At 36.6% G+C, this 66,859-nt stretch overlaps 6 protein-coding genes and 1 long non-coding RNA gene across 14 annotated transcripts in view; 2 read left to right on the forward strand and 5 right to left on the reverse strand.

Moving 5' to 3' along the window:
• Nucleotides 1-1,924: 1,924 nt before the first annotated feature.
• Nucleotides 1,925-2,571, reverse strand: LOC103829594. The gene is made up of 2 exons (XM_033275939.1): nt 2,239-2,571; nt 1,925-2,143 (listed from the first exon to the last, which is right to left on the reverse strand). Exons 1-2 carry the CDS (start codon nt 2,569-2,571, stop codon nt 1,925-1,927), a joined length of 552 nt encoding a protein of 183 aa, XP_033131830.1.
• Nucleotides 2,572-2,772: 201 nt separating this feature from the next.
• Nucleotides 2,773-4,368, reverse strand: LOC103829604. The gene is made up of 2 exons (XM_009105283.2): nt 3,634-4,368; nt 2,773-3,438 (listed from the first exon to the last, which is right to left on the reverse strand). Exons 1-2 carry the CDS (start codon nt 4,366-4,368, stop codon nt 2,773-2,775), a joined length of 1,401 nt encoding a protein of 466 aa, XP_009103531.2.
• A 6,763-nt stretch (nt 4,369-11,131) lies between these two features.
• On the forward strand, nt 11,132-16,171 carry LOC103829217 (auxin response factor 1). 4 transcript variants are annotated; one of them, XM_009104888.3, is made up of 16 exons: nt 11,132-11,507; nt 11,636-11,679; nt 12,284-12,352; nt 12,513-12,628; nt 12,814-12,909; nt 13,017-13,073; nt 13,159-13,311; nt 13,407-13,491; nt 13,632-13,722; nt 13,809-13,973; nt 14,240-14,359; nt 14,457-14,532; nt 14,655-14,823; nt 14,900-15,372; nt 15,478-15,668; nt 15,781-16,171. In XM_009104888.3, exons 1-16 carry the CDS (start codon nt 11,275-11,277, stop codon nt 15,947-15,949), a joined length of 2,307 nt encoding a protein of 768 aa, XP_009103136.2. In that variant the 5' UTR covers nt 11,132-11,274; the 3' UTR covers nt 15,950-16,171. The 4 variants fall into 4 exon arrangements, with proteins under 4 accessions (XP_009103136.2, XP_009103129.1, XP_009103121.2 ...); XM_009104873.3 differs by having other exon boundaries at nt 11,286-11,507; nt 11,597-11,679; XM_009104895.3 differs by having other exon boundaries at nt 11,287-11,507; nt 11,597-11,679; nt 14,909-15,372.
• LOC103829199 (DExH-box ATP-dependent RNA helicase DExH9) lies at nt 16,130-20,934 on the reverse strand. Of its 2 annotated transcripts, XM_009104861.3 has the most exons (14): nt 20,677-20,934; nt 20,386-20,586; nt 20,107-20,325; nt 19,671-20,009; nt 19,201-19,305; nt 18,829-18,939; nt 18,446-18,696; nt 18,223-18,346; nt 17,853-18,135; nt 17,608-17,762; nt 17,379-17,522; nt 17,066-17,298; nt 16,651-16,915; nt 16,130-16,566 (listed from the first exon to the last, which is right to left on the reverse strand). In XM_009104861.3, exons 1-14 carry the CDS (start codon nt 20,932-20,934, stop codon nt 16,288-16,290), a joined length of 2,967 nt encoding a protein of 988 aa, XP_009103109.1. In that variant the 3' UTR covers nt 16,130-16,287. The 2 variants fall into 2 exon arrangements, with proteins under 2 accessions (XP_009103109.1, XP_009103116.1); XM_009104868.3 differs by lacking the exon at nt 20,677-20,934 and having other exon boundaries at nt 20,107-20,299.
• Nucleotides 20,935-27,028: 6,094 nt separating this feature from the next.
• On the reverse strand, nt 27,029-42,472 carry LOC103829246 (probable disease resistance protein At1g59620). 4 transcript variants are annotated; one of them, XM_033277541.1, is made up of 7 exons: nt 37,610-42,471; nt 37,376-37,519; nt 37,226-37,300; nt 32,932-36,583; nt 31,883-32,751; nt 31,589-31,735; nt 27,029-31,420 (listed from the first exon to the last, which is right to left on the reverse strand). In XM_033277541.1, exons 5-7 carry the CDS (start codon nt 32,742-32,744, stop codon nt 29,727-29,729), a joined length of 2,703 nt encoding a protein of 900 aa, XP_033133432.1. In that variant the 5' UTR covers nt 32,745-32,751; nt 32,932-36,583; nt 37,226-37,300; nt 37,376-37,519; nt 37,610-42,471; the 3' UTR covers nt 27,029-29,726. The 4 variants fall into 4 exon arrangements, with proteins under 4 accessions (XP_033133432.1, XP_033133425.1, XP_033133431.1 ...); XM_033277534.1 differs by having other exon boundaries at nt 37,376-42,471; XM_033277540.1 differs by having other exon boundaries at nt 31,883-36,583; nt 37,376-42,472.
• Nucleotides 42,473-50,799: 8,327 nt separating this feature from the next.
• Nucleotides 50,800-61,805, reverse strand: LOC117127815. Its single transcript, XR_004450757.1, has 2 exons — nt 53,365-61,805; nt 50,800-53,224 (listed from the first exon to the last, which is right to left on the reverse strand). It is a non-coding gene; the product is annotated as an uncharacterized LOC117127815 (long non-coding RNA).
• Nucleotides 61,806-62,178: 373 nt separating this feature from the next.
• The window catches only part of LOC103829275 (phospholipid-transporting ATPase 3), an 8,803-nt gene continuing 4,122 nt past the window's right edge, over nt 62,179-66,859 (forward strand). The window contains exons 1-15 of the mRNA XM_033277474.1: nt 62,179-62,569; nt 62,710-62,775; nt 63,006-63,067; nt 63,228-63,309; nt 63,472-63,582; nt 63,908-63,985; nt 64,112-64,208; nt 64,834-64,940; nt 65,200-65,265; nt 65,443-65,564; nt 65,662-65,737; nt 65,821-65,898; nt 65,993-66,109; nt 66,274-66,423; nt 66,513-66,617. Coding sequence (XP_033133365.1) covers nt 62,411-62,569; nt 62,710-62,775; nt 63,006-63,067; nt 63,228-63,309; nt 63,472-63,582; nt 63,908-63,985; nt 64,112-64,208; nt 64,834-64,940; nt 65,200-65,265; nt 65,443-65,564; nt 65,662-65,737; nt 65,821-65,898; nt 65,993-66,109; nt 66,274-66,423; nt 66,513-66,617 — 1,476 coding nt within the window. The 5' untranslated portion in view covers nt 62,179-62,410. The remainder of the gene's footprint in view (nt 62,570-62,709; nt 62,776-63,005; nt 63,068-63,227; nt 63,310-63,471; nt 63,583-63,907; nt 63,986-64,111; nt 64,209-64,833; nt 64,941-65,199; nt 65,266-65,442; nt 65,565-65,661; nt 65,738-65,820; nt 65,899-65,992; nt 66,110-66,273; nt 66,424-66,512; nt 66,618-66,859) is intronic.

Consider the following 66,859-nt stretch of genomic DNA (forward strand, 5'->3'; position numbering starts at 1 on the left):
TTGAAAATCCAATAGAACCTATAGCTCTTCTCATTAAGTGCCCAGAGGAGAGTAAGAGATGTACTTAATTCTATCCAAGCCTAACATAAAGAGCTAGGTTTGAAGTAAACCATCCAAATTAGCTTTAGGGCACAAGTTTCATTCCAATTCTAAAATTCCTCATCCCCAATCCGCTTTTTTTCTTTGGAAAACAATAATCATCCAAGAAATTTTTGTTCTCGATGGGTTGCTTGAAGTACCATTCCACAAAAAAGAACTCGATAGAATATTTATCTTTTTATTACTCGTTTAAAGAGCAAGAAAGAACTGGGCTTGAAGCCCACAAGGCCTGAATGACTGAATAAAGAAGAGTTAGCCTACCAGCCATACTCAAGAGGCGACTAGTCTAAGAGTTCAGTCTTCTAGTTATTAGCGGAATCAAGAGATCACATCTTCTAATGCTGAATGCTTGGAGCAAAGTGGCATTTCCAAGTAAAGTATACAGAGAGGAGATGGCGATAGAATGAATCTTGATTGCACTGATCCAGCATCAGTTTGCTGAGACCGGAACATAACATGGAGGTCTTTTGAATATTCATTCCGAGACATGCTAGAACTCTGCAAGGACTTGAAGAACTCTCCAGAAAGATGATTCAAAAACTTCCAAAGGTATCAACAAGTCATCAATAAACATACGTAAGCTTGACTTCTTTGCAGCCCAGATGATAGTTGACTACTCCAGTTACCAGTTGTCTTATTTAGCATATGGGACAAAACATTCATTATCATCACAAAGAGAACTGGTGAAAGGGGGCCACCTTGCTGCAATCTTGAGTTCCTTTGAAGTTTCCAGAAGTAACCTAGTTAATACTCACTAAGAACGTAGGTGTATACACACAAGCTCCAATCTTCTCAATAAATACCGTTGGAACATTATAAGCCTGAAGAGTAGATAGAAAGAAATTACACCCGACAGAATCAAAGGCTATAGAGATATCTACCTTTAGTGTGATTCTACTGTGGATATTGCCTTTGTAATATCCCTCGAGAACTTCTGAAGCTAGAAGACCATTTTCCAATAGAAATCGATCATTGACAAATGCCGCCTGGTTGGGCAAAATGAGATCTGGAAAGATCGCCTTTAGTCTCGCCGTTATTAAACAGAAGATGAGCTTGTATATTGCGTTAATACGTGATGTTTGACATAATTATTCCTGAATCTCCCCAGCTCATGGTCTATTTTGAAGTAGAACCAAAGAAGTTACATTAAGAGCGGATGGCATTAAGTGGTCTAAAGAACATAAGGATTTCTCGGGTGAAATAAGCACCTTTGAATTGTCAACTTGCCTTGAAAAACTCAACCGGGAACCATCAGAACCAGGGTTTTTCTTTGGATCATTTTAAAAGACTATTTTTATGGACTCGGTTGTAACTGGCACAAGTAGAGAAGTTAGTTGAGCCGAGGAACATTTCTTCGAGATGAAAGCATGAAAGATCTCTGTTAATTGAGGGAAATGGATTCCCCTAACTGAGTCCAAAATACCAGAGAAATGATTGACTACTAGCTCATGAACCTCTTGCAAAGAAGCTGTTCGAGTTTCATCAAATTTAAGAAGATGTTTGATAGTGTTTGAAGTATTTCTAGCCATTGTAACCTGATGAAAAAAGAGTATTACAATCACCATCTCCAAGCCATTTGATTCTAGATCGCTGTTAGCTAATATTTATCATTCATATGAAGGGAAAATGAACATTTTATTTTCTAACTATTGAAATCAGCAAATTTAAAATTGAAGTATTATTCGCACGATTTTGAGCCCCAATTAAATGTTGACTTAAAAAATTAATGATAAAAATAATAAGAGGTTAAGTTATTAACGGGGCCGTTAATATTATATGCATTTGTTCTTCTTCTTTTTTTGCCATCGAAAGAGCCATTTCATTTCTAGTTTGTCACCCTCAGTTTAGCTTGTGGGGCTAACCAACTTGGTGCAAAAGGGTTTACAAAGGCTGTATCAGAAGCACATGATCGGGCACCTTTTGCAAAGCTATCCGCACGGAAATTCAAAGATCTAGGAATATAAGCAACATATATTTCAGAAAATTCTTTGGAAAGAGCTTGTATTTCATCGAGTTCCAAGGCCAGAGCAGGCCAATCTTCTTTCTTTTGGATGAGTTTCACTAGTTGTTCACATTCTGTTTCAAATACCATCTCTCTGCGTCCAAAGTTCAGTATCTCTTGCATTGCCCATAGCAAACCTTCAGCTTCCGCCTGCAGTGGTGATTTGGTGCATATATTGGCATTGCCCATAGCAAACCTTCAGCTTCCGCCTGCAGTGGTGATTTGGTGCATATATTGGTCCTCGCTCCATACAACATTGGAAAGTCAACGTCCATTAACACAAAGCCAATTCCAGTTATGTCTCTTTCATTTATCCAGGAGGCGTCAACTTGGCATCTCCATCTGGCCTGAGCGTTTCTCTGCGGGGGACCACTCGTATCCATTACCTCAAAACCCAAATCAGTCTCCAAAATCTCCTCTGCACTCTGAGCTATCCTCCAACACTCTGCTTCTTTACTTGTTGTATGCATGGTGTCTAAATGTGAAATGTCCTTGTTGTTGAAGACCTTTTCGTTGCGAGCCTTCCATATGTACCATATAGTCCATGGGAATCCAGCCAACAATTGCGGGTCGACGCCTCATTCCTTTGCTCGCCATTGTAAATAATCTATCTTTGCATAGAGAGATTGGCACGGGAACACACCCGAAATTGTAGGAACAGAGGACAAAGCCTAAGCTTGAAAAGCAGGCGGACATTCAAAGAGCGTGTGATTAATAGGCTCATACTCAGCTCCACAACGCACACATGAACTGTCTCTGGTACAGTGACGAGCTTTGAGTTGGCCTGAAGTCGCTATATAACCGGAGACAGCTTGCCATAGAAGGTGTTCTAGTTTTCTCTGCGCTTGAGTCTTCCACACTGTTTTTTTAAGGCCAGTAGTGCTTGGTTCTAACATCGGTGGGGAGGCTTGTTTAAGTCGCAGGTCGCGAGCTACATTGTAACCCATTTTTACCGTATACAGCCCAGATTTTGAGAAGTCCCAACAAAAACTATCCTTTCGACCTGTCCGGCTAATGCGGATCGATGAGATTATCGGGATGTCAGCATTATCAACGAACTCGTTAAGCATCTCCATGTTCCATGTCTGTGAATTAAAGTCTATAAGATGATGTACCCGAAGATCAGGGTCTCTATGGTTATCGTTCCCAGAGGCTGCTCTAGTTGGCATGGTCGGGAGCCATAAGTCTTCCCACACATTTGTATCATACCCGTTCCCTATCTTCTTCCTCAGGCCCTGTTGTAGGATTGGCCGTGAGGCCAATAGACTCTTCCAGCCATATGACGGATTGCTCGCATTGTCCACGCTCATAGGATTGCAGTGACGGTAATAGTGGCCCTTTAGAACACGTGCAAGTAAGGAATTTGGATACTTAAGCAGTCGCCACACTTGTTTTGCTAGCAGAGCTAAATTGAAATCTCTGAAATCTCAGAAGCCTAAGCCACCACATTCAAGTGGGATACATATCTTATCCCATGCTACCCAGTGCAGACCTTTATTATTTTGCTTAGTACTCTACTAGTATCGAGATACTGCACTCGTCAGCTTCTGCGTAATACCCCGAGGCAGAAGGTAGCAGGACATAACATATGTAGGAACTGCTTGGGCTATCGACTTGATTTGAACTTCTTTTCCACCTTTGGAGAGGAGTTTAGAAGACCATGAATTTGCTCGATCGTTTAATCGTTCTTGAACGAAGCTGAACACATGTTTTTTGGAGCCACAAATCTTTTCTGGTAGGCCGAGATACATTCCCATGTCACCTTCTTGATTAATAGCAAGCGACCGTTTCAGGTCAGTTTTTAGGGACGCTACGACCTTAGAACCGAACAGAACTGAAGATTTTGCTTTATTCAGTTGCTGTCCTGAGGCTTGTCCGTAGACCTCAATAAGATGCATCAGCTCTTTGCAATCTTCAACTTCAGCTTTGCAGAAAAAAAGAGAATCGTCCGCAAACAGTAAGTGCGATACAGCTGGGCAAGCTCGTGCGATTATCATTCCAGTAAATTTATTTTCTTGTTCCGCTTGCTTGATCTGCGATATCAGAACGTCCGTGCAAAGAATAAATAGAAATGGCGATAAGGGATCGCCCTGTCGTAGTCCACGAGAAGGTGTTATGCTCCCTTTAGCTTCTCCATTAATAAGAACTTGGTATGATACCGAGGAAACACACCGCATAATCAAATGAATCCATCGGGGATCAAATCCCATTTTTCCCATGAGAATTTCGAGAAAGCTCCATTCCACCCGGTCGTACGCTTTGCTCATGTCTGTCTTGATGGCTATGTATTTATTTTGGCAGCTCTGGTTTGTGGAGAGCGTGGAACATCTCTTGAGCTACCATGATGTTGTCTATGATCAGACGTTGAGCCAGAAAAGGCTGATTGCGTTTCCGATATGAGATCAGGAAGCACTTTTTTCAATCTCGAAGATAGGACTTTTGAGATTATCTTATAACTCACGTTACACAGGCTGCTCGGGCGGAACTCTGTCATAGACGTGGGTCTATCCGTCTTTGGTATCAAGCAGATATTGGTATGATTCATGCGCTCATCTAGCTCTCCAGACGCAAAAAAGTCTTGTACGGTTTTAATGATATCCTTCCCTATCACCTTCCAGCACCTTTGATAGAAGAGGCTAGTCATACCGTCCGGTCCCGGTGCCTTCTCTGGGTTTCTCGCGAAGACCGCTTCTTTGATTTCAGCTTCTATAGGCGTTGCAGTCAAGGAAATATTCATATCATGGGTAACAGACGCGGTAATATACCGGAAAGCTTCTTCTCTGTCTCCTGGAACTGAAGCCCTAAAAAGATCAGTAAAATAGTCTGATGCCAGTTGCTCCAGTCCATCCTTGGTTTCTATCCAATTGCCCATAGAGTCTAGGAGTTTTGTAATCCGGTTACGTGCTCGGCGTTGCTTGGTCTTAGCGTGGAAAAATTTTGTATTTCGATCTCCTGCTCTTAGCCATAAGGCCCGACTTTCTTGTTTCCAGAACAATTCCTCTTCTCTATATGCTTCACAGAGCTTCCATTACAATTCCAGTTCTTCCTCGCTTGAAACATTATCGTCATTTTTGGCTTGTTTGAGTTGTTGCTTCAAACTCTCTATCAGCTTTAGGTTGTTTGATGGATTCCGTCTCTTCCATCAAGAGATAGTTGTACGACATTTGCTGATCTTATCAAAGAGCCGAACAGGCTGGCTGGTTTCATGATTCTCCCATCCTTGTTTGACTGTCTCTAAAAACCCCTCCTTCCCAAGCCACCTTCTATCTAACTTAAATCCTCTCCTTCCTATCGTTTCTTTTGTTTTTATACGGACTAAGATCGGTCTATGATCTGATCCCCCATCTCAAGAGGTACTCCACATCAGTGTGGGAAAAAATATGATGCCAATCCTTGTTCCCCACAGCTCGGTCTAGACGGCAATGGACCCTCCCGGATCTTGTTCTACCTGCCCATGAAAGCCAGTTTCCAGTGTGTGGGAACTCTATCATACCACATGTCGCCAGCATATTTTTAAAAGCAAGGAAAGACGAGTCAGAACGTTTCCTCCCACCTTTCTTCTCTAAGTTACTGGTAATCTCATTAAAGTCTCCCAGCATGAGCCATGCTCATGATCTTTTTAGGCTGATTTTCATTAGTCTCTCCCACACCATCTTGCGGTATTCAACAACTGGATCACCATACACAAAGGTCATAAAAACCTTATGTCCTTCAATTTTCACTGCAATATCGATCATTCTTGCATTTGAAAACTCAATGCTCACTTCAGAATCATCCATATAGAACAAAGCAAGTCCACCGCTTCGCCCTAATGGCTCCACTGTGAACAAATTATCATAACCAAATTCAAATTTAAAGTATTGCAAAAAATAAAAATTATTCTTAGTTTCAGAAAGAAAAGGAAAACGAGGTTTAAAGCATTGATGCAACTCCCGAAGATATTGCTTTGTCAGGTACGCACCAGCCCTCTGACAGTTCCAAGCTATTGCATTCATATATGAGTACTAGATGGTTTCTGGGACACCATCGAACCTGCTTTTGTTACTGGTTTCCTGCTTTTGTTCGCAGAAGGGTACACCTCATGGCGAGGGAGTTTTGTTGCGTTCCTGTTCTGGAATAGAGCTTCTCGGGGTGGCTTTAGCTGTTTTGGCTTTGGAGACAGCCTCCCTCGGTTTTTCGAGTTTCTGTGAGGCTGCTACACCCCTGAGGTCAGGGGGCTTCTCGATCCTTTCTTCTTCCTCAAAGACATGGCATATGAAGCTTCATTCTTCTCTTTTGGATCTTTGATACCAGCTTTGTGAGTCTTTCCCTAAATTAACGTAGATGAGCTCGGCTTTGATGACTCTTTGTTCTTCAGGGTATTCTGGGAGAGACGAGCTATGGCTTCAATCTGGCCATCCTCCTTTTCAGCTTCTTCTGTATTCTCATTTTCTAGACTTTCAAAATTCTCCAGGGTTTCAACATTCTCGTCCAAGAGATCATCATCCTCCACCATATCTGCATCCATATAAAGATCAGCATATTCATCAATACTTTTATTAAGTTCATTCTCCTCTCTCTCCACTTCTGAAGCTGTGGGCGACACCATATTGGTTTCCTTTTCCATGCTTTTTTATTTTATCAAGTCTGTACGCTCTCCCCCTAGTTCCTTAGGTGGGTTTTGTCCCAGAGACCCTACATGATTCTTCGAGCCCCTTTGGAGCTCTGAGCTGTCCTCTCGGGCTTGGGTCGGAGGGATCATTGTCGGGGGTACCTCTTTTCCAGATGAGGAGCCCAGGATATCCTTCCCTTTCAAAGCTACATATCTTGCTGCGTCTGTGTTTTTGGTAAGCTCGATTCTTTTATTTCTCACATCCCTTACCTCCTCTCTCTCTCTGTTTCTGATAACTGGTCTCCATTCCATATTTTTTGGGGGGAGGGGAGCGAGAGTAGCGACCCCTGTAGTAGGAACTATGAGTCGAGCGTCTATAGTTATCAAAGATGGTTCGCTATGAGTCTGGAGATGATCTTCTCTTGCCATCTCCTTGTTCTGATTTGTTCCAAGAATCCACGGCTTTATGCTCCTGTCTCTTTTTATTGGGGTCCTTGATTCGCCACTCAGAGGATGAGGCTGTATCTCTGGTCCTCTCTTTGTATCCCACGTGAGAGCTATGCTGGTATGGGTGATATCTCTCCCGATTTATGCTCCTGTCTCTTTTTATTGGGGTCCTTGATTCGCCACTCAGAGGATGAGGCTGTATCTCTGGTCCTCTCTTTGTATCCCACGTGAGAGCTATGCTGGTATGGGAAACTCTGACGGATTAGGGTTATCCAGTCTGTTCCAGACATTCTTAGAGGGATAGTCTCTTCTTTCTTGGATCTTGCCACGCAAGTCACAAGAGTAGTCTTTATCATTGCTCCACTCTCTTCGTGATGAGCTAGATCTATGTATGTCTTTCCGAGGTTCCATTACTCCGGTATCTCGGTGGTAAGATTTTTTTCTCTGGGTCTTGTAGACTTTGTCGTTGAGGGAGTGAGAAGGCTTCCCGTGTTGCATGTTCTTCAAGTTCTTTCTGTTCGATTCTTAAGACGCGGTTGTGTTCTCTTTGTTCTTCATTAAGCTCAGGACAGGTCCCTTCTTCATGAGAGATACGTTTGCACGTGAAGCAATGACGATGGAGGTCCTCATATTTGATTGGAACTTTCACCACATCTCCATTGTCAAAACCGACCTTACATTCGAACTTTAGAGGGTTATCCCCGTTGACGAAAACATGAAACCTGCTGCCATCCACATCCGCTTTATCATAAACACCCAGCGCGTTTCCTACGCTCTGGTAAGTCTCAATCTTCTTATAATGGCTTGGTACACCGGACACTTCTGCCCAGAACGCCAAAGTATTTGGGAAATCTTCTTTAGGTATCCATCTTTCAAGAGAAAATCTCCATTTAGTGAAATGGCATGGACGTCTTTGTAGAACTCTTTCAAGATCTTCCTCTTTTTCAAAGTCGAATTGGAATTTGTTGTTCCCTAGGTTTATGCCTCAAACTCTATTCTCAACGTCCCAAATTCGCCGTTTTGGCATGTGTTTCAAGATCGCTTCTACACTTCTACCGTCGGAATGGAACATCCTCCCAACCAGTGTGAGCTTGAACTTTTCTATTAGGTCCGAGTTATCAAAGAGAGGAACCTTAATGATTTCATCTTCCTCTCCTTGTTTCTGCCTCCTCACCGGACGGTATGTGTCTCCATTGCTACGAGATCCAGCCAGACGGTTCATCAAACCAGCCAAAAGCAAAACGAGACCTTTCCTAGCACGCGAACCGCACCAAAGAGGTGGAAAATTATTTGAGACAAAGTAACCTTGCTGTATGCATTACAGGATGCCAGTAGAGAGAGAGGAGTGTACGGTAGTCTCCCTCTCCTCTTCTGCTTGTTCGGGATTGCTTCACAGATCCAGATCGCCAAGAGCGTCGCCAAAACCCTAACCCTAGGCGGCTCGTATGCATTTGTTCTTCTGATACTTGAAATCCATAAACTCAGGTGATTCCCGATGAGCGAAGACCGTTTCCGGCGAAAGGAGGCAAAATACATCATTGAACGTTTTGGATATTGTGACGCACTTGCCAAAAACTATATCAAAGCTATTGGGAAAATGCGAGCCATGAACGACGCAAAGTGGATAAAAGATTACTTTTTCTCTGTTTGTTCCTAGTTCCTTCATTGATGGGATACATATGTTCAAACATGAGAGATTGTGTTGTTATAGTGAGGGTAATAGTAGGAACAAGAACCTGTTTTTTGTGTTGTAAGCCTCTCTCTACTATATAAGTTATGCTAATTCTAGGTTCTTTACTTCACTAAAATCATGAAAATCTTACAATTGTCTCAAACATCAACACAAATTAAAAAGAACAATCACATTATCATAGACTCAAATAATTCCCGAAGGCGAGATCTTGATTTGAAGTTTTAGGGTGAAAGAAATAAAGCATTCCTACAAGTAAGCATATTTCGACCAGTCATACAATCCTTACTAAATCAAAGACCTTCACAGTAGAAGAAAATCAGAACCAAGCACTCTTAACTTTTCAAAATCCAAAAACATACTAAAGAAGATCGCTGATCATTAACGTTAATCAGTTTGTATTCAACAAGAGACAAATTATTGTCGTCTTTGACAGTGCAAGATACGGATTATGTGGCTTCGATGCGTCCCCATTTTCAACTTCAAGCCTCATTGTACCTTGAACATGTCTATCCTCGAATTGCCTAGTTGTACAGTTTCTCCAGTTTCATAAGATCGACTATACATACAACAACAACAACAAAAGTTAATGAATCAAACAAGTAGGCCACATTGAATTCCACAGTTACTGGTACATACTAACTTTTTTACAGGAAAAACTATGAGTGTTCTGGAATCATGTACCATCCAACATAGAACCAAGCAAATTTCACCAGTACTAATGGCAAGGTGAAGTACATTTTACTACTCCCGTCAAATTTTCGGAATGATATCACACCAACATCAAAGACATCCCTACAATGAAGACTAAACACTAATCTTGAGCAGATTTCCACAGTAAATGTGTTCCTATTTTCAGACAAGATGATAGCTTTTTGTAATATGTTTATCTCACAAGGCTAGATAGATACATTGAAACCTTTATAAATTAATATTGTTGGGACTACATCAAGATTATAATTTTTTTTATTAATTTATAGAGATATTAATTTATCGATATACTAATTGAACCAAAAATTCAATTTGAAACTATAAAATTATATTATTTTTATAGAGATTTTTAGTGTATATTAATTTATAGAGTATTAATTTAAAGAGGTTATACTGTACATCATCCTAAAAGTAATAGAAAAGTGTGAGTAACCTTGATCATTACTACTTACGAGCAGTGAAGAGAACACACCCGGTTTCATCTCAGATGGACACTCAGCAATTCAACTAGGCTGAGACAAAGGTATCATAGAACTCGCACAAGCCTTCTTGGTAGTCGATGATCTTCTTACCTTAATTTTGGATTCTTGTTAACGATTCTTGTTCTTCTTAATGTCTTGCCGGATTTTGTCTCCTCTCGCCGGAAGTCACATTCATTCGTCGGAAATCGTCAATTTCAAAGAACACTCTATTGCCTCGTTAATAACAACGTTAACACTTTTATCCTCGTTAAATCCAACAACATTTAATTTTGGGATTAAAATCGTGCGAACAATATTTCAATATTAAATTTGCTGATTTCAAATAGTTGGAGAATAAAATGCTCATTTCCCTTCATATGAAATTGTAATTTTCTAAATATCTATTATGTGCATTACGGAAACCAAGTATAGAAACTATAGTGATTCTACTTCAGGCATCGCTTGGAGAATGTATTTTCACATGTTGGTTTATTGTAAATATGTTTTAGAGGATCGTTTAGGTAATGTCTACACAATGAACCCTTAAGAACATGACAATAATTTTAACAACCATTTATGAAATAATAACATTATTACAATATACTCCATCCGTTTTGATTTAATTGTTGTTGTTAAAATTTTTTTTTTTCAAAATAAATGTCGTTTTAGAGTTTCAGTGCAAAATTTATTAATAAGATTCTCCACTTTATTTTTCTATTAGTTAAAATATGGTTAGATGTATAGGTAATTGTGTTTTTATGTTGGAAATATACAAAATCATATGTTTTATTAATCTTTGTGTATAAACCTAGAACGATAATTAAAATGAAACAGATAGAGTAATAATTAGCTTATTTATAAACTATAGTAGTATTTAATATATTATGCTATAAACACTATTTTGAAAAAAAAATATGAATCTTAATTATGTTAAACCATATTATTTTATATAATGTGTAAATAATATATATACATTTTATTTTGTATGTTCATTTAACATTAAGGTGTTCCTAAATACCACTAATAATAGAGAGATTATGAACCCCCAAAAACGTAGCATCGATAAAAGATAAATATTTTGGTAGCCAACATGTTGCTTTATATCAAAAATTAACTAACGAAAAATACTGATAAACCAAAAAAAAAAAAATATACAATCAACATTAAAGAAGAGTTAAATGAGAACACTTACACAAGGAGTTGAGAGAAAAAAAAAAAGTATAACACAGATCACTTCACATAATTGTGAAATTTCGAAAAATAAATTAACATCATGTGCTCACTCATTTTGGTTAATTTTCTGAAGGAAATGCCCCTTTGCCAAAGTAAAGAGACTACTAGAGAGCATGTCATACATGTGGTTGAACAACCGCGAGAGAGAGAGAGAGAGAGAGAGAGAGAGAGGGAAAAGACAATAAAAATAAAGAAAAGTAAAGGAAGCATTGGAGAAAAAAGAGGCAGCCATAGCCAGAGGGTTCGTGTCGGCTTCAACCAAACACTGACGGTGTATGTATACACCTTTACTTACACGCTTTTTTATTGTTTAATCTTACATCTCCTGTTCTGACAGCAATTCCACTTCTATACCCCTCTAGATTCTCAATCTTTTCATCTGGGTTTTGTTTGAACCCTAGGTCGCTGGCTCTTGGTTTTGTCAAGATCGTTGAATCTTGGAAAGGTTCGATTTTTATCACTTGGGTCTGCTTGTTGCTTAGTTAATGTTGGGAAAGGAGGAGACTTTCGAAGATCCATAGTCAGATTTGGGTTTTAGTTTCTCGATTGCACCTGGATTTGATCCTGGGGGTCAATCTAGATAAATAATCGATACTGATCTTGTTTTTTTTTTGGATTTGCTCTCTTCTCACAGATTTGATTCTATCTGTGATAATTTTTGGTTCTGAGTTGAAATCTTTGTACACTGAAGTCAACAATGACAGTTTTGGTCTTGCAAGATGTGAAGTTAATTACTGAAATATGTTCTTGTCTTGCTTTTGCTTTTTATGGTTCTTTCTTTTACCCCCCTTTGTTTGAGTGTTTCGGGTAATGAAATCTGAGAATATGAGTCTTGTGGTGTGTGCTTTAGACACAATGTAGAGTAAAAAAGTTACATAAATGGCCCACAGTTTTGTCAGTAAAATTTAAAGCAAAGGTTTAAATGTTGATGCATCATCATGACATGTATCAGAGTTTTGTTTGTCCAAATTAGATGAGGATTGGTCCATCTTCTTTTCTCCTTCAGAAATACATTTCAATCTTATTATAGTTTCTCTTTCCTTTCTCAGGTAAACGTATCCAAAATCAAACGGATTCTCAAATGGCAGCTAGCAATCATCCATGTGGAAAACCTGGAGGTTATTTTTTGTTTATATCAGTGTGTTTGCTCTGTTTTTAACTTGGAGTTAGTTTGTTAATATAAGTGCAACCCTTGCTTTGCTTTGAGGTACGATGTAGCATCCTACAACCGTTCTTTTTTATTTTCTTTGTGTTTGACGTCAATCCATTTGTTTGTAGGGGCTTTAAGTGATGCTTTATGTAGGGAGCTGTGGCATGCTTGTGCCGGACCTCTTGTAACCCTACCTCGTGAAGGGGAAAGAGTTTATTATTTCCCTGAAGGTCACATGGAGCAGGTATTTTTGTTATTTGTTTGAATCACTTGACACTCTCATGTACCGTATCATGCTCTTTGCTAAAACCGGTTATGTTAATTGGAATGTTCTTACTCTGTCTGTCATATTAACACTTCCAAATTAATGCAAGATCATTTGATCATCTTATCTTATTATCACAGTTATTCATTTAATTGCCTATGCAGCTTGAGGCATCAATGCATCAAGGTCTGGAACAGCAGATGCCTTCCTTTAATCTCCCATCTAAGATTCTCTGTAAAGTGATCAATATCCAGCGAAGGGTAGGCTGAATTTCATTAGATATTGATAGAATTTTCTTCACCTTTTGTTCGTGAAACGTGTTGGCTAATAATTTTGAGCCGTCTTGTGTTTCACTTTGCAAGCTCAGGCGGAGCCCGAGACTGACGAAGTATATGCGCAAATAACCTTATTGCCAGAAGCGGATGTAAGTTTATTAATAAGCATTAAAAGATTGGTCTGTTGTGTCATTAATTACGGTTCTGTATTTACGTTTTCTGTTGGATCATCAGCAAAGTGAACCTATGAGCCCGGACGCCCCTGTTCAAGAACCTGAAAAGTGCACAGTGCATTCATTTTGCAAGACACTAACTGCTTCGGACACAAGCACACATGGTGGATTTTCTGTGCTACGGAGACACGCAGATGATTGTCTTCCACCCTTGGTCAGACTTGCTTCCATTGTTCCTTTTTGCTTTTTGGAAACCACTCCACCTGCTTTTCTCTCTCTCTCTCTAATATGTTGCTTTCTCTTCTTTAGGACATGTCCCAACAACCACCATGGCAAGAACTGGTTGCAACTGACTTGCACAATAATGAATGGCATTTTAGGCACATTTTCCGAGGTAAATTATTAGATGGTTTTTAAATTTCATTTCCTTTACGCCAATGCTACTTCTACTTAGAAATTTTGGGATCTCTCTACATTTTGCAACAATGTTATTGTTTTACGACTATTTAAATATCATGAGATCGCGACTACCAGGCCAGCCAAGGCGCCATTTGCTAACAACTGGGTGGAGTGTTTTTGTTAGCTCGAAAAAACTGGTTGCTGGTGATGCTTTCATATTCTTAAGGCAAGTTCCTTAATCATTTTATTTGTTGTTGGTAATATTAATTTTCGTTTAATATTTGAGCAAGCGACATAGTATATGCCTTTCAGGGGTGAGAATGAAGAGCTCCGAGTTGGTGTTAGGCGGCACATGAGACAACAGACTAATATCCCCTCCTCTGTCATTTCAAGTCATAGCATGCATATTGGGGTCCTTGCGACTGCCGCTCATGCCATTACAACAGGAACAATCTTTTCCGTCTTCTACAAGCCAAGGTCTTTCTTTTCTTACTTTAGTTTAATCGAGTCATGGTCTGAAAACAAAACCCTGACAATAATTTAATGGTCCAAAACTCATCAGCCCACCTCATTGTATTGTCAGCTTAATATATAAAAGTTAAACTTCTACTATCTTAGACGTATCTTGTCTGGAACAGACACTTTTTTCTTCTAAGTATGCATCTTGTAATGCCTTTCAGTTACTGTTGCTTGATCATAATCATTTTGCTGCAAATCCAAGCTGACATATCTTCTATTATCAGAACTAGTAGGTCAGAGTTTATTGTGAGCGTCAATAGGTATCTCGAAGCCAAGAACCAGAAGCTGGCTGTAGGCATGCGTTTCAAGATGAGATTCGAGGGTGAAGAAGCTCCCGAGAAAAGGTAACTACATCTAACTTTCTTGTTTTCTTTTTGCTGATAAAGCTAAAGGCAATATAATTCCTAGTTCTTTTTTTATTTTACTTTTTGAACAATGCAGGTTCAGTGGCACAATAGTTGGTGTTCAGGAAAACAAATCTTCGGTCTGGCATGATTCTGAATGGAGATCGCTGAAGGTTGGAATATTTATACTTTGCAGTGGAGCAAGTTGTGGAATTTTATTTCTTAATGAACATAATATAGTGAATCAATGATGCATCCTATTAACATGCTTGTTACCAAACTAATAATGCTTCAGGTTCAATGGGACGAGCCTTCATCTGTGTTTCGTCCTGAAAGAGTTTCTCCATGGGAACTTGAGCCCCTAGTTGCAAATAATACGCCTTCTGCACATCTTCCTCCACAAAGGAACAAACGACCGAGACCTCCGGGTTTGCTGTCACCAACCACCGCTCCATCTACTCCTGGTATTCTGTGTTCTTTTCTCTTCTGAACTGTTCTTCTTGTGGCAGCTCCATATCTTTTCATTGATGCTATCTTCAGTTACTGCAGATGGTGTGTGGAAATCCCCGGCAGACAATCCTTCCTCGGTACCGTTATTCTCTCCTCCTGCCAAGACCGCGGCCTTTGGTCTTGGTGGGAACAAATCATTTGGAGTATCCATTGGATCAGCCTTCTGGCCCACTCATGCAGATGGTGCAGCTGAATCCTTTGCTTCAGCGCTTAACAACGAGTCTCCTACTGAAAAGAAGCAAACTAATGGAAATGTCTGCAGGCTTTTTGGGTTTGAGCTGGTTGAAAATATGAATGTGGACGAATGTTTCTCTGCTGCTTCTGTGTCCGGTGCTGTCGCTGTTGATCAACCTGTCCCATCCAATGAGTTTGACTCTGGTCAGCAATCTGAATCGTTAAATATCAACCAAGCTAATCTTCCTTCGGGTAGTGGCGATCATGAGAAATCCTCTCTGAGGTCTCCTCAAAAATCGCAAAGTAGGCAGATACGTAGCTGCACAAAGGTGGATTACTAGCCTCTTGGATTGTTCGCTGTATCTCAATATTTTTGGGGGCTCACAACTTGTCTTAAAATTGACAGTATTGATTGCTTTGGCAATTTGATTTAGGTACACATGCAAGGTAGTGCAGTAGGCAGAGCTGTTGACTTGACAAGGTCAGAGTGTTACGAGGATCTGTTCAAGAAGCTGGAAGAGATGTTCGACATCAAGGGTGAACTCTTAGAATCTACCAAAAAATGGCAAGTTGTTTACACCGATGATGAAGATGACATGATGATGGTTGGTGACGATCCATGGAAGTAAGTGCCTTTATCGTCTAAAAACTCTAATTTTTTTTTGTGTTCACAAATATTGAGCAGCACTTATTTTTTCCTATGGATAATCTTTTTGGTCTTCTGTTTTGTGATGCAGTGAGTTCTGTGGAATGGTGAGAAAGATATTTATCTACACACCCGAAGAAGTGAAGAAACTTTCACCCAAGAACAAACTCACAGTCAATGTTAGGATGCAACCCAAAACTGATGCAGACGAAAATGGGAACACAGAGGGCAGGTCATCATCGATGGCTGGATCAAGATGATTATATCACTGTTTTAACGCATTTGCCTCGTAGGAAAAATGAAAGCAGGAGCATAAAAGATTGTAAGACGGTTGAAAAATGAGATGTCTGTGTATAGCACTGAAGTTTTACTATGTCTCCAGGTCTTATCAAGTCACTTGGATGTAAGCGTTTTCTTGTTCAACATCAAACCAATCAGCATGGTCAATAAAAAACTATGAAATTAAAAAAATTCTCTTGGTTTGTGTAGTTCTTTAGCACACATTATAAAGTCTTAAAGAACAATGAATGACGGTACAAACAAAACTTGTCGGTACTTTGGTGTAAATAATGTTGCCAGGAAATAAACAAAATGGCCATCACAAGTAGAGAGATGCAGCGAACACAATGTCTCTCTTGATCTTGGAAACAGCTTCTTCAAGTTTAGCCTCAAGCTGTGTTTCACCTATGGATTTTGCAGCTACGATGAGCTGTTGTAGAACTTCCTCCATTCTCCTTATCGCTCTGATCAAGCTCCCTTCGAAAACACGAGCAATCTCCATGATCTCGTAAAACTTGGAGCCTTTTGCCCACGCATACACCGCCTCCATTATATCCGGTCTGAACGAATGCACAAAACTCTCTACATCGATATCGACCTGCCACATTGTCACAAAAAGACAAAGTTTTGGACTCAAATCTTCTTGGATGAGTAGGGAAAAGAGTGTTAGCGAATAGTATACCTTGCAGTCAAGCTGAACTTCAGCTACACGCCTGGCTGTGTCTTGTAACTGTATGAAGAGTAAGTCGAGTTCTTCTCTGGGTTTAGCTGCGTCAGGGAGCCTCTCTCGCCACACAAAGCAAGAGAGGAGAGAAACCAGCTCCTCCACCTTTGCTTCCTTGAAGACACCACTGAACATTAGCTCCGTTAGTGTCAATTCTTCTGCACTACTGATTTCACATGCAACTTTCCCCTTCAACTCCACAACATTGTCGCTTGTGATGTATCTGTGTTAAAACAGCGTATTAATTAAAAAGGAAGTTTATATACACAAATTATTAACAGAACAAACAACAGTATTACAGCCAGACGACATTAATTTGGTTTCATAAGATATATTCAGAAACTAAAATGACATAAATTTAGGAAATACTTACCCTAGCCTTCGCAAAACACGCTTTCTGGCCTTAAGTTCATCTTTAAACGCCAATGCTGTTGAAGATCGGACAGTTTTCTTAAGTGATTTAATCTTGGCTGTTAGCTCTTCCTTCATGTGTAGAACTTTCAGCTTCTGCGCTATCAGAGGAGATTTTGCAACTTTGTGTTTTTCAAATAGGTTTTCTAGAGCCTCCAGCCGACGAACTGTCTTTTTGTAAGAGCTGCTCCGAATCTAATAACGGGGGTAAAAGTTTGTATTCACCTCTGACGACAAATAAAAAACAGAAGAGTACTAGAGTAAAAACAATATACCTTCATATCAACTTCAGGATCCAGGGGTATTCCATCAGGATGTCTCGAGAGTAATTCAGAAACCTTCTTCAGAGCATTCTCTCGAGCTTCCAATTGTGAATAGTCTTTAGGTATATTCATAATTGCACTGCTTAAACTCTTAATCTGTCCATGATAATAAGGAATAAAAGAATCAGATCATCAAAGTAAGAATGTGTAAACATTATAAACGAAGCAGCCATCATGTTACCTGAGATAAAGGTACAGAGACGACAACGGGATCACCACGTTCCTTAAATGGCACAGGTTTAATTTTCTTTTTGCCAGCGCCATCTCTGCTGACCAAACATCTGGTCAGTACATCTACGGTATAGTTTGCATCCTCTGGTCTTCTATTATCATCATCTGAAAGAATTGCTTATGTCAAGATTGAATCATCACCGTTTAAAGGGATTAATAACATTAAAATCAAAAAGTAATTGTCAGAATTCTAACCTTCAGATAAGCTTTTGACTTTGTTGAATTTCATTATCACTCCCCACGCATCCTGGTCTTCAATGCTGAATGATTGTTGCTCTCCATTATCATTTGGGCAATCGAGACAAACAGCTCTGTTCGGCAGCAAAAAGGGTAAACAGTACTTCGGAGAGAACACAATTTCACGTATATCCTTCTTCAGGCTCTTATACTGCAAAATCAGGTTATAGTAATTCCTTAAGCTTTCTTCTTCTTCAATAACCATAGAGTCTCTCTCTTCTTGCAGGGCTTTTATTTGCTTCTGCAAAGACCAGACCACAATCACATCATTTACGTAAAGGGAACATTATATAATCAATGAATCTGACATTTACTCATGCAACTGAACCTCGATATCCGGGATAGCACGGTCAGCTTGAAACTGAAAGAAAGAATTGCGGAGAAGATTCTCGGGATCACCATCTTCACTCCGCAACTGATTTAGAAGCATGTTATAGCTCAAATGGAAGGCACTGATGAAAAAGAGAAACAAACAGTCTAGGCCACTTAGTATGTTGGTCATTTTATACCCTGTGGGTTTACTAGATACTATCAGATACTTAACAAGGTACCTGTTCAAAGAATCAGCACTTCCTTTGAGCATTGATTTAGCAACAGCGGGTTCCATTTTCTCATCCACCATGAGGATGCAGATACCTCGTTTGTCAATACCTCGACGTCCAGCGCGACCACTCATTTGAATGTACTCTCCACTAGATAGCCACCGGAACTTGTCTCCATCAAACTTGCGTACATTTGTAAACACAACCGTCTTTGCTGGCATGTTCAATCCAATACTAAATGTCTCTGTTGCAAACAAACACTAAACGAAAATACTTCAACTCAAGTGGCAATGAAAACGTGAGAAAGAATGTAAAGGAACATCATAAGATTCATACCAAATAGATCTAAAAGGTAGCAAGAATTGAAAATATAGTTCTACGCTTTCACCTACCTTAATCAGACCTTCTTGAAATAATATCTCAATTACTTCTTTCAAAATTGGAAGCAAGCCCGAATGATGAACGCCGATACCACGTTTTAAGATGGGTAAAATATTTGACACCTGCAGTACATGAACCATGTCAATTTTCCGGCAGAACTAGCATGTCTAACAACCAAGTCACATCTGAAACTAGATCAACAAAAAAGGATCCTTATCGAACATCAGAAATACGGAATATAAGCTATTACATGTTAGTGAGTATAATAATTACGGACATATTTTTTTGTGAATGAAGGTGCCTACACGGCAATCAAAGTGTAAAAGTCTCAAGCATTATTCAAAGTCTGAGGCATCTTAGAAAGAGGTTTAATGAATGCTTGCCTGAGGTAGCTTCTTATCATCATCTGAAAGCATATCGATTGCACTAGTAAAGATTGTCTCCACGGAGTCTTTCTCATCGTCGCTGTTTAAATCCATCTTAGACATCTGTGGAGCAAATAGACAGACAATACAATCACATTTTAGACAGTACAAGCGACAACAAGCACACAATGAACTTCAGGTTTTACAATATACATAAAACAAGACACAGCAAGGTGCAGGTTAGGACACTAGAGGAATGATAAAAACAATTGTTCAAATGTTTATAAGAACAAAACGTACACAAAAATAAAATGAATAGAACGCTGCTGCAATGAAACAGCATACTGGTAATATTCAGGACGTAGAAACTCTTTATTAAGTGACTGCTGGAAACAGTAATATACAATGGTCTCCTGAACACTATCACGGCCACTCTAAACAAGATCACTTTGAAAAATTGTTGGTATGAGTACGTAGAGAAAACAAACCTGCATAGCAAGTGCCTCGCATTCCTTTTTGCTGAAACTGAACAAAATCACGGGATCATACTGGCGCTGAATAATCATTTTCACCAATTTGAAGATATCACTTTCTTCACCAATTTTTCCAAGTATCAAGCCCTTTTGAGATTTCCCATTTTCTCTTTTCTTGTCACCATCATTAGCAGGAACGAGTGCGTTAAGAGATTTTTGAAAGCTATCTTCATGGAATTTAGCCTTTTCATCCACAACCAAATAAAGGCCACTCCCTCCGGCAGGAAAGACATAGTGCTGAAGCGGAGTTGGCCGATAATCGGTGTAAACAATATGGCATGGTTGTTTGTGAACCTGTAGTAACAACACTAAAATCACATCTCCATAGCAACCATACAAAATAAAAGCTTTCAATCTCTTTTTACTTGAACAGACTTTGTTATCATCTCACCTTTGCAACCCAATCAGCAAACTCCTTGGCATTGGGAACAGTGGCAGAAAGAAACACAAAACGAGAATTCTTGGGAGCCATAACAATACTTTCTTCCCAAACCACACCTCTTTCACTGTCACGCATGTAATGGACCTCATCAAAAATAATCCAAGCAACCTCCCTCATAATCTCAGACCCTTTATACTGCATGCTACGCAAGATCTCAGTGGTCATGACCTGAAACAAAAGAAAACAATAAAGCAACGGGGATCATAAGGTTGTTGTAAATGCACTCACCAGACAGGAGGCGTTAGGATCAATGGTCACATCCCCAGTCATCAAACCAACGTCAGAAAACTCTTCCTTAAAATCTCTGTACTTCTGATTGCTGAGTGCCTTTATAGGAGAAGTGTAAATAACCCTCTGGTTCTCCCTCAAGGACATGGCAATTGCATAAGATGCAACTACTGTTTTACCAGCAGATGTGTGAGCTGAAACCTGAACATATAAACCATACATACACTTAAGTTTCATCCCCTTCCTACTTAAACTGAATTTACCATATTAAATCAGGATTTTTCAGCTAACCATGACAGATTCAGCATTATCGAGGCACTTGATAGCTTCAGACTGGAAGGAGTCAAGGGTGAAAGGGAATTCTTTAGCGGGAGGTTTGTTGTCTGCTTGAGCGGGGGTAGGAACGTAATTTTCAGGGAAGGAAACGTCGTGAACGCAACCCACGAGCTCTTCGTTGATGATCTGCGTGGAATCGTCTTCTCTTTGGACTTTCTGCGGCGGAGCACAGTCAGTAGATTCCTCCAGAGATTTTCTCTTCACGGAACCCATGGGGAGGAGGAGGAAGATGGAAACGCCGGCCGTCGAGGACTACTTAGCGGCGAACAAACGGTATACAGTATTTTGAGATTCGAAGAAAGTAACGATAAGGGTGTTTTTGGAAATGCCTACATATCTTTTTCTCCAATCGTCAAAACCCTAATCGCTTCCTAGGTTTTATTGACGCCACTCTGTTTTGCATTTTTTTTGTTGCATTTTATATACTAGCGATCGTCAACCCCGCACAAACTGGCTAAGGTCGTATGGCAAGCCGGTTAAGGTTGAGGCCAAGTTTTGGCTATCTTCGGATGATTCATATTGTTGGAGAATGATGGTCGGTCTTCTTCCCATTTCATTGCTTATCTTCCGGAAGTCATCTACCAATAGCTTTGACTATCTATTTCAGTAACTTCTCGTACAACTCTTTTTAAACTTGTACGAGGTTTTTAGCGTCGTATAACTCTTTTTAAACTAAAGTTTCTAGCATTGATTTTCGACTTTTTTTTTAGAAGAAATATTTTTCGGAAGCCGTTGTGACCGATTTTGACCCAAACAAATACATACTATGATTCTAAAACTGGACTTATATCATAGTCAGAAACCTATAAAAACTTTGATTTATCACTAATCTGCAAAATACGTATTGTTTGTTGATTTTTAACAAATATAATATTATTTTTTTGAACAACAAGTGTTTATTTAATTTCTTCTGCGACTATTCCAGACTAGGTAAAAAACCCGTGCGATATCGCACAGGAACTCATTTTATAAAATAAATTATATGGTATATAATTGAAATTTTTAAGTAAAAAAATGTACTATCTCTATTTATGAATAAGTGTCACTTTGATATTTATCACATAGATTAAGAAAATAATAAAAATATATGTAAGTTGTTATTAATTATATTTCTCTGACCAATAGTATTTGAGATAAATAAAATTATTTATAAAATCAATGCAGTTTTCAATTAATTTTCAGCTGTAAATAAATATAATTTGTATTGAAATTGTAAAATGATACTTTTTTGTAACAAGAAAAAAAATTAAAATGACATTTATTATGAAATAGATGAAGTAATGATTAATACCAAATGTTACAATAGTTCATTACCAATATAATAACAATAGTTCATTACCAATACTAGGATCGCCCTTCGGGCGAGAAAGCAACAAACAAAATAATATAAATAAATCTTAAATATTTATTTTATTCTCAAGCAAAATAAAAATAACTTTTTTTTATTTTTACCATAATTTTTACTATTTGTTTTAGTATTATTTCTATACAAACCATTTTTTACCATTAAAAATAAGAAAATATAATTATTTGACCTTTTAAATATTTTCTATCTTGATTTTAGTAGTAAATATAATAAATTAATTTTAAACAGTAGTCGATTCTATAGAACACAGTAACATATATTATTTTCTCTTTTGTACGTTAGTTTAATGAATCTAGTGACACTATTTATTTTCTTTTAAAATTGCTAATTTAAACTATGTAAAAATACCAGTTTAAAAAAAACTATGGAAAAATAGCAGACTCATTATTAATAAATTACTTTAAATTAGGTAATCAGCATGAAAACCTCATCATAGTAACTATTATTCATTAGTGCTCGGAAACAACCGTATTTCGTCGTACATATAGATGCAGAATTACCACTTTGGTTTACAGAGTTAACATGAGTTTGTAAATATTTACTGTAAAAAAAAAGTAACTATTATTCCTTATAAATATACACGTTTGTTTGAATCATAATTATGTTATTATATTTGAAAATCAAATAAAACTATTTAATAATTTGATAGGAAACTGTATTATTAATTTAGAAATTTTCAAAACTCTAATGAATTTCTACAAAAATTTGAAAATATATATTCAAAATAGTGTATAATTTTCTATTTCTTGTATTAATTCATAAGACTGTAGATGTTTAACTTAAAAATAATAAAATAAATTATTTAAATTACTTAAGTAACTAATTTATAGAAGATGCTAACATATATTCCAATATCTTTGGGTTATATGCTAATTGTGTTGAACTTATAACAGTTATAACAGGAGAGAAAAAACTTTATGACGTTTTACAAAATTGAAGTATGCATTTATCTGAAAGAGAAAATAATTATGATCTAATTGCTTTTTTTTATCATAGTTACTTAGTTTTGATGAAAATAATGGATTTTATCACAACGGATTAAAAATTATATTATATTTTTATATTTTTATTCTTGGTTTTTAGTTATATGTAAGAGAATATATATAGATTTGTTTTTACGTGCATGAAGGAAATGGTGAAGGAGGAATAACCCAAATTAGACAATGATAGACGATATGATGATCATGCACATGAGTTTCGGGAATAGTCTCGTTAATTTAAACTATTTCTAGTGAGTGATTGATAGAAGTGGTCACAGATGAGCGGCTAAAGCAATACATTCTCTACACCAAAACTCAGGACTCGAGTGTTGGTATGTATTTTCTGAACAAACCTTGCAGCCTCTAGAGCTTCGTAGATTGTGATGTGGCGGTAATAAGAGGATAAACTTTTGTTGTAGCGGCTTCATGCGCCTTCCTGCACCCTCGTGTACAGTCCTCATAATCCCGTGGACAGTCCACTATCTCTGATAGGCTTTGCAGTAATGGCGAGGCTGGTTTATGTTGTTGTAATAACAGAACTTAGTGTCCATGCTCCTGCATCTTGGACAAGGCAGAGTTTTGGACCCTTCCGGGTTTTACAGTCTGTTGTCTGTTGATTGTTCTCGTCAGTCTCTCTGATCCGTTAATGTCACCTCTTCTTTGTCTCCTACTTCTGTCTCTGATCACTCTGGAGTTACTTGCTCTGTAGATACCTGGGAGAGGGGTAATAAAAACATTACTTTAAGAACACTTGCAATGAGTCTATAATGATTTCAACAGCAAACAAAAGAAGATATGGTTGCTCGACTATGCTCAACAGGAAGCTCAAAGAGAAACAAAGGTTTTGTAGAAACAATCTAAGAGAACATAATCAAAAAGACACAATACACGAACAAACATAGAAACAAAATAAAAGAAGTGCCCAGACTTTCAAATCTAACACTGACCAATAGGGTATGTCATTTCAAAAGGCAATAGCAGATCAAAATTTTAGTTTCTTAAGCCCACACAACATAATGTTCTTAAGGAACTGGAACAAATATTAGAGAAAAAACATAATAAAATTAAATTATATCATTGAGGGGACATGAAAACTCCACCTTTTGACTCGTCTCAGCTTTCCAACTTCTGCGACGTTACGTGCTTTCAATAAACCCATGAAACGTGGCACCACCATCTGAGGACTACTGTCAAATTTTCAAATCATAAAGAAAGATATGGGATAACACCACCGTTGCAAATTGTGTGTAGTAAGGAAGGAATATGATTGAATCTCGTGAAGCAGAGAGATTTCTAGAGGTTCTCGTCTCTCCTATTTATAGTTTCAGGAATTAGGGATTTTTGATGGAAGTTAAAAAATGGGTTATTAAAGTCGACATAGTGGGAGAACTGGATAGAGAGGTAGTTAATGGAGAGATGTTATCAAGTGGCTTCAATGAGGAACGATAGCGTTACACATGGGTTCTGAGATCGGCGGTGGAATACAGGGCATTAAGGGCATCTGTATTGGGAGTCCCTTAAGGCATCCCTTAAGGGAAAAGGGTGGGAACCGAAGAAGAAAGAGAAGGGAAAAGCCCTTAATTAAGGGCTGTCCCTTACTCTTCCATGACCAAAAAAAAAAAAAAAAACAAAAAAACAAAACAAGGGACTCTCTCTCCCTCTCTCTTCATCCCACCAATAAAGATGCTCTAAGAAGACTACGCTCGAAGAAAGAGAAGATGTTTGACGTGGCAGAAAACAGATCGTCGGCGTAAAGAATACACACACAAACACAAGTATGACCTGTCACTTTAATTGGTCAGGAATATTTTATCTGACGTGGCACTCCTTAGAAGCTCTAAAAATAGCTTCTTTTATATAGTAGGATAATAATAATCACCCACGACTGTAAGGATTTATCACTAAAGATTCTAATTGTTCATCACTAAAAATTACAATGTTTTTTTAATTAGTTGCAACTGTTCGTTGAAACAGTTACATTGATTCACTTAGACCTCTAACAATAATCTCTCATCTAAATGTGTTAGTAACTCAATAAATAAATAGCACATATGATATATCAAACAAGTGGTAGAGACAACTTATTAGGGAGAGGATCAATTGACTCACATAAAATTTTAGAAAAATATTGTACCATTGTTCAAAATTGACCCTTGCCCAATAATGTTTTGACGCTATCAGATTTTAGTTCAAAGGTACTTCACTAATATTTATGCACTTTTCTATGAAGAAACATATATATTTTGAACTTTATAAATAATTATCTTGTCTCCGCCACTGTATCAACTTCAAATATAAATAGAAATGTGTATATAAAAAAAATTATTTTGGTTAATATTTTGTTAATACTTATCTATTAATAATAAATATTTTCTAAATAACTTTAAATATTTTATCTGTAATACGAATAAACAAAACCGTATTAGACAGAAAAACATGCACTAAAACATGATGCTATAAACCATATACAATTTTAAAACAATATATTTAGTTTTGTAAATTGATAATATCATAAAATAATTAAATTACACAATAATAAAATAATTTAAAACCAATGTAATACAGATATAATTTCTATAATTTTATAATTTTTAAGATTCTTTTTAGGAGTATATATATATATATGTGAAAATGAATGAAAAGTTCTGAAACGTGAGAAGGAATGAAAATACAACTTCTTAAAAGCATATACAACTTTACGATGAAAAGACAATTTCATATACATTTTGACAACCTCTTTAAAAAAAAATACAATTCCATGCGGTGTCTTTGATGATATAACCAACAAATCTATCTAAACAATGAATATCTCTCTCTTTCTTAGTTTATTTATGATTGTTGTAATTTTTTCTTTGGTGTTATTATTGTTGTAATTTTTCGTTTCTCACAACTATTTATATAGATGAAAACGGGTTGCAATGGTTGATAATCAAAATTGCAAAGGTTAGCTAAATGTTGCAATAGTTAACACCAAAAGTCGCATAAAAATGTAGCATAAATCATAACTAAAATCTACAATCAATCACTAATAATTGCAATTGTTCATCACCAAAAAAATGTAATGGTTCATCACTAACTGTTGCAATATTCCATTTAATCAGTTGTAACTGTTTAGTGAGAAAATTTCAAGATCCCACTTAAACGGTTGCAAAGATTCACTTAAATCACTAACAATTTTCCCATATTTAAATATAATCAGAGACTCACTAACTAAATATTACTTTATATCAAATTCACGTAAAGATGAAAATGTGCATATCGAAAAACATTAAAACATTTTTTCTTGGTTTAGATTTTGTTAATATTTATAGTATATAATAGTATTGTCTAAGTAAGTTCGAGCGTTTTATCTAAAACCCAAATAAACGAAACTAAATCAAGCAGAAAAATCAACACCAAAACATTAATAAAGTATAATTCAAAAACCATATCATATTTAATTTCATAAATATATATATATATATATATATATTATATCATAAGAATACTTTAATTACCTAAAACTGAATTACACAAACATTTTTAGAAGTTTTTAAGATGAAAAAAATAATTCATTTTGAAAAGACCCATTTTGAATATTTTGACAACCTATCAAACGTTAATTATATTAAGAGTTGGCTTTATTAATGAGTAAATTATATTTAAGACTATTTTATTACCCTATATAAAGTAAAAATGCACGCATACAAATAAGGAGGAATATATAAATCTATTAATATTTAGGAAATGATACACATAGACAATTTTTAGAAATTCTTAAAAGTTCATCTTGTAAACAATTTAATTAGCATCCTTAATTAACAAAATTACTGTTTTGACATAACATAGTAACCGTTTCTCTCCAAAGTTGCGACACAACTCATCTTCTCTTTTTATTTTTTTCCGCCGGCGTTGCGTTGACTCTGACGTCGTTATACTCCTTATTCTTCTCTTTAGCTTTGTTCTTTGTTTCCGTATTTTCAGATTTGAAATCAACGAAGGAGTTGAGAGATGAATGGATTCATATGCAGTTTTTATTTATCGATCGTACTCCTTTGTGTTGTCTTCTGACAATTACAGTCACTCAAAGTCTTCCTCTTCTGATCAAAAGTTTGTTCGCATATGTTCTGGTCAGAATGTAGTAAGCCAATTCTAGATGTGTTGTTTTTGTTTAACTATATTTTGCTTTCCGGCATATATGCTAGTAGTGGTCTAATGTTTTTTGTCCAAACTAATTTCTATGGTTAGTTTGGGGGTAATTCTCAATGGTCATCAACTCATCATGATTATATGGTGAGTCATTTTTTCTTTGTACAAATTATAATAGATTTGCCAACATGTCGACTTCAATGGAAACCACCATGGAACCAATGCTTTAGAAAATGTGAAGTCATCAGAAGATGGATACATTCAGTTATAATGAAAATATCATGATTTTAAAATTTTATAAAAAATAATGGACAAGGTTTATTTATAGTTTTCTAAAATATCTATACGAACAATCATGACTTTTCAGATTTGAGTTAATTAGTACCTTAACTGAAAAGACACATAATTAAATAAAGATGCTTATTAAAATATTAAAATATATTTTTAAAATAATTTAATTTTTAATATATATTATAAACACACATAATAATTAAAATAAATAATTATAAAACCACTTAATTAGTTTAACTACTTTTAAAAACTAATTTGTCTTTTATAATGAAAATACATAATTTTAAAACATTCTTAACACTAATAATTGTAGAAAAACATTTATTGATTTAACTACTTTTTAAAACCATTTTGATTTTTAAATGGAAAGAGACAATTCTGCATATTGATGACAAAATACATTAAACGTTTTCACAACTTTTTCCAATAACTGCATATCGAAAAACATAGTATAAATAAACAGTGAGTATAAACAGTGAGTATAAATAAAACATAATTTTAAAACATTCTTAACACTAATAATTGTAGAAAAACAACTTTTTGTCATAAACTCATTGCATATTAACTCGGGACAACACCGATAGCCATAGGAGGAAAAACAGTGTCAACATCACTGCCAGAGAAGACCGGTCAATCACTCTATAGATTGGAAAATAATCAACAGAAAGTTGACATCGATTGAAGAAATCCAATCCCGCCAATATCGCCATCAAGGCTGTAGATGTGTTACGAGACAAACAGAAAAATAAAAAAAAACGAGAAACTCCGACGACCTAAGCTGCCGGAATATCCAAAAACAGTATAGGGGAGTCTGTAACTGGTCGTGTATGAATCACCCTCAGAGAGAAAAATGGTTTCAGAAAAGTATTTTTGTTATTTAAATTTTTTTAATTGTGTTGTTTACACATAATTTCATTCATTTTTGCTTGAGTTGTTTCAAATTGTCTTCTCTTACCGGTGATGAAGTTGATCTCTGTCACTGTTTTTGTCTCCCTATGAGAGTGCTGCTCTCTGGCGGTAGATATATGTTAGCCACATGTTTGTATTGTCCGTTTTTTTTTGTCTTTAACATACGCCTTTTAATTATCCTTCTGATAAAGTCTCTGAAGGTGTTCAATCTTCCCTATCACTAACTTGGAATTAAGTTATGGATTCAATTTTACCATGACCTTGATACTTGTGGAGAAGGATGCATCATCACGAAATAGATACTTCTAAATCTAACCGTATTTTCAAGAGACTCCACTAGAAGGTACCAAATGAAAGTACCATTTCGTTTTTATTTTGATGTTTCTTTGTTGTCGCAGTTTTCATTGCTCACACTACGATATATATAGAGCCCAGATTGCAACTGTTAACTATTAAAGATTGCAATGATTAATTACGTTCAAAAGTTGATCACCAAATGTGTTGCAATGTTTGAATACCAAAACTTGCAATGGTTAACATTTAAAGGTTGTAATGGTTCATTTTTAGACAGTTGCAAATATTAAATTTTATATATAATAAATAGAACTGAAAAGACATAAATTAAAAAAATATACAATTTAAAAAAAACGGTTATAAACGAAAAGGTACCACAAACGGGCATGGACAAATTTATAATAAAAAGACATGTCCATTGGAATTAATTGGGATTGCTATTATTAGTAGATAAATTAGGCATAATCGTAGATATTGTATCTGAGTAACTTGGTCATCAACTCTGAGTATTCACTGAAATCCAAATGGCATAGCTGTCTCACCCACAAGTCCCTTGTTATAATTGCAAGAGAATTCTAATCACAAGCTTGAAACAGAAAAAAAAAATCTCTAGTAGTTTAAACATACAAGAAATACAACTTGGCCGTGTGGTTAGTGTGTTTGGTCAAGCGAGTGTCTATGTTTCGAGTCCCTCCACATTATCAATTTTTTGACAAAAAAAAATAGAAAATAAGAAAACCTACCAAGTAACTTGTAGGGAAGAGAAAAAGATTAACTGTGAAAGATACACAGGCGGTGTTTTGATAGATTATGTCCAAATAAATATCTTGGCAAAACAGAATCTGGTTATGGAAGGTTCTCAAAGTCAACGATGTTGTCGACAAAGATTCTGAAGCCTAGTTGCGTGACAACAAAAATACAATAAAATCTCTAAACAAATTAAAAGATATCAAGCCTCACCTCTCTGAAACAACAAAGGTACAGATATGAGCTTCTCATTTAGAGTTCAAAGGAGGAAAGTTACCCTTTTCTTTATGTTAGACGATATTCAAAAGAGGTATGTGTTGGACTTTGTAGTATTCTTCTCCTCCTATGGACAATTTCTTCCAAAATTCTAATGTATGTGTGTTCATATCCAGTTCTTCCAAGGAAGTGACAAACCTCAGCCCATCAGGAAGCTCCATCAACTTTCGACAATTATGAATAGTCAGAGTTTGAAGAAAGGGCATGGAGCCTTCTTCTACAATCCACTCTTCCCACTCAGCTAATCCACCAAATTCAAGCTTATGCAGTTGGGGAAACCCACCACTCGAGCAAACCATTCTCCTCCCACAGAAAGATATATTTAGTAAACTTACATCATATAAGTGAAGAAGCTTCTCTAGAATCAGGATTGGATCCTCCTCTAAGCAACAACCACGTAAAGTTATGCTTCTAAGGTGAGAAGGGAAGCGTTGCGCATCAGGTAACCTTGGCATACATATACTCAACTTGAGCTGTTTGAGATTCTTGCAATCAAAACAAAATCCTTCTTCATCAACTGTGGGAGCATACAACTTATAAGCATCATATATATTAAGATTTTCCAAGTGTCTCAATTCACTCAGAGATGAAGATAGGGTTTCCATAGTACACCCCTTGCCATTGAATGAGATAGAGAGGGTTTTGAGCCTTGTCATTCCCTGGATATCACACACACTCCCATGCTCTGTTGAGAAATTCTCTAACGTCTCCAGATTGACTAGATTGCCCAATTCCATCTTTACCTTGTCATGTATCCTCAATGGAAACCAGAGGGTTGTCAATTCTCGCATCTTTTTCAAGAAATTGGGCATGTAGAGTGAACATCTAGCATCAACACATAGGTTTAAATAGATCAGCAACTTCAGTTTCCGCATAGAAGAAGGTAGATGAGTTACATGTGCCATATATAAACTCAAGTATCTCAAGTGAATGAGATTTCCAATGCTTGAGGGTAACTCCCCTCCATCAAATTGAGCTTTAGAGAGATCTAAAACCCTCATCAACTTTAGCCCGGTAAAGCGCAAACCTGGTACCATCCAATCTGTTCTCATGTCCTTCAAGATAACCAAGAGAGATCTAAGTTTTGGATTGTTTATCTCCATCTCTTCATTAAATGTTTTATCAAGCCGATGTATAGCGAGTCTGCGAGATTTACAAGAAGATTCAGAGGTGGTGCCATGAACAATTTGTAGAAAGTTCTCTTCTTTGGCTTTAAGAAGACAAACTTCTCTCATCGTGTCATGCAAGTGACACTTTTCAAATCTCAAAGTCCTACCATCTCTTTCGGAGATGACCATATTTCTTTTAACCAACTCTTCTATGTAGCCATCAACAACATCTCGAACACTTGTTCTTTCATCATACTCCGGTTTTGGCATTCTTTCCGCGGCCCAGTAGTAGGCCAGTTTCTCAACATCTACTGGACAATCTTCTGGAAAATGAGCCAAGTAGAGGAAGCAATGCTTCAAACAACTAGGCAACTCTTCGAAACTCAAAGATAATACATGATAAACCAAATTGTTGTTGTCGCCATTGTAACTAGTCCCTCCAATGATGTGAGATCTTATATTCTCATATATCCTTTTCCATTGATGCAATGTGTATTGGGAAGCTAGCAAACCTCCTAACAGTTTCACTGCCAAAGGTAGTCCTCCACAGTGTTTGATCATTTGCTTACCCATCTCTTCCATTTCATCAACCTTAAGTTCTGCAAAACACATTATCAAGTTTACAAATCATTCTACAAGAGTGTTAAAAAAAAAAAAACACATGTCTTGAAGATATTGGAGTCAGTTTTATACAAGGCAGAAAACATCATATTGTTTTTTTACTTGGAAAAAAGAATACTCAGAGGTTGTCTTAGTTAAGAACTCACGGGCCGTGTCGCTCCTAGGAAATGCTATCCTCCGAAAAATATACCAACATTCATCGAGAGATAGACAATTTGGCTTAAAAGTGAAACATTTTGGATCTGCTCGTAATGCTACACCCTCGTTGCGGGAAGTAAGAAGTATCTTCCAACCTACAGAAAATATAACTGTTTTTACATAACTTACTAGAAAAAATGACATAGTGCTTTATGACCTTCCTCTTTTTATTCACCCAAACAAAAAGCTACGAAATATAATAAGAGAAGTATCTAATTTATATATGTACCACAAGATTTCACCTTTGTGTCGTGGAAATATTGGTTTTATTATGTCCCAGTCTCCTTCTCTCCATATATCATCAAGGACAATCAAAGTCTTTTGTATTCCCAACAGCCGAACAAGTTCTTCTTGGAGTTCATCTTCTGTCATCTCTAACACCTTATATTCTCGCCTAAGTTTCCGCAAGATCGTCTGCCACACATACTTCCTTGTAAACTGTTGTGAGATAGATACCCATGCGAGTCCTGGAAAATGGCTTTTTACTATCTCATGATTAAAAACTTGTCTTGCGAGGGTGGTTTTACCAATACCGCCCATCCCGGTTATGGAAACCACTTGGCTGCTACTATCTTCATCCGCCAAATAGCCAACTAATTGCTCAACATTCTCCTCCAAACCCACGAGATGGTCTTCAGTATCACTAGAAAAAGTTTGGCGCATTTCCTTTTGTCTCTCCTGTGCATACGTTTCATTGACAATGACTTGTTGCACGCCAAGACTCTGCATATCACGGATCACCTTAGATATTCTATTGCTTATGGCTTTCATATCGAAAGCAAGCCCCATGCGTTTCACCATAACGCGAGGAAATCTTCTCACTCTCTTCCTGATGCTACTTGTTTTTCCGAGTCCTTCCTCCAGAAGAAAGATTTCGATTATATCTTCTGCGTCATAAACAATTTCTTTGATCTCTTTCACAGTGTTTCTCACCATTGCACTTGTGTGTTTCTTGGCTTCTGCATCTTCCAAAAAGCACTTCAACATATTTAAATCACTCTTTAGTCCATTGATCTGATCATCAACCCCTTGAAGTCGCTCAGATTCTCTGACAAGGAGGTCCCAAAGCTTTTCGACTCCAAATGATAAAAGTGAGTCCGCCATTAATTTCCTGTTCAACAATGAAACTAGCAGTCAATAATCACAGGAGGAGGATCCAGTAGTTATAATTTGTTTTTTTTTTTTTTACAAAACTCAAGGACTCGAATAAACTATATTCTGAGGGATTCAATCCACAAATCGTTGTACAAAGACGTGAAAAATGCGAAAATACAAAAGATCCAAGAATCACCTGCTCCTGGAAAACGCTTTCGTCCAACTGATGAGTTTATTTTTGTCCAAGTCAACACCAACTCACAAAACTTTGGGTGGAAAAGTCTTAACGCACTCTATTATTTCCTTATCTGCCACGTCTCTATATGTCGGTTGTGTTTTTGTGTGCTTAATTCGAAGTGAAAACTCTGCTGAAGAGCCATTAGAAGAGTTGACTCCTACATATCCCAGCTCAAACCATACAAAATTCAGCCCATTTAAATTCAACCCACAAAAACTTACAAACAATAAATTTATAATGTAAAAGGTCCTATAGGGTATGTTTGTTACCTATAGATATTCAAGTTACAAGTCTATATGTTTTAAGGAATTCATATAATATTTACTAAGTGTTTGTCCGCGATTTCGCGGTAATAATATGATAAGAAAAGTAAATATTATCTTTATGATCATACAATTTTGAATAATTTGATATTAAAATTTTAATATCTAATATCTAACTGCAATTCGTTCGATAATCAAAAATTATTCTTAGAAAATTTGTGAGATTTAAGATAGTTCAACGACATAAATTAGCTATTAAAAATATTTTTTTACATAGTAAGAAAATTAAAATTGGTTCAACTGGCTGTATAATTACTTTTTATTTTAATTTAGCACGTGTAAAAACATAATACTCTAACTTTTAAGAGAGAGAAAAAGCATTTTGGTGTAGTTCCAAGACGATGGCGAAAGACTTCTATAGCTCTGATATCGGCTTTGTTGATTTATTTTACATACGTTTATTTGATTTGTTTGATTTTTTTCAATTTATTTTAAATTAACAAAACAATAATTGTTCTTTTATGTGTCTTTGTAAAAGATTTGGCAAAAACAAAAGTTTTGAATATGATTAAAAACAATTACATTTTACCTTTATGTGTTTACTTTTTGAATACCTTCTTCATATCTAAAAGTAACATGTAATTTTTTTAAATCATATTCAAAGAACAATATTTGTTTTTGTTAAATTTAAAATAAAGTAAAAACAATCAAACAAATCAAATAAACATAAGTAAAATAAATCAGCAAAGCCGATATCAGACCTATAGAAGTCTCTGACCATCATCTTGCAACTACACAAAAAATAATTTTTCTCTCTCTTGAAGGTTAGAGTATTTATGTTTTTACACGTGTTAAAATAAAATAAAAACTAATTCTACGACCAATTACATGAACCAATTTTAATATTGCTTCCATGTAAGAAAACTATTTTGATGACTAATTTATGTTGTTGAACTATCTTTAATCTAACAACTCATCTAAAAATAATTTTTGATTATCAAACTATTTGAAATTAGAAATTAAATTTAAATATTTTAATTATTATTAAAAATTATATTATCATAAGCATAATATCTATTTTTCTTATAATATTATTAGGTTTAGGGTAATTATTTTCTGTAATATATGATTTATTACATCCACTATTAGTAGAATGATATTTAAAATCAATTATATTTTTTTCTATAATATAATATGTATTTATATGTATATTATGAATTTCTTTAATGTAATTTATGATATTTAATTGTTTCTATAAATAAAATATGTTAATTCATCTATATTTAAGATGTTTGATTATTTGTTTGGTAACCTAGATTACATTTAATAATTCTATCATTAGTTTATTTTTAAAAACTTTAATGAAATAACTGAAAATTCAAATACCAACAACAAATCAAATTAAAATAATTAATGCTAACCTTCATCTTTGAATGGCAGCAAAATTCACTTATGTGACTTTTCGGTTAATATATAGGAGGATAGTTTCACTATATCTTTTTATATTTTTATTATTGTAGTTTTACCATGAAAACAAGACTTCGTGAGAAATATTTGTATCCCAGTGGTTTCTATTTTAACAGACGACTACCAAAAATTACAAGTTTGATTATATGTGGTGATATTATGCCTCTCCAAAAAATCTAAAAGGTATTTTTGGATGTGGATGGTGCTAGTTACTAGCTATAAAAATTTACTCAAAATAGGTTTTACCAATGAGCTGTGGTAATGGAGTGCCTAGGCACTTTTCACTTGGTTCAATTCTCATTGGGAGGTACATTGTTTGGGTTCCCGACAAAGAGGTGAAACCATTTTTAGACCAAAAACACGATTTCACGGTTTTGGAGAAAAATGGAAAACTTCGGTTTAGAATAAAAAACTCGAATTCACGGTTTTGACAGATAAAAACTCAATGTTGAGGTTTTAGTTTTAACAAAAAAAAAGATTTTTTGATCTATAAAGGAAAAGAAGATTTTGCGGTTTTAATGGGATAACAAAATTTATTGATTTTGGTGAGAAAACTCGTTTTTGTAGCTTTAGTGGAAAAACTTGATTTTATGATTTTGGCGGAATACACCTTTGCGACTTTGGCAGTAAAATTCGTTTGACAGTTTTTACGGAAAACTTGCTTTTGCAAATTTGGTAAGAAACCAAGATTTTGCGGTTTTGGCGAGAAACATGATTTTGTGATAAGTGAGAAAACACATTTTGAAATTTTGGTGAGAAAACTTGCTTTGCGATTTTGGCAGAAAAAACAATATTTTGCGATTTTGGCGGAAAACACAATTTTGTAATTTTGACAAGAACCCAAGATTTTGTAGTTTGGCAGAAAATTTGATGAAAATAAAATCATATTTAGGTAAAATTTGTAAGTTTTATAAAACAATAAGCATTATCCGGACTAGGTAGTTATCCGTGTTATGCCACTGGATTATTATCATACTTTTTGTTTTAGTAATTTTAGTATAGTAGATATTATAAGCTTTTAGGCTGCAAACGTTGCCTTTGTCCTTCAAGTGAGACACGACCCACCTTGTGATGCTCTATCACAGCAGCTAAACATATATCTAGATAATATAATAGCCGCAACATAAAATCTAAAACGTTGGAGACTGTGGCTTGTGCGTGATCATATCAAACGGAGTCATGCCAAAAACATCCTTAATGTTAATATCAATCGCTTTTACCGACATGAGCATCTCACAAACTCCAAAGGAACATTCCCGAGGATTGCAAAATGAAGAGTCGTATGTCCCCTCATTATTTCAATAGTTCACGACACAACCCAATGATTTCCAAGAAGCCGATGTGATGACAGTTCATGATAGCAATGTGCTTTTCAAGCCTCTAGAACATTGGAGTCTCGAAACATGAGATACCATCGTGAAGGAGTGTTTCACCGACGTTGTTTCTAGTGAAGGGCAAATATGGAGAGAGTGAGCTCAGAGTTTCATGAGACAGGGTAGCCACTGTAGGCTGCCACGTGCAAAGCCATGTTTCCTTATTGTTCATGGCGTCCTTTTGTTAAATCATATGAAGCAGTTAGCTCTTTAACCACATGCATCATTCCCAAATATCCAAATGCTTTCGTCTCTTCACGTAAGTAAGATTGTAACACCCGTATTTTTCAAAATAACTTAAATAAATAAAAAGTCTGAAATCTCTATTTATTACTTCTCAAAAATCAACTCCAAAGTCGTAAATCCAATAAATAGCCATAAATCCAAATAACATAATAAATCCCGAAAATATCGATAAAAGCATAGAATCCGCAAGTTTGAAAAAGAAAGAAATAAAACTCCCAAAACACCAATCCGATAGCAATAACTTCTGCTCGTCAGTCTCACCTGAAAGGGGAAAGGGATAGGAGGGGTGAGTAACAGGAGAGTTACTCCGTGAGGTATGAGATGCTAAACACGCAAACCACTGACTTGAGCAATAGAACTCCCACTATGGAAGTTTAGCTCTAACATGAACAAACAAGACGCCTAAAGCATCACACAACACAAGCAATGCGATGATAGCATATAGCTAGTCCATACACCCCGCATCTCCTCATACAGATATCTATATATACATACGCTGCGTCGCTAGTACAGTTTGTCTCTGTACCTCCGCCCTCCAAAGTTGCGTCGAATGCAAACGTCTCTGCACCCACGCCCTATACAATCTGTGTCGCTAGCCCAGACGTCTCTAAGCCCCCGCCCACCCAAGCTACGTCGCTAGTCCAGACATCTCTGGACCCCCGCCCACTCACATAGTCCCTACTCATAACTATGTATACATACATATATATATCGCATTTCTTAACATCACACAATCAAATCAACGGTTGAATCCTCTAGACCCCTAGTTCCAATTTACAATGAATGAACTAAACAATCAAGACTCAAAAAGACTCAATTCAAACAGATGGATCATGATTCAAAATCTAAACTAACATAGAGTGAATTCTACACTGGTACGGAATTTACGGAATAGACCCTCACCTTTGTCACGGATTCTAAAGAACCTGAGAAGCACAGAATAGCCCTTGATGGCTCTATCACAGCAACTCCGAAAGTCTGAAAATAAATGAGTATGATGATTCTGCCAGAACTGAACCCTAGAGAAAACAGATGCATAACTCAAGAACTGACAGTTAACTTTTCAATCCCTCCAGTCCGAATGTAGCCCTAGATGTCCTATATCCGTAGCCACCGGTTTTACTCCGATCGGGCACCATCTGATTAATCAATTAGCTTCGTCTCCAGACTGGTCGAAAACGTAGACTGCACCAACACCTCCCACGAAAACAAGCTTAACTCTCAGAAAATAACTTGGAATGACAATCCGTTTGTTGGAGACGATAACTGAAAGAGTTAAATACTTACTGTAAAATTCCCAGACTGAAAGCCTTTGTTAAGGTTCACCGTTTCGCCTTTACTCTGACACTGGTCGGAACTGTTTCAGCATTCCAACAGCTTAAGCTTATTCTTGTCCAAGAAGCATGTCAATAACTTTTGCTGTACAACTCCGATCTTGATTCCGTTTGTTTCTACAGATTCCTGGAAACTAGATATATCCAAAGAGCCATGACTAGTTGCCTAGAACCCCCTGGATCGTACTTGAAACCTCTCGCAAAACCACTCCTCAGCCATGGGTCTGATGTATCCATCTCTTCTCCTCAGGTTAAGACATGAAGAAATCTCTGCTGCGCAAAAGTATCTCTGGTGCTATAGGTCACACGTCTGGTGGGTTTAGGTTCACAGGGGCACAACTCCGTGGTGGTTGGTGATGATCATGGCGGTGGCGCCGGCTTATGGTCACGTTCTCTCTCCGTCTCGTAACGTAGCCAACTAGCTCCAACATGGTAATTACATCTGTGTTCTTCGGTGGAGATTGAATCATAGAGATGGTAAGCCATTAACAACAGAGAAGAGATACGGTGGTGATGCGTCAACAATGGCAGAGCTCCTCTTACATGGCTGCAACAAAAGAGTGAGAGATCGTGAAGATGGAGATGGTTTCTTACGGCTAGGGCTTTTCAATTAGGGAAGAGGATATGTACGATCATATATCCTTTATATACTAAAGCGTAAGTCGCCTGACGAATCATAATTTGCCACGTAATAAATATTTACAAATTTAAAAAGAAAATTAATTAGAACAAAAGAAAAGCAACCGTATGTTGGTAAAAAAAAAGCAACCGTATAGCAGTTCTAAACCCACTACTGACTACACCAACGATGTTCCACCATATTTATCTATAGATATTGTTTACTTTTCATGTCTATATAAACAAAGAAACGGTCAATCGATCAGAAACAAAATATGAAAGGATACTCTTTTTTTACGAGCAGAAGAAGAAGACGAGATTAAAACTTAACCTTCCTTTGACTGAGAGAGATAGATTGGGACTACGAGGATTGTGTCCTCCTCATGTTATCTCTTTTGAACAGGTAAAGTTTAAATTTCTTCTGTAGCAAAATACTAAGTATATCTGCTATCTTCTATAATGCTTCTCTTTGTTATATGTTCGTGTGTTTTCAATATAATGGTCACTATCCCCTTTTATGCAAATTCTTTTACTGTGTTTTCAAATAAAATTGTTTAAGCGATAAAGATCACATATTCTTTATAACATGCTAATTTTTTATTGTTCATTAGATTTATAATATTAGTTTTTGTAAATGGAGATACCGAATGAATTACTAAATATAATTAGCCAATGAAAGATAAATCATACAAAAAAGCTTCAAACTAATATTTATATCAAACAAGCTAATTTGTGGTTAGTTAATGATAAGTGTGTTAACATTATCTTATATATATCAAAGTTAAATAATACATGTTATTTTAGTTATACATAATTAAAATTTTCTTTTATTTGAAATAAAAAACATTCAAATGTTCTTACCAAAAAATATATATATTCCCATGCATAGCATGGACTTAATACTAGTATATACTAAATCACAAGTCACTTAGCTAATCAAAATTTAACACTTGGCAAAGCAATGATTTACAAAAAAAAAAAAAATAACAATGATTAAAAACTGATTTTGAAACTCCACGTACAAAAATTAATTTAAAAAATACCTAGATTCCAAAATTTTCTCACATTATCACCTCCATTTACAAAATAAAGATCACGTAGTGTAGCTGTTTTTTCGTTTACCTTTCTATCTTATTTAGTGTTGCATACTTTCTCCTTCATTGGTTTTTCTCCTGCTGTTGATTTCTTTTACTGATCAAAAACATTCCATACAAGTGATGATTATTGCTCAAAAATATACTAAAGCGTAAGTCGCCTGACGAATCATAATTTGCCACATAATAAATATTTACAAATTTAAAAAGAAAATTAATTAGAACAAAAGAAAAGCAACCGTATGTTGGTAAAAAAAAAGCAACCGTATAGCAGTTCTAAACCCACTACTGACTACACCAACGATGTTCCACCATATTTATCTATAGATATTGTTTACTTTTCATGTCTATATAAACAAAGAAACGGTCAATCGATCAGAAACAAAATATGAAAGGATACTCTTTTTTTACGAGCAGAAGAAGAAGACGAGATTAAAACTTAACCTTCCTTTGACTGAGAGAGATAGATTGGGACTACGAGGATTGTGTCCTCCTCATGTTATCTCTTTTGAACAGGTAAAGTTTAAATTTCTTCTGTAGCAAAATACTAAGTATATCTGCTATCTTCTATAATGCTTCTCTTTGTTATATGTTCGTGTGTTTTCAATATAATGGTCACTATCCCCTTTTATGCAAATTCTTTTACTGTGTTTTCAAATAAAATTGTTTAAGCGATAAAGATCACATATTCTTTATAACATGCTAATTTTTTATTGTTCATTAGATTTATAATATTAGTTTTTGTAAATGGAGATACCGAATGAATTACTAAATATAATTAGCCAATGAAAGATAAATCATACAAAAAAGCTTCAAACTAATATTTATATCAAACAAGCTAATTTGTGGTTAGTTAATGATAAGTGTGTTAACATTATCTTATATATATCAAAGTTAAATAATACATGTTATTTTAGTTATACATAATTAAAATTTTCTTTTATTTGAAATAAAAAACATTCAAATGTTCTTACCAAAAAATATATATATTCCCATGCATAGCATGGACTTAATACTAGTATATACTAAATCACAAGTCACTTAGCTAATCAAAATTTAACACTTGGCAAAGCAATGATTTACAAAAAAAAAAAAAATAACAATGATTAAAAACTGATTTTGAGACTCCACGTACAAAAATTAATTTAAAAAATACCTAGATTCCTAAATTTTCTCACATTATCACCTCCATTTACAAAATAAAGATCACGTAGTGTAGCTGTTTTTTCGTTTACCTTTCTATCTTATTTAGTGTTGCATACTTTCTCCTTCATTGGTTTTTCTCCTGCTGTTGATTTCTTTTACTGATCAAAAACATTCCATACAAGTGATGATTATTGCTCATTGTAAATGTTTTCTCTTAGTTTAGATCCAGTTTCCTCTTATTCTCAATTAATAATCTTGATTATTTATTTCAGGTAAAACGACACATGACTGTGTTTATGTTGCAAAGTTTAATTTTTCAATAAAAGAACAAGCTCTATCAGCAAAAACGTAACCATAAGCTTTGTTCAAAAAAGGTAACCATAAGCATCTCAACTCTACTATCTACAAATTAAATGGGTATATACAAACATTTTCTTTTATCTATCTTATCTTTGTGAAACTATTTATATTTCTTTGGCATCCAAGAAAAACATAAATGAAAAGGAAAGAGAAAAAAAGACAAACAAAATAAAACTGAAGAGCCTTCTCTGCAACAAACATAAACACAAGCAGAACGTTAAACAAGTGGTATCTTTTATCTTTAGTTATTCTCTGATTCTTTTTTTTTGCTGTTATTCTCTGATATATTACGCTTTAAGAATTTCTATTTTGTTTTTGTAGCTTTGAAATCAAATCTCATGGCTAAGAATAATGATGTGATGCGAGTCCACCCAGAGAAAAATATCAATAACTACGATGACGCAGTTTAGGTATACAAATTTGTTTGTTATAGTTTGACTATTTAATAAATCTGTTTTCTTAATGTTCGGTTCACAAAACCGGGTTGTTACAAAGATATTTAGTAAAATCAGTTATGGATAGGTATGTGAAGATGTATATTCTGTATCAGTTCATGAAGTACTACATAAGATAGTACGTGCGTGCGTCATAAATATAGGTTGAATTGGCGTTCGTGTTTTGTGATGTCTGCTGACTTGTTAAGCTTAGAGAAGATGTAATATATTTATTGAGATATTTATGTTAGAAGATAAATAATATTACTTGAAGAAGAAAAAGAAAAGGAGACATTGCTTATAAGAAAAAAGAAAGTTGTTTAATTTTCTTTGGTCTATCCAAGGGGAACATGCTTTTATAAAGAAACCTAGATTTTGACATGCACACATGTGCAGGTGTAAATATGATGATATTTGTTTTTTATGTTTCTATTTAGGGTTGGACAAAATACCCGAATTCGAAGAACCGAACCGATCTCAATCCGAATAAGTAGTACCAATTCCGAACCGAAATTGATTAAGTATCCGAATTATTCAAAATTTTAGTATTTGAATAACTGAAACCTAATCCGATCTGAACCGAAGTATTTTGGGTATCCAAAATAGATTTATATACTTATATATATATATTAATTACTTTTAGATTTAATATATTTAAAAACATCCAGAATATCTATATATATAGTTGGTTTTTTCCCTTCTTCTGACAAGTGGCATGGGCTTTTGCGACACGTGTCATCCATGTCTTTTTTTTTGGCATTTTAGGTCATTCTTCTTTTAGATTATAGCAATTTGGCCAAATACTTTATAATCGTGAACTATCTAATATTTTTCGCACTAACTATTATCAAATGAGTTTGATAATCTATTTTATTGTTCACTAAAATTCAAGATGAACAAAGAAATAAATAAAATAATAGAAACATATTTTACATATTAAATTTATTCACAACTAAAAATAAAATAAAATTTTGTTATTTTTTATTTTTACCATTTTCTATTATTTAATTTACAAAGGATCGTGATCAAGCACCAGCGCAAAAAAAAAAGCGGATCAGAGAAAGAATAATCATCGGAAGAACAAAGTCACCACGAAACAAAAAAAAAGGCATGTCTAAAGCACCAGAATCACAACCACCAGCTAAGAGATAAGAAGCATTTCACAAACTAAACAAGCACATACAAGGCGCTCATACCAGCGAAGAACCACAAAACTCTGAATAGAAGAAACCAAAGCTCCAAAAGACTAACTCCGCACACCTTACACCTACACCAAGGGATGCATGAGAAGAAGATAATCAACCTGAGTGGGGGAGAATGGAAGCCAACCACCGAGAAACCAAAACTTAAGCTTGAGACCATAAACAATTTTCCAAGCGCACAAAGCACATGAAAATAATAATTGTAGATAATAATTAATTTATTATGTTAAAAATAGTATGATTTGTAGCAAAATTGATTGTACTACGTACAATCACCTAAGTTATTGGTGAGATCTTAAAGGGTGAGGAAAGAAACTGGTTCAATAAGAAGGACATAGTTTTTGATGGCAGCATATCAAGCGAGAACGTCTATGACAAAACCCACATCTCTTGATTCATCCAATTATGGATATTGGAAGGTACGTATGAAAGCTTTTATCAGTGTTCTTGATGAGGATTGGTGGAGTTCTACTGAAGCTGGCTGGAGTCATTCGGTGATGCTTGATGATGAGAAGGTTGAAATTCTTAAGCCAAGAAATCAGTGGACTGCTGCAGAGAAGAAATCTTCAAATTGCAACTCTAAGGTCAAGACTGCGATTTACAATGCTATTGATGCAAACTACTTTAAGTTTATTTCTCAATGTGCTTCAGCTTAGAAGACATGGAAGACATTGGAGAATATGTTTGAAGGTATTACAAGTATCAAGCGAACTACGCTGGATATGTTTGAAAGCATGGAAGACATTAGTAGATTTTTTGGATGATTTTATTTTAATAGTTTAGATATATATTTGAAATTATTTTTTTAAGGATGAGAGGAACCATTGGACTAAAATGTATAATTTATTTTGAGTTTGCCTTATTTTGAAGGGAAAAAATGAGGTTAGCCGTTGGAGGTGCTTAGTAAACCTTACTCTGATTTTTCTGTTGTTATCTTGAATCGAGATCAGATTTCAATAGTTCATTCATGAATAATTGGTACTTTTTATTGTAATTTGGTTTGTTTCACTAGAGAGATATCCAATGTTTATATTTCTTTTGTTAGTTTCACCATTGAACTACTAAAGTTATCTTAATTACCAGTCGTTCCTATTATCATGCAGTTTGAAACCATTATTCAACTCAAAACTTCATCATATTCTGGTCAAACGCTTATTTGGTGTACGTATGATGTAAACATCATGTATCTAACGATTATCCCAGATTAAACAATCTCACGTTTCAATATTTTGTGGAGAAAACTTAGTTGTTTAATCTGTTAGACTGTTATAGTCAATAAAACTCGAAAACGACGTACTTGATTGGGCTATTTTTTTTTTCTTATTCGTATTTTGTTCATTCCACGATATTTTGGTGTCTGCACTTGATCGGTCGTTCAACAACCTCAGGCACAGCCAATCAAATCATTTGAGAAAAATCATGAATCCCACGTCACGAGTCACGACCAAGTCCGTCGAAACGACAGTGTCTTACGACAACTACCGAAATAACCCGGAACCAGTCCACCATGGCGGTTTGATAAACCAATCAGATTACTCCCACGCGCCAATCTCCCAATCGCTCAGCTTAAACGCGGTCCGCGGAGGAAGCTAGAAGCTATACTGTCAATATTCGGTCACTTATTTTGGTTAATCACTAGGGTTGGCGGGATTATAAATAAAAAATAATTAGAATAGTTAGAATAAATTTTTATTATAAAACTTGATATATAAGTGACAATTAGTCAAATGCTTTGTTGGGTTAAAACTATACTAAATATGGAATGTTTATTACATAATATCATATGTGTAACAGCCCGATCCCCCGGCGTCCGACCAGGGTTATCGAAGGGGCGTTATGGACACGTGTTTACTCATTTAGACAACCCTACGTGTCCCGTTACTGGTCCCGAGAGACGAGCGCATAACCTTCTTTGAAATACCGTCACACCCACATCCATATACTTCTACTTACAGTCCTGCGCACAGGGAAATGGAAATGGAGGAGTGAGCAACAAGTTACTCAGTGAAGTGGCTCTAGACCAGCCTGCCCGCATGACACTCTATACTACTCTATGCGGGAACTAGGGCTGACTAGCCACTACAATCAGTTAATGCATTTTTATCATTTCATATCATCATCATTAGTTCCCAACATTCGATTTCATACATTTCTAGCAACCTAGTGATCAATCAATACAATGATCTCACTCATTGCCACACACGTTAAACCCTAGACTTAACCGTCTCCTCATACCAGTCCGACTCGATTCTATGACTCCTTTAACTCCCCGTTACCCGACCATGAGCTAAAACCCTACAATGCACATCCTTTTCATCTTTTCGTCCTTTTCATCAGTGGGTAGCCCCAACTAGGCTTCTACCCCATATTCTTGTGGATTGGCCACATCTCCTATGGGTGCTTCCATATTCATGTGGATTGGCCACATCTCCTATGGATACCTAGCGTGAACTACTACCCCACATACTTATCATCAGTGGGTAGCCCCTACTAGGCTTCTACCCCATATTCTTGTGGATTGGCCACATCTCCTATGGGTGCTTCCATATTCTTGTGGATTGGCCACATCTCCTATGGATACCTAGCGTGAACTACTACCCCACATACTTTCCTTAGACTCTATATGCTTCTCCACCCATGCTTAACCGTAACATCATTCTTTCATACTTTTACTTATCATTTCACATCCTTATCACTTTCACTTATCCCTTCCCATTCTCATTTACTTTCCTTTTTCATTCATACTTGTACTTGGACTCAATCACTAGACGCCACCCGTTATCGGTGTCACACACAATACACATCGCATTCAAGTTCTACTTCAATAACTTCTATAATCATTACTCATCTATCAGCTTAGCATTTATTTATCTCTAGCATCCTAACTTCAATCACATCACATGGGACAACACTTCTAAACATACAAGTATCAACTACCAATCAATCATCACCACAACAACTCAATTCAGTTCATCAAGTCCCATTTATCAGTATGAAGGTTCTTATGCATCATGATCCATTCATCTATCATCCTAGCAATATTCATGTTCTATCAATCTAACTCTCAAACAGGGTCTAATCAAACCTAACTCCAACATAAAGGAGTATACAGAACATGAGAACAAGATGGGTTCAAGACACTCCACCTTAGCCTAGATCTGGATCCGGATCTGGGAACAAAAGACAAGGGAGAGGAGATCTGAACAGATCTGGAACAAGTAAACAAGAGAGAGACGAGATCTGGTCACCACCACAACACCACACAGCCACCACCATCACCACACTCGGACGATCACCCCACCACCCCTTGGACGTCCACCACCACCACCACTGGCGGCTCGGCTTGCTCTTGGGGGGGGCTCGCGGCAAGGAGAGAGAAGAGAGATCACGGAGAGAGAGAGAGAAAGAGAGGCGTGAGAGAAGAAGAGAGAAAAGGAAAAGAGAAGCTTGACGGCTAGGGTTTCCTAGTCTCTCTAAATCTCTGCAGAGCTTCGCTCAAGTTTCAGAAATGAGAGAAAAGTGAGAGGAGGCAGCTTCATTTATAGGAAAAGGAGGAAACCCTAGGTCATTTACCCTAATAGGCTGCAGTCTTAACGGGCTCTCCTTAATAAATTTTTGGGCTAGGAACCGGGCCGTTACAATTCTCCCCCACTTGAATGGAATTCGTCCCCGAATTCCGTGTGTCGATACTCCAACGTTAACATCCCGAACCAAAATGGGTAAACAACTCGTCCTTTGAAATTTAATGGTTCATGCAACAGACCAGGTTCCATATTCCTCACGGAGATCCAACGTCCTCTTAAATCCCAAATCGATTCTCCAACAGCGTTCTCATCCCTAGATTGCTTTCTTCTCATATGCATTTCCATATCACCACCACTCTTGTCGACGTAATTCTCTGATGGTCATGTACCTCTTCTATCCTTTAATAAAGCAGCTCATCATCAACAATTATATCTGCTAAGCGGTTTCCTGGATCATTCCAGGCTCGAGATTCTGATCTCCCCCACTTTGGTCCAACATAAGGGATTCAACATGGTTGTTCATATAATTCTCATAGGGGATATCCAATACTTAGAGCTTTCACTTCCAAATACAAATCATTCGCCTTTCCACTTAACCCTTCAGCTTTCAACATCAAGATAGCTTGTATCCATGTCCTAATCCTTATTCCATTAAGGACTACTCTCCTCTCCTATCGAGGATTATGAGTACGTGCCAATACAATATATTAACTCCATGTGCTTGGCCCCAGTCTTCTTTCGTAGCTCTCTTCCTATTCATTAATCTTTGACCTCTGTATAGATTCTCGATAAGCCCTGATACTATCCCTACATACTGCAACATCCCCGAACACTGCTACATCTCTAAATACGCATCCCAAAATTATGTCACTTCATATCATTCCAAACTCCAACTCCAGCAGGTCTCCATGCAGGTTCACACCGTCGAGAGATATTAACAGTAACACATACACTCCCATGGTTATCATTCTCTATACTCCCTCGGTCCTATCCCAGGTAGCCCGAATTAAAGTTGCCCTTGTCGGGACCGGTAATTAGGATAGTACTTCAACCGCGGATCCTACTAGTTGAGTCCAGCAGCCCCGACTTGGTGTTTAGCTACTCCGCACCGAACATATCCTTGTCCTCTGAGTCCTTCGGTCTGGCCATGTTTTCCTTGATGAACGAACCTCCTATCATAACTGAAAAACCCTAGGAAACGCTACTCAACCGGTAAGGGGGATATGAACTCCGAAAGGAGAACTGGTGGGATGAATGACGACACAAGGGGCTGCGGAATGACCCAATGATACTGTCTAAGTGTCTTTCAACGCCTGATATGACTCACAGGTCCGTTGGAGAGACAATCTCGATCTGTTGCCGGATGTGACGCACCGGTCCAACAAGAAAGAGGTGTTTGTTTGGAGCTAACCACACCAAAGAAACTAAGAAATGTTCTAAGCAAAGAACAAAGAGAATAAACTCATAAAATGAAAGAAAAATCGATTATCTTATTAAGGGGGATCATCACATACTTATAAGGTTTGTGAGTCAAAGAAACATAAAGACATTTGTGGGAAATCTAAACATAGAAAATGATAAAATTGACCAGATCTGGTCAAGGCACGAAATCACACTTTGACTGGCGAAATACCCTTCAAATTCTGTCCAGGTTCATTGTATCCTGAAGCATGTCCTGCGGACTGGGCCAGTACACAAGCAGGACAGTCCAAAGTAGCCAGTTTTGAAGTGTCACGGCCTATCTTGAGTTCCACTCGTCCGAATCCAAATCTGTCTTGACCGTTGCTCTTAAAATGCCAATCAGTACGGGAATTACGAGCTCCAGTTCGGTGAATTCGATCGTCTGGACATGGGTATTGATGAAGCCTCAAACTGGTCGAACGGGCAGTACGTGCGGTACAATACAGAATTGAGTTGCGATGGACTGGAGAAGAATTGGTGCGTCCGAATGCGATTCCGTCTCGACTGTTCTTCATCAAATGGAAAACAGGACAGTGAAGACAAAGTCCAGTACAGTGAAATCGATCATCTGGCCATGGTTCCAGCCAAAGCTCCCATCCGGATGCATTTGGGACAGTCCGGTCAGTCTGGCCAGTATGGTGAAAATCATGAACCTCGGTTGAAAACTTCAGAACGTCCTGATCTTCATGCTGGTTCGGCTCCATGTACTGATCCGTGGACCGCGGTCTATCATTCCCTCCTTCTTCAAAAGGATTTGTCCTCAAATCCAAAGTACCTATATCAAAAAGAGATGAATCAGATACAAAGGAATTCATGGAAAATTCAGGGAATGAAAAATATGGACAGAAACTTCCTTGGAGTTTTGAAGTCATTTTCATCAAGGAATTCCAAGTGCTTTGGCGTCCATTGGTGCTTGCTCTCCTTAGAAACTTTGGTTCATGGAGGATCGGTTTTGGCTCAGGCCGATTCTTTCTGGGGCATGAATCTCCTTTAGGAATCTGGTACTCGCGGATAGATGGACTGAAGAACCTCCGGTTTGGAAAATTCATAACTTCTTCATCCGTGAAGCTTTTCATGCGCTTCCAAGCCTCCGTGAATCCTTGATGAGTTGGTTTTCTTTTAAAATTGGATTCAAGACAAAATACGTTCGGACTGTTGAGATATCCGTCTTGGACTGAACCTCTGTCGCTGGCACCAAGGTAGCTGGTTTGAACAACAAAGCTTCTCCAAATCTGAGGTTGTTGGGCACGGCCAATGTTTTCATTCAGAGGCTGAACCTGTCTTCTCTGGATACTCAAAACAAACACTAAAAGACCAGATTCAAATGTGCAAGAGAGATACTTGTTCAAATCAAAAATTAAGATATCATTTCCAAGAACAAGTAGCACACTTTTCAGCCTGTCAAGATGCAAATCAAAGTAGACATTACAGACATAAATCTTATCAAGATATGCAACAACAATATTCATTTTCAAGATGGGCATATCCTTTCCAACATCTGAACACACAAGCTTAAGTTCAGTTTGAGAATCATTTATCAAAAGCTCAAGGCATTTTTCAAAGAATGTGTTGTAAACCAAAATATCATCAGAACTCAAGACAACACCATTATCACGAAATGATCTCAGAAAATGCCAAGTTTTATCAGTTTCAAAACTCAAGAGATCAGGCTGCAAAACAGAACCACAAAATTCAAGATCACGAAAATCATTTTCAGTTTCAAGTGATTTCTGTTCCAGCAACTTCTGAATCAAAATTTTGTCCAAGGCATAAGAGGATGCAAACAATTCATCAGTGATCAGTACATGTCTAGAAGAACTCAGATCAAAGCCATTTCCTTTGCAAACAAACGAATCAAGAGATTTTTCAGCACAAAAATCAGTTTGTTGCAAATCAAGATCAAATGGCCTTCCAAGAAGATGAAAACCTTTGTTATGTTCCAAGAACTGATCAAATCTCAAAATAATTCCAGAAGTGATGCCATTGACATTTTGAAAACGTGATTGATCAAGACATTTATCAGGTTCAAAGATTTTTAAAGAATTTATCATGTTATCTAAAACAGATTTCGAAACACAAAAATATTTCATCTTGTCAAGACCAAAACGAATTATATCATCAGTACTGACTTTCTCAAACATGTCAGGCATAGAATTAAGAGAAGAAGGTTCCTCACAGTGCTCTTGAAGATCAGGAGGTAAAAGGGCAGGAGTTGTGCCGGGATCAAAGCATAGATAATTCTCCATAGCAATGGATGTGATGCTTGTTGCTTCTTCATCAAAGACTGGACCAGGTTCGTCCTCCTCATCAAAGATAGGACCTAGATCATCATCCAAACATATCCTAGTGTCAAGACATGGGCACTGATGTGGAAAATCCAGTGGCTCTTCCTCAAAAACCTGTGGAGACAAAACAAGACTACTCGGAAGCTCCGGTTGCAAAACAGTTAGTTCTACAATAGCTTGTTCATTATCAAGATCACACTCAGTTTCAAGAGAAGGAAGATCACAATCTTTTTCACAAAACATCAAACTTTCAATTAGCTCTTCATCAGATTCATCAAAAATGGGTAGAGAATCTGAAAAATCTTTAAGTTCTTCAAAATGGTTTTCAGATTCACCTTGGGCTTTCTTACTGATGAACAAGGATGGCTCAGCTACTGGGGCACGGGTTGATGTGCTCTTCTTTTGGCTCTTGCTGACGTCCTTGAGGGCTTTGTCCACACCCTTCACAAAGTTATCACAAAATTGTTGGACATCAAACTGAAGCAATCGCCTTCTTGGATCAGATTCACCTTTGGATGTATTGACATGCTCGTTGCTCCACCTGTTTGGTTTCTCCTGCACATCAACAAACTCCTCAAAAGTATTCAAAGCATATTTAAAGGAGGGTTGAGAGACAGAAAGTCGTGGGTGCTTCTCCTTGTTACTTTTCCATTGAAGACCAAACATCATAACCTGAAAATCTCAACACAAAAGTTAGGAAATAAAGCCTCACTCTCTCAAGTGTTTTATTCTCACCCACTCAAGTGTTTTTCTCAGATTTAGGTGATCACACACAAGTTTCTACTCAATGTTCTAAGAGAACAAATCAAAGAATCCCAATGGGCAAATCCAAGCAAACAAGGGAATTTTCTCAAGATAGAAAGATAAGAGATTTTGATTTTTTTTTGAAATCCGTTTTAACCACCTCAAAGGCTGGATTTCTCCTCAGCCAGCAGGCTTTCTCTTCCACCACCAATCCACAAAACAAACTTTGAACTTTTTCTATTTTTTTTTTTTTTTTTTGAATCAAATCGTAAATCTTCTTTTTTTTTTTTTATATGGATGGTAATGAGGGGCCCGGATTTAAGAAAGGTAGAAGAAGAAGTGTTTGAAGAAGATGGAGAGATGAGAAGATGGAATGATAATAGAGTTACCGGAAGAGTGGCTCTGATACCACTTGAAAAACCCTAGGAAACGCTACTCAACCGGTAAGGGGGATATGAACTCCGAAAGGAGAACTGGTGGGATGAATGACGACACAAGGGGCTGCGGAATGACCCAATGATACTGTCTAAGTGTCTTTCAACGCCTGATATGACTCACAGGTCCGTTGGAGAGACAATCTCGATCTGTTGCCGGATGTGACGCACCGGTCCAACAAGAAAGAGGTGTTTGTTTGGAGCTAACCACACCAAAGAAACTAAGAAATGTTCTAAGCAAAGAACAAAGAGAATAAACTCATAAAATGAAAGAAAAATCGATTATCTTATTAAGGGGGATCATCACATACTTATAAGGTTTGTGAGTCAAAGAAACATAAAGACATTTGTGGGAAATCTAAACATAGAAAATGATAAAATTGACCAGATCTGGTCAAGGCACGAAATCACACTTTGACTGGCGAAATACCCTTCAAATTCTGTCCAGGTTCATTGTATCCTGAAGCATGTCCTGCGGACTGGGCCAGTACACAAGCAGGACAGTCCAAAGTAGCCAGTTTTGAAGTGTCACGGCCTATCTTGAGTTCCACTCGTCCGAATCCAAATCTGTCTTGACCGTTGCTCTTAAAATGCCAATCAGTACGGGAATTACGAGCTCCAGTTCGGTGAATTCGATCGTCTGGACATGGGTATTGATGAAGCCTCAAACTGGTCGAACGGGCAGTACGTGCGGTACAGTACAGAATTGAGTTGCGATGGACTGGAGAAGAATGGTGCGTCCGAATGCGATTCCGTCTCGACTGTTCTTCATCAAATGGAAAACAGGACAGTGAAGACAAAGTCCAGTACAGTGAAATCGATCATCTGGCCATGGTTCCAGCCAAAGCTCCCATCCGGATGCATTTGGGACAGTCCGGTCAGTCTGGCCAGTATGGTGAAAATCATGAACCTCGGTTGAAAACTTCAGAACGTCCTGATCTTCATGCTGGTTCGGCTCCATGTACTGATCCGTGGACCGCGGTCTATCAATAACCTTACTGGTTGTACTAGTAGTACGCTCCCATCCATTTTCTCTTAGTGTGGTTCTTCTCGCACTTCCACTCTTGTCACAATAAACCGCCTTGTGTTAATGGTGATGTCGTAAGTTCTCCTTGGACTGTGAGTATGTGATGCTTGGTTAGCCTATGATCTTCTTACAACCAAAACTATAACTCTGCACGTAATCTTGATTAGCTCATGATCCCAGTAATCTTGCACGTCACAACTATTCTTCAAATCGGTTTTCATTTCCTTCAGGAAGCGGTGAGTCAGTTCTCTCTCCCTTAGAGGGTGCCCGACAAATCTCCTCGGGGGATTACATCCTTATTGTATTCTCTTACATTCATGTCTCTCTGGTCGTTACTGATTGTGAAGACATCTTTCAAGTAGACATCCGATCAGAACCATACTAGAAGTATAAATATAGTGGGTGGTTTTGAAATCGTTTTCAGATCTTTTAGGAGAATCAAAACTTTCACAAACTCTTTTCTTTTAATGAAAACAAGTTTTTTTTTTTTTTTTTTTTTTTTTTTTTTTTTTTTTTTTTTTTACGTCGGAAATGCTGATCCCTTAGGACGGAACTAAGGGATCTTAACCCGCTCTGATACCAATTGTAACAGCCCGATCCCCCGGCGTCCGACCAGGGTTATCGAAGGGGCGTTATGGACACGTGTCTACTCATTTAGACAACCCTATGTGTCCCGTTACTGGTCCCGAGAGACGAGCGCATAACCTTCTTTGAAATACCGTCACACCCACATCCATATACTTCTACTTACAGTCCTGCGCACAGGGAAATGGAAATGGAGGAGTGAGCAACAAGTTACTCAGTGAAGTGGCTCTAGACCAGCCTGCCCGCATGACACTCTATACTACTCTATGCGGGAACTAGGGCTGACTAGCCACTACAATCAGTTAATGCATTTTTATCATTTCATATCATCATCATTAGTTCCCAACATTCGATTTCATACATTTCTAGCAACCTAGTGATCAATCAATACAATGATCTCACTCATTGCCACACACGTTAAACCCTAGACTTAACCGTCTCCTCATACCAGTCCGACTCGATCATATGACTCCTTTAACTCCCCGTTACCCGACCATGAGCTAAAACCCTACAATGCACATCCTTTTCATCTTTTCGTCCTTTTCATCAGTGGGTAGCCCCAACTAGGCTTCTACCCCATATTCTTGTGGATTGGCCACATCTCCTATGGGTGCTTCCATATTCATGTGGATTGGCCACATCTCCTATGGATACCTAGCGTGAACTACTACCCCACATACTTATCATCAGTGGGTAGCCCCTACTAGGCTTATACCCCATATTTTTGTGGATTGGCCACATCTCCTATGGGTGCTTCCATATTCTTGTAGATTGGCCACATCTCCTATGGATACCTAGCGTGAACTACTACCCCACATACTTTCCTTAGACTCTATATGCTTTCCCACCCATGCTTAACCGTAACATCATTCTTTCTTACTTTTACTTATCATTTCACATCCTTATCACTTTCACTTATCCCTTCCCATTCTCATTTACTTTCCTTTTTCATTCATACTTGTACTTTGACTCAATCACTAGACGCCACCCGTTATCGGTGTCACACACAATACACATCGCATTCAAGTTCTACTTCAATAACTTCTATAATCATTACTCATCTATCAGCTTAACATTTATTTATCTCTAGCATCCTAACTTCAATCACATCACATGGGACAACACTTCTAAACATACAAGTATCAACTACCAATCAATCATCACCACAACAACTCAATTCAGTTCATCAAGTCCCATTTATCAGTATGAAGGTTCTTATGCATCATGATCCATTCATCTATCATCCTAGCAATATTCATGTTCTATCAATCTAACTCTCAAACAGGGTCTAATCAAACCTAACTCCAACATAAAGGAGTATACAGAACATGAGAACAAGATGGGTTCAAGACACTCCACCTTAGCCTAGATCTGGATCCGGATCTGGGAACAAAAGACAAGGGAGAGGAGATCTGAACAGATCTGGAACAAGTAAACAAGAGAGAGACGAGATCTGGTCACCACCACAACACCACACAACCACCACCATCACCACACTCGGACGATCACCCCACCACCCCTTGGACGTCCACCACCACCACCACTGGCGGCTCGGCTTGCTCTTGGGGGGGCTCGCGGCAAGGAGAGAGAAGAGAGATCACGGAGAGAGAGAGAGAAAGAGAGGCGTGAGAGAAGAAGAGAGAAAAGGAAAAAAAGAAGCTTGACGGCTAGGGTTTCCTAGTCTCTCTAAATCTCTGCAGAGCTTCGCTCAAGTTTCAGAAATGAGAGAAAAGTGAGAGGAGGCAGCTTCATTTATAGGAAAAGGAGGAAACCCTAGGTCATTTACCCTAATGGGCTGCAGTCTTAACGGGCTCTCCTTAATAAATTTTTGGGCTAGGAACCGGGCCGTTACAATATGACACTATACGGAATGAACCAACAGAATATCTCCAACCATTTTCGGATTTATGTTTGTGGCAACAATCACTTTATGATATGGAAAATGCTTTGCTGCCGCAGTCAAATGTTTATGTTTATGTAAACAATATAAACTAATATCGTCTCGTCTATAATTGTTGTATTTTAATGTTGATATACCTCCATTTTTAATATGGGATGTTTTATATGATTTTTTCTAAATTATTTTATCTAATTGGGTAAAGTTACTGTAAGTAATTTCATTTTCCAAATTTACATGTTTGTAAATATATATTTATGTTAGTGAAAACACACAAAATCTTTATTTTTGGAAAAAAATATTCATGATACATCTCTTACTTTTAAAAACATTTATGTAGTTTTATATAAAAATATTTCAATTAATAAATGTGAGTGGAGATATAAATAGAATTGGTGTCCAAGAAAAAGCTCCAAAAACTCCGACTGTGTATATAATACCTTTGTAATATTATAATACCATATAATAGATGAGGTTCACTATTATGTTTTTTTTTTACTTTCAGGTTTAGGATATCTGAGAACGTCATTATATATGTTGGTTCCTATGCTTTCTCTAAACAATATTATATTGTGTTTTGTTCCTTGTATAAGGAGGACGCATCATCTGATATAACAAAACTCATGATTTGTTCTTGTTTCCTTCAAAGCTCATATTGGAGCAATCATAAGATTCTTAGTTTATTAATAATTTTTTTTTATTAATTAGAGAAATTCAAATTCTAACAATCAATGAGATAATTAATATTGAAAAACTTTAATGTATAAATATTCTAAACGGTTCACTTTCGAATTAGATTATTTTGGTTAAATGGATATTGATATGTATTGTGTATTCCTACCAAAAGGTATTTTGTAGTTGAAAACATATTTCTCTCTCGTGGTCCCTAAAATTCCGTATAATCTTAATTTCATTCTGCGGAACTAAAGATTGTCAGATCGATACCCAGAGTTTAAAACTGTAATCTACCCTTAAAGCTTTAAAAACGACGATGTTTAAGAGTCTTCAAACCAATGTTACGGAGAAAACAGAGTACTTCAAAACTTCAAAAGGTTTCTACTTTCTAGGGCATTCCAGATACTTTTACACTCTCACAAAGCAACAAACTATAACAGAGAGAGAGCTTCGATCTTTAATCTTTAGTACGGGAAGAGCTAAGCTTATAGATCGCAATTGGAGAAGATGCAGTTGTACGGTATCCAATCGATGCTCAAGGAAGGCTACAGACACCAAGCCGTCATCAAAAACATCAAAGCTTGCAAGGAGCTCTCCACCATCACCCGCACTTCTCTCGGCCCCAATGGTTCGCTAATCGCTTCCTTGATTCATTTTTATCGGGATCCGCGAGTATGTTTCTCCGATATAATTAGAATCTATAGTGGTTGATCTGCTTACGGTTTAGTGAGTAATGTAAATCTGATAGGCCCTTCTTTGTTTGTTAAGATTGAACAAAATGGTTATAAACCATTCAGATAAGCTCTTTGTAACCAACGACGCTGCGACCATTGTGAATGAGCTCGAGATTCAGCACCCTGCTGCGAAGATTCTTGTTTTAGCAGCCAAGGCGCTGCAGGAAGAGATCGGAGATGGAGCTACCCTCACCATCTCTTTTGCGGGAGAGCTTTTACAGAATACGGACTGCGGAGGAGCTTATCAGGATGGGGTTGCATCCGAGTGAGATCATTAGTGGATATAACAAAGCAATCATTAAGGTTTGTTTGGTTTGTGACTTACCTGGATCACTATTCGTGGCTTTGTTTTGGCTTAAGGAGTGTATGAATGCAGGTTGTTGAGGTACTTGAAGAATTGGTTGAGAGTGGTTCTGAGAGGATGGATGTGCATAGCAAAGATGAAGTTGTTTCTAGAATGAGAGCTGCTGTTGCTAGCAAGCAGTTTGGTCAAGAGGAGATTATTTGTTCCTTAGTAGCTGATGTGAGTGTTTCTGTTTCATTGTTGGTTGGTTACTCATGTTTATTGGAGGTTTTGCTTTTAGTTGATTACTTGTTCTTGTTTTTTTTTATTCAGGCATGTATTCAGGTATGCCCAAAGAATCCAACCAATTTTAATGTGGGTAACGTCCGTGTTGCCAAGCTTCTTGCAGGAGGATTGCACAACTCTTGCATTGTCCGTGGCATGGTCTTGGAAAGCGATGCTGTTGGGAGCATAAAGCGAATGGTAAAAGCAAAGGTGAGATCGTTTTCTTTTGTTTGTACTTTGCTGTCCATGTTTTAGTTGTTTTCATCAAATTTATGCGCTTAGGAATTATAGCTTTATGCTTATTTCGTTCTTGGTTTCGATATCTGAATGTTCACGAACCCTTTTTATACTTTCTTCAGGTTGCTCTATTTGCTGGGGGGGGCGTCGACACTACTGCAACAGAAACAAAATGAACTGTCTTGATCCATAGTGCTGAGCAGGTTAGTTTCTTAACCCTTTGATTTCAGTGTGATAGGGTCAAAAAGGTGAGGTTTATCTATATTCTTAAGCATGGTTGTGGGTTTTAACGGACTTGCGTAATGTCTCCAGATTTCTTCGCCGGGATTGAAGATTCAAACAGCGACACTTCACGTCGATTGAACATCTCGAAGCTCCATTGTTGGCATCTCGAATCTCCATCGTTGCTTCCATAGATGGAAGAAGAACATGAGAGTCATGAACCCTAGAATTTTGTATCGATCTGGGAGAAGACGATAATCATCGCTCACTATGGGTTTCATGATTAAAATATAAAAGCCCAGAAATTGTTAAGTGTAGCCCAAAGGAATCACGTAAATGAAACGCATAGTATTTAGGAGAAGGACAAGTGTCGCATCCAGAGTGATCGACTTAGTGACGAGGTATCACAGGAGAGAGGCAAACATTTTTTTTATATATATAGATATTCATTATTTTTTTAAAAAAGTTTCAGTACTTAGAGCTAGCCCTGAGACGGATCGGATATCCAGAATATTTTGAGATATCCGGATCCGGATCATTTTCTAAAAAAAATTAAAAATTAAATTAAAAACTAGTTAATTAAAATGATTTATTTAATTATCCAGATCCGTATCCGGATCCGCTGAATCCGTAAAATCAAGATCCGGATCCGGACCCCTAAATATCTGATTTTTTGGATCGGATCGGAGCAAATCCTGGATCGGATAACGGATTTCAGATATAAGTCACATACTTACTTGGAGCAGCACCATTTGTATGAAATTACATCAATACTATTAAAAGAGAAAAATCCTAAAAAATCTACTTATAAGAGGTTGTTGGACCTATTTGTTAGAAACTTAACATGTCTTCTTTTATATAGTATCAATAATATTAATAGAGAATAAAACATTCATTAATAGCAGAATATTCTTTTGGTTTTGAAGATTTAACTATATTTAAGCTAACACTAAAATCGACCAAATTAATTATACTCTGCCCCACAATAATAGGTCAGTATGGTATCTTACCAAATACAAGAGCGATTATTTTAATATTCATTAATAGCATAATATTCTTTTGGTTTTAGAGATTTAACTATATTTAAGCTAACAATAAATTGACCAAATTAATTATACTCTGCCCCACAATAATAGGTCAGTATGGTATCTTACCAAATACAAGAGTGGTTATTTTAATATTCATTCATTACGAATTTTGAATCAAATCACATAGAATAAATATTTATTCTAAACGTACTCTAAGTAAACATACTAAAAATGCACTAAGATTTTTATACTAATTAAAAACTTATCTATGTTTTTTCTACAATTCAAAATCATTCATAACTAAAAGAAATAAAAGGGTATAGATTAACAATAAAAATAACATCTAATTATTTTTCAAAAAACTATGTATCAATATTCAAAATAAATCATTCAAATATTATGCATATATTCAATATAACTATTTTTTTCTAATATAAACTAAAATACTATACCCTAAACCATACATCGTATACATATTTGAATATCAGTAATTTTAATTTTCACCCATCATAAAAAAATATTCTTTGAATATTTTGTATAACCAAATTAAAATTTTACCTAAAAATTAACATAATAAATAATTAAAGAAAAATATTATAAAATTACCTTTTAAACCTAAAAATGAAAACATAAACTTATACTAAGTTATTTGTAACAAAAATAAACTAATACTATTATATCAATAAGATTTGTTTTTTTTCTGTTAACATTTTTTCGAATGATATAATAAAATTTTAATCAAAATCTAGGAAATCACAAATTTATTCAATTTTAGTTTTCTAAATATATGAAAAATTTAATCAAAAATTTAATCATTTTTTTCTGAGTTTATATGAGATCAATCAGTATCGTTACGAGTTAATAGCAGATTTTTGGTATGTTATTAGGTTTATCATATTTTTTATAAATGCGAACTGGATTATATTATGGGTCGTCGAGTGTACCGATGCGACCATGAGTTAGGGTTGGATATAAAAATGATGCTTCAAACTCTAACATTATGATAAAACAACTTAAAAATTATTTATTTAATAAAAATTAAATTCAAGAAAAATTTATCAAAAGGATCAACAAAAAAATAGCTGCGCTTTTGAAACGCGGATCAAAATCTAGTGGGTTTCTTAAAACATCAGAATTCAGAATATTAATTTTTTAAACAAACTAAATTATCTAACTAAATTTCATTGTTAAAAAAAATCAGCCTGTATTAAAATGACATGTGGACAATAAATTAGATATGAGTATCTCGCCTGCGAAATGCTCTCCTTCTTTTTCTCTCCTACTTTTCTGTTTATTTTTTTTGTTTGATATTAGGTTAGAACCCTTCAATAATCATGCTCTTAGCATTTGATCACCCAAAATATATAATATGCAATGAGCTAGCTTATTTTCTTGCCTTTATAAGGTTTATATTCATAGAATTTTAAATAACCATTCATCACGTTATTATTAAAATAGTACTTTACATATTTATACTAAATTTATGAGAAGCTAAATATTTGTTGATAATAGTATTATTATTATTAGAATGGTTGACAAAAAAGGGTATTATTATTAGAATTAGAAAGGTCCATCAAACCTACCAATGTAGCTTATTAATTCTGTATCATTATACAAAATTAAATTTTTTATCATGTATTATTGTTAAAATACTATCTAAATGAATAAAATGTTAGAATATTAATTTTACTTAACACTATAGAAATTCATATAAGGCAGTTTTATTTGCACTATTTTGAATTATTTTATGAAAATTCATGTCTAACGATTTCATTTACATCATTCTAAAAATCTCATATAACATTTTTCAAGTAGTTTGCATAAAACACTTTTTCGTTTAAAGATTCTAAATGGGTCAATTTGCTGGATATTCATAAGGGGTTCACAAATGAAGAATATAGCCATTTTACAGTGTTTACTCTTTGATGTGATAATTATAAGCAAAGTTGGACCATTTTCTCCTTAGCGGCACGTCTATTGTGTATATGCAAAACAAAAAATAAAACTATACTATTTGTGAAGAGAAATAGTATACATCGATCTATATATTGTATACTATTTGGAGGAAAAGGATGAGGAGGAGAAGAACGAGGTAGGAAGAGATCGGAGGAGGAGAAAGGAGGAGGAGGAGAAAGAAGAGAACGGGCGGAGGAAGACGAAGAAAGAAGGAGAACGTTCGATTTCTATTCTATTTTTCAAATAGAATAACAAAAAAGTATTAAATTTGAGTGTGAAAAACGAATGTTAAGAATCATGAAACTTATAAAAAAAATACAATTTGCAGAAGGATTGAAGGGTGTTGCCATGAATAATGGAGGAGAAAAACTACTACGACAAGTGGAAGAAGAGAAGAAGATATATTGGGAAGAGGTAAGGAGATTACGGGTGGCAATGGTGGAAAAGGAGAAGATGGTGGTGGTGATGAAACAACTGAACGTGACGATGTTACATGTGGGATCTTTTGTAGTAACTGATGGTGATGGAAGAGGAGGAGGAGGATAAGATGTGGAGATGATGTAACAATAAATGTTGCATTGTACTATTTTATGTTTATCAAATGGAATAGTATAACGCAACGCATACTGTTCATTTTCTTCAATAGTTTTACGCATACTCTGTTTTTTAATCCATATATATTGAAATTAGTAAAATTGTAAATCCAAACAAAGATACGAAGAAAATTGATCAGATACAGTTGTTTGATCAGATGATTGCACGACATGTGAAGTATCACTTTCCAAGAATTTCATAAAACTTGTAAATGATTATGAAAAGAAAAAAGAGAATAAAAATCAATATAAATTTTGAAAAATAAAAAGTAGTTTCAGAAGAATGAGATCAACGATGTAAGTGAGAGTGAGAATGAAACAGTGGGATGAAATGCATTTTTTCTCTTTATATATATTATACAAAGAATATCATAGCCAAAAAATTATTATAGTTATAAATTTCATTTTTAGTATTGATATGTATATGCATTCCAATTCCCCATTCTTTTTTTTTTCCCGTCTAAATATTATCATTAAAAAGGGACAAAGCCCAAACAGAACCAAACTACAATCGGCCCAAACAGACCGGCCCAACTAAATCCAGAACGAAAGGCCATCAGCCCCAACAAACTGGGCCTTCAGCCCACACCCAAACCCTAGGTCAGGGAACCCTAATTTCCGCGCCACACCGAACGACGGCGGCGCAGCCCAACCCCCACTCACCACCGCGCTAACTTCACGTCGCATGGGATCTTTCATCGGAGAGCATCATTCCCATCGCGATCTCATCCGTATCCCATGCCGACAGGGCCAAACACACATCAAACACGATCTGTGTAGTCTCATGAGAACCGTCTACCATTGACCCAACACCCCCGACATTCACGAGTCGTTTCAGGTGAGAGATCAAGAGGCGGAAGAGCTTTGAAGCTTGAGAATCCGACAACACCGAGAACGAAAGACCAGAAAAAAAAACTACAACTACAAAGACTGAAGCGAAAAGAAAAAACCAAAGCCGAGAAGAGCGATACTAACTGAGCTACCGCCTTCCGGAAGCAGGAGCCGGCGATGACGGTGCTAACAGAGCCACCGTCTCCCAGAAACAAAGACCGGCGGTCGTAGAGCTGAGAGAGCCTCTACTCCCCGGAGACTAACACTGAACTCACTAGCCGTCTGCCGCTTCGATTAACCGTTCTTCACCCCTCACCCCGGATCCAGAGAAAACAGCATCGCCGCCGTCTGGAGCACCGTACGAGCCGAGCCCTTCTTGGCGCAATACCCTAGCCAGAGCCGTCGACATGTCGGGGGAATCGGTAGATCGAAGCCCACAGCAGAAATCCTTGACTTGTCCGGAAGAAAATGAGCCACCGACGCCGGCTCGCGCGCGGACGCGCCACCGGACGTCGGGGACTCCGACGCTTTTCTCTCTCTCTTTTCTCTCTCGACTCACTTAGATTTTGTCGTATTAGGTACTGTAATATTCCAATTCCCCATTCTGAATTCCCGTTTTCGATAGAAAAAACAAAAAAGAACATCCCATCAAATCATTATGTTGAAGAAACTTAAAGAAAATCTTCAAAGACAACAATGTGAATCTCAGCTATAAATTTGAATATCACTGCGATAAAAAAGCGCGTGAAGAATTATCAACACGGAAGGTTTTTCCTTCTTTCTTGCATTAACGCGGATGGATTTTGGGTAGAATAACCCGAAAGAGAAATACGTATCGAAAAAATTGAAAATAAATTTAATTAATTATTTAATTTCGACCCGAAGAAGCAGCAACTTTCTGACGACGAAGAAGCATTACTCTCTTCAAACCAAAAAAAAAAGAAAAAAAGAAGGAGGTTGAAACGGAAGAGAGGCTGGTCTTTGCCTTTGGTCCTCTCTTTGTCCACTCTCTCTACCATCGGATTACAACAGATCTCGTAATCAAGGAGTCAAGTCGGATATTCGATTTTTGGACCTGTTGGATCGGAATAGAATCCGAATGGTTCGATCGGGTAATTTAAGCGTCGATTCGTCGTCGGCTAGTCATCGGCGGACGCCGTCTCGAACGGTGACGTTGGGTCATATCCAGCCTCAGGCTCCGTCTTATCGAACCGTCTACTGCAATGATCGAGATTCCAATATGCCCGTCCGCTTCAAGGTATGCGCATTTGGAATTTGTGCTTTTTGGATTCGTCGATCTGATCTGATTTATTTTTCTTTTCTTTTCTTTTCTTTATAGTTTGTGCGTGTAAGTCAATTTGTGTGTGTTTGATTATTTTCTGATGGTGATTGTTTCAGGGTAATTCAATTTCTACAACAAAGTATAATGTTTTCACCTTTCTGCCCAAGGGTCTGTTTGAACAGGTATTCTTCTTGCTTGGATCCCTAAGGGTTGTAAACTTAGAGCTTCAGAATTGTCATGGATATTCCTTTTTTTTTCTTTTAGTTTCTGATTCACTTATTTATCAAGACTAGTGTAAACATGTAATTAGGATCAGAACTGTAAATGAAGAGACAGATGATGAACATGTTCGCCAGTCATTTCCACAAGGATTTTCTTTTTCTGATTTTAGTTGTAATGTTTTCCCTGACAGTTTAGGCGCATAGCAAACATATACTTTCTTGGAATCTCCTGTCTATCAATGACACCTATAAGGTACGTTTTCTTCCTTGGAAAGTTGTCTAACTTTGACTATTTTTGAAGTTTTCTTTCTGTTTATTTCATACTCCATCCATACAAATCTCTTATTTTTGTTGGATGAAACTTTAAGGATTAATTATGCAGTTATTAACTAGATAGATTGTTTGTCTTGCAGCCCTGTGAGTCCAATAACAAATGTAGCTCCGTTGTCAATGGTGCTTCTTGTCTCTCTTATCAAAGAGGCTTTCGAAGACTGGGTAAGGGATACTCGTTTCCTCTTCTTTCTTTTTTTGCAGAAATATTCCCTTTCTCCTTGCTTTAGAGTAGAATCATTTCAGCGCTAAAATACTCTGTTCAAGCTAGTCTCAACACCCACCTGTGTCTCAACTTCTAAATCCTTCTATGGGTAATTTTCTCAGAAACGGTTTCAAAATGATATGTCCATAAATAATAGCACAGTGGAGATCTTGCAAGACCAACAGTGGGTACCTATTCCTTGGCGAAAGTTGCAAGTTGGAGATATTGTCAAGGTTAATCCTTTCTTATTCTAACATGATTAGATGAATTTCTCTTTGGCTACCCGTTTTATTTATTGCTGTGTGTTGCAGTGGGTTGTTGGTACACATGCTTAGTTGTTTGTACTGCCTGCATTATAGTTATTCTGATAGGGTTCAATTACCTTCTGTGATTTTGTGTATCATTGTGCTGCTTCCTCCGTGACATATTGACCTCTGGCAAAGGACACTGGGTTTAGGAAGACTACATTTCAGGGTTCTAATATTTAGCTTTATCAGATAATCTTGTTATCTTTGAATTAAGACCCATAATTGTTAAATAAGTTTCTTGTTTTTGCAGATTAAAAAAGATGCGTTTTTTCCAGCCGATATTCTTTTCCTGTCCAGCACTAATCCTGATGGTATCTGCTATGTTGAGGTGCTTCTTCTTTGACTTCCCCTTTTAAGAAATATAGTGCTTTCTTTTTGTCCAGGACAAAAGCTGCTATTTAAGATCTTCTCTTACCTAGTGTGCCGTTCAATTGCGTATTTATTGTGAGTGCAGACTGCAAATCTAGATGGAGAAACAAATTTAAAAATAAGAAAGGCCCTTGAAAGGACATGGGATTACTTGGTACCAGAGAAAGCTTCTGAGTTTAGAGGTTAGCCTATTGCTTTGATTGGATTCATGCAAGATTTTTTTCTTAGACAGAGGTGAAGTAACGTCTAGTACGTAATTCTCTACGAACTAATTTGCTAATAAAGTTAGTGGATTTTAGGCGATTTCGTATTTGGTTGTAGAGCCACTTGTTTATTTTATTATCGTACTTTGGATCACTACCTTCTGGCTAAAAAGCTAATAAATGAAACTGTCTGAGAAAGGTTCACCTGGGTCAGGTTACTCCTTTGTAGTTACCCTGGCAACATGTTTTTATTATATCACATCCTGATGTAGGGATCGAAACATCACCAGAACTGATGGCAGAAAAGTCTTATATAGCAGTCCGTTTTTTTCATTTGTTTAGTGTTTATCTGGTAGAATTTTTCTATTATTGTTTTGCGGAAAGAGTTGTTATGGCTCATTTCTAACTCTGATGATACATGGTCTTGTCTCTTATCCATTTTTTCCCTGATTATATTATACATGTAGACATAATTTTTGATTGCTCCGACTGTCCTTCATTTTAACTTTTTTTCCTTTTTCATCTCAGTATGATTGTGTTGCAAGTTGCAACTGTTTTACACAGGTTTTCACTTTCTCCATCATCTGTGTCTTTTGCAATGCAGGTGAAATTCAGTGTGAGCAACCGAACAATTCGCTGTACACTTTCACCGGGAATCTTGTAGTACAAAAGCAGACGTTACCTCTCTCTCCCGACCAGCTTTTATTGCGTGTATGATTGACTATTTCTGCCGTTGGCTTATTTTTCCCCTTTCGTGCGTTATTTTTGCAATTTTATGATTTGGTCATGCATATTGTTTTTTTTTAATCATGGATCAAGTTGTGATCTACTTATGAGATATCTTGATTTCTTGGAACTTTATATCCTTGGCTTTAAAAAAATTTCTGAATAGATTTCCATGCATCTAGTGCAGAGCTTTATACCCTTAAATTTAATAATATTCTGAGACGTGTGAAATCTACATTTTCAGGGATGCAGTCTTAGAAACACAGAATACATAGTTGGAGCTGTTGTTTTTACTGGCCATGAGACGAAGGTAAGCTGTTGTGAAGCTTGTTTTATGACATGTGTTTCTAGCATACATGATACATGTATTCTAAAATCATATTCAAAATAATAGAAGATTGCAAAGACTTACTCTGTTTTTTACTTCGTTGTTTATTTTCTGCGAATACAGTCTGATGTTGTTATATGGTGAATTCAAACTATTTAGGTGATGATGAATGCCATGAATGCTCCTTCCAAAAGAAGTACGCTGGAAAAGAAGCTTGACAAACTCATTATTACAATATTTTGTGTCCTTATCACAATGTGTCTAATTGGAGCTATAGGCTGGTATGGTTTCTCGTTGATATTGTTATTATCAAGTCCTGTTTCGATTGTTGAATCATGTCTTGTTGCGATACAGTTATCTATATTATTAATTTTGTAGTTCAATTGTGACGGATCGTGAGGACCTATACCTGGGTCTTAAGAAGTCAGATTGGGAATACCGTAACAGACTCGCGGTAAATAGCTTTCTGTAGTTAGTTGATTCCCTCCATGTCTGGTTTACTGGTTTTTACCATATTGCTTCTATTTGTTTCCACAGATAGGGTTTTTCACCTTTTTCACTCTAATCACTTTGTTCTCCTCAATTATACCAATCTCCCTTTATGTTTCCATAGAGGTACGTTGTTCCTAGTATCCTATTTTAACTATCCGCATTACAATTACTGGCATCTGAGTGGTTTCTATCTTCTCTCCTTAAATGAAAAACCCAGATGATCAAGTTTATCCAGTCGACTCAGTTTATCAACCGAGATCTCAATATGTATCATGCTGAAACAAATACCCCTGCCTCGGCCAGGACTTCAAATTTAAACGAGGAGCTTGGACAGGTAGCTATCAGGACATGTCGCATATTACTACTACTGATCCTTGCGGAAATTTGTTGCTTGTATGATATATATATCCGCTTTATTGTTTGTAATTGAACTGTCTCTAGAATATTATACTTTGATACCATTCTTACTGCTGTTACAATTACTATGGTATCTCTCAGGTGGAATACATATTTTCTGATAAGACTGGAACGCTGACAAGAAATTTGATGGAGTTCTTTAAATGTTCAATTGGAGGAATAAGTTATGGATGTGGTGTCACTGAAATAGAAAGAGGAATCGCTCAGCGTAATGGCTTAAAAGTACACGAGGTATTATTTCTTTTCAGATGCGGAAGTTGCCTGGTGCATTATGTTGCAATGGAAGCATGTCTAATTTGTCTCTCTACGAATATATTCAGGAAGAAAGGTCGACTGGTGCAATAAGAGAAAAGGGATTTAATTTTGATGATCCAAGGCTAATGCGGGGAGCTTGGCGAAATGAGCCTAATCCTGATCTTTGCAAGGTGCGTACTTTTATTTCTTAGAGAATTTTCCTACAATATGTTTAAGGATTGTTATAGTTATGAGATGATGGGTTATAGGGATACTCTAGAACATGAGTTCTTGCTTCCTTTCATGGAAAAGTTCGGTCTACGATAGGTGTTGTGGTGTGAACTTGTAAAGTGATAATGTTATTTTGCTTAATTGTCTATTTGATACAAGTTGAGATGTGAAATTGTAAGGTAATAACTCGAAAAGGTTTTAC

This window comes from Brassica rapa, chromosome A01, assembly GCF_000309985.2.
Source record: "Brassica rapa cultivar Chiifu-401-42 chromosome A01, CAAS_Brap_v3.01, whole genome shotgun sequence".
Classification (NCBI taxonomy): domain Eukaryota; kingdom Viridiplantae; phylum Streptophyta; class Magnoliopsida; order Brassicales; family Brassicaceae; genus Brassica; species Brassica rapa.

Bases quoted from the DNA above. Each gene is read 5' to 3' on its own strand.
- LOC103829594 (XM_033275939.1), bottom strand. From the start codon at position 2,571: ATGCATACAACAAGTAAAGAAGCAGAGTGTTGGAGGATAGCTCAGAGT. The intron at 2,144-2,238 runs GTTTGCTATGGG...CTCATCCAAAAG, and splicing joins ACTGCAGGCGGAAGCTGAAG to AAAGAAGATTGGCCTGCTCT.
- LOC103829604 (XM_009105283.2), bottom strand. From the start codon at position 4,368: ATGAGCAAAGCGTACGACCGGGTGGAATGGAGCTTTCTCGAAATTCTC. The intron at 3,439-3,633 runs GTATCTCGATAC...CGTGTTCTAAAG, and splicing joins CGCAGAAGCTGACGAGTGCA to GGCCACTATTACCGTCACTG.
- LOC103829217 (XM_009104873.3), top strand. From the start codon at position 11,311: ATGCCCCTTTGCCAAAGTAAAGAGACTACTAGAGAGCATGTCATACAT. The intron at 11,680-12,283 runs GTTCGATTTTTA...TTCCTTTCTCAG, and splicing joins GATCGTTGAATCTTGGAAAG to GTAAACGTATCCAAAATCAA. The intron at 15,669-15,780 runs GTAAGTGCCTTT...TTTGTGATGCAG, and splicing joins GTTGGTGACGATCCATGGAA to TGAGTTCTGTGGAATGGTGA.
- LOC103829199 (XM_009104861.3), bottom strand. From the start codon at position 20,934: ATGGGTTCCGTGAAGAGAAAATCTCTGGAGGAATCTACTGACTGTGCT. The intron at 17,523-17,607 runs GTAACATGATGG...TATCATGGACAG, and splicing joins TCTCTGTACCTTTATCTCAG to ATTAAGAGTTTAAGCAGTGC. The intron at 16,567-16,650 runs GTATACTATTCG...ACAATGTGGCAG, and splicing joins AAGTTCAGCTTGACTGCAAG to GTCGATATCGATGTAGAGAG.
- LOC103829246 (XM_033277540.1), bottom strand. From the start codon at position 32,744: ATGGCGGACTCACTTTTATCATTTGGAGTCGAAAAGCTTTGGGACCTC. The intron at 31,736-31,882 runs GTGAAATCTTGT...TATTTTCTGTAG, and splicing joins AATATTTCCACGACACAAAG to GTTGGAAGATACTTCTTACT. The intron at 31,421-31,588 runs GTGAGTTCTTAA...TGTGTTTTGCAG, and splicing joins TCCTAGGAGCGACACGGCCC to AACTTAAGGTTGATGAAATG.